The 72,089-nt window shown below is 35.8% G+C and overlaps 2 protein-coding genes and 1 pseudogene across 6 annotated transcripts; 2 read left to right on the top strand and 1 right to left on the bottom strand.

Annotated features, from left to right (window-relative positions):
• The first annotated feature begins 9,034 nt into the window (after positions 1-9,034).
• Positions 9,035-14,579, top strand: LOC127095934 (pentatricopeptide repeat-containing protein At5g24830). Of its 3 annotated transcripts, none has more exons than XM_051034571.1 (7): positions 9,035-9,307; positions 9,439-9,658; positions 10,315-10,476; positions 10,567-12,154; positions 13,201-13,489; positions 13,832-13,977; positions 14,216-14,579. In XM_051034571.1, exons 2-4 carry the CDS (start codon positions 9,489-9,491, stop codon positions 12,002-12,004), a joined length of 1,770 nt encoding a protein of 589 aa, XP_050890528.1. In that variant the 5' UTR covers positions 9,035-9,307; positions 9,439-9,488; the 3' UTR covers positions 12,005-12,154; positions 13,201-13,489; positions 13,832-13,977; positions 14,216-14,579. The 3 variants fall into 3 exon arrangements, with proteins under 3 accessions (XP_050890528.1, XP_050890529.1, XP_050890527.1); XM_051034572.1 differs by having other exon boundaries at positions 9,036-9,287; positions 13,310-13,489; XM_051034570.1 differs by having other exon boundaries at positions 9,036-9,287.
• Positions 14,580-30,074: 15,495 nt separating this feature from the next.
• LOC127095932 (ubiquitin carboxyl-terminal hydrolase 26) lies at positions 30,075-40,978 on the top strand. Of its 3 annotated transcripts, XM_051034568.1 has the most exons (15): positions 30,075-30,159; positions 30,289-30,323; positions 31,043-31,146; positions 31,246-31,842; positions 32,505-32,760; positions 34,051-34,787; positions 34,964-35,072; positions 36,648-36,826; positions 37,599-37,883; positions 37,966-38,164; positions 38,470-38,541; positions 38,655-38,885; positions 39,508-39,768; positions 40,465-40,612; positions 40,703-40,978. In XM_051034568.1, exons 3-15 carry the CDS (start codon positions 31,064-31,066, stop codon positions 40,792-40,794), a joined length of 3,249 nt encoding a protein of 1,082 aa, XP_050890525.1. In that variant the 5' UTR covers positions 30,075-30,159; positions 30,289-30,323; positions 31,043-31,063; the 3' UTR covers positions 40,795-40,978. The 3 variants fall into 3 exon arrangements, with proteins under 3 accessions (XP_050890525.1, XP_050890526.1, XP_050890524.1); XM_051034569.1 differs by lacking the exon at positions 30,289-30,323 and having other exon boundaries at positions 30,138-30,159; XM_051034567.1 differs by lacking the exon at positions 30,075-30,159 and having other exon boundaries at positions 30,197-30,323.
• A 479-nt stretch (positions 40,979-41,457) lies between these two features.
• LOC127095933 (guanine nucleotide-binding protein subunit gamma 2-like) lies at positions 41,458-42,426 on the bottom strand (annotated as a pseudogene).
• Positions 42,427-72,089: the final 29,663 nt, after the last annotated feature.

Here is a 72,089-nt window from a genome sequence, read left to right as displayed (position 1 = left end):
AATGATTCTTGTACGAATGTATACAAAGTGTTTATCTCGTTTGATTTTGAAAGATGTTTAGAAAAATATAACTCGGCGATGATTCTGGTGCGAATGTACACCAAGTGGTGATTTTCTAAAAGATGTTTTGAAAAGTGGGAGGTGTGAAAAGTATTTTAAGCTGCGAGCAAGCATTTAAGAGTTATACTTCACCAGGGTCTTTATAGGTATTTCCTATCCTTATGAGGGTAAAACTGTCCTTACTATTGAGAAGTAAGTAGTCTTATCCTTTGGATGTAAAGGGACATCGTAGGGTCGTCGATTGGTCATTGAAGGCAACATTTGTAAGGATACCTTAGCATTCAAAGGGACGATCATCATTTAACCGTAGGCTACCACGAAGGGTCATCGAGGGACAAAGTCATGTATTCGAAGGCAACATTCGAGGGACTATGATGATTTAACCGAAGGGTCTTTGCTAAGGGTATCCTTGCATTCGCGGGACATGGCCGTAATATCGTAAGGCAACAAAGAGAGGGCCCAGAGAGAGGCAACAGATCATATGTTCGAAGGCAATGTAACCAGTCAAGTAATTAAAATGAATTTTCCCAAGGGTATCCCACAAATAAAGTGGAATACCTAGCGAACTGTCTCTTCAGGAGTATGTGAACCCTCACAAAAATTCAACAAACGGGTTAGAACACCAAGCTAGGGTGCAACCAAGAGTTGCACCAAACAAAAGAATCACAGCAATAATAGTGTCAGGCAAACAGCGTGTAGATGCAATAGAAAACATGTCAATCCAGTACAAAACATATTAGAATGAAAATGAAAAAAACAAATACTGTCATGTTCGCTACTGCCTCGCCTAGCGAAGGCTTGGCGAACCCTCGCTACATGTTCGCTCAGCGAAGTGCTGGCGAACGACTGCGGGTTTTGGGTTCTTCTTTGATAACAGTGCGATTTCAGGAACCCTAAACCCTATGGCATCCATTACAGAAATTACATGGTTAAACATTCAAGATATTGTGTTACACATTCATGCATACTTAAAACCATATGCAAAACCTAATGAGAAATTCAATCATAATGCCTCATGTCTTTGCAGATATCAAATTAGGAGCATAAAATTAGTGGGGGTGTGGCAAACCTGTTTGCAATTGCAATTGCACCGTTGAACTTGCAGATTACTCTTATGGTTTGTACCAGATTGAGTTGGGCGGAGGTAACCTTTGTGCAGATGGGTTTCCTTCGGGGTATCCGGGGGTTACTCTGAATTCTCTTCGTTAGCCTTCAGGGTTTTTCCGGTTGCCTCTATTAGGGTTTGCTTGTTCCCTCTCTGTCCTCCTTCTATCTCTGTCTGTCTCTCCTTCTGTGTATGAAGTTCTGGTATTTATAATAATTGTGTCTTGGTGGGCTCAGAATCAAGCCCAAAACTTTTTGGTATTCGTGAGCTCGTTAGGCGAGTGAGGTAGCGAAGGATTCGCCTAGCGAAGGGTTTGCTCGCCTAGCGAGCATGCCAATTTAGGTTATCTTCTGGATTTGGTAACCTGTGCGCTGGACCCCTGTTCCTTTAACATTAATGTCTTGAAAATGGATTAGAATGTCTTGAAAAATGTCCTGAACACTTAACGGGCAAATTTTGGGGTATGACACATAGGCTAAAGACTCAAGACTCCTCATAAAAAGTCTGAACCAATCCCTAACTAAGCTGGTGACAACTATCTGACTAGGCTTATCTTTCTTACTATTCATCCCAATAAGTCTATCTTACAGACATTCCCCAACTAAATTGGTTACAATCCCTAAGTAAGCTTATTTCAATAAGTAGGCTCACTAAAATTTCCCCAATGGACTTTCTCTCAAAGTCTCGTTTATAATGTGCTCCTTAACAATCTCTCCATGGAGGATTTCTTCTAGAACCTTCATTAGCATAGGATCATTATGAAAACCCATGATAACTCGATCACAAGCAACCTTACGTATCCCCAACAAATCAGCTATCTGCATCATAATCCTCGCATTAGTAACAGTCGGTTTATTCCAATATCCATATTGGTCATTCTTACTCCAACCCTGAGTTGGCCGCCTCTCATTTTTAACTAAGATTCGGATCCCCGTGTTGGTTTGAGCCTCGTCTATAACCATTTCAAATATTCATTCCTTGTGGACCTTTATCAACCCATCGATTGAAAACAGTTTTTATTAACCCAACGATCAAAGTTCATCAACCCATCAGTTGAAAGCAGTTTGTATTGACCCATCGGTCAAATTTCATCAACCCATTCGTTGAAAGCATTTTTATTGACGCATCACTCAAAGTTCATCAACCCATCGGTTGAAAATAGTTTTTATTGACACATCAGTCGAAGTTAATCAACCCAATGGTTGAAAGCAATTTTTTGTTAACCCATTGGTCCAAGTTCATCAATCCATCAGTTGAAAGCAATTTTTATTGACCCATCAGTCAAAGTTCGTCAACCCAGTAGTTGAAAGAATTTTTTTGTTGACCCATCAGTCAAAGTTCATAAACCCATCGGTTGAAAACAATTTTTTATTGACCCATCGGTCAAAGTTAATCAACCCATCGGTTGAAGATAATTTTTCATTCACCCATTGGTCAAAATTACTTTAAAGTGGATCTAAATTAATCCATCGGTTGAAGATGGTCTTTTACTTCCATAAACTCATTGGTTGAAGACGTGTATTTTGAACACTTCAATCATCCCTGACATCATCCAGAACATTCACGTATCTCTGGTCCATCTAGGAACTTCCCCATTATCTGGTCCATCCGAAAATTCATCCATTATATCTAGCCAGTCTAGAAATTCTTCCATTATATCTAGCCCGTTCGAAAACTTCTCCATTATCTGGTCCATCATGAATTTTTTCCATTATATTTGGCTTCGTCCAAAATCATTCCATTACCTCTGGTCCATCTGGAACGCTTCGATTAGACTTGGCCTCGTCCAGAATCGTTTCTCCGGCCTCTAGTCCGTCCGAAACACTTGAATCATCTATGGCCTCGTCAATAACATTTCATTCTCTTGACACTTGTTCATCCTGTTCTCTTTGGCGTCCTCGCTACATCCAAGCGGAGGACCCAATTCATTCCAAGTCCTACCCAGGGATCGTTAGGATAAAATCAAGATTCAAAGATACAACATTAATCTGGGGATGGGTGTCTGCCCACATATCCCCAACGAAGTTAGTCCTTCATATAAATTATTTCACCACCATGTTCCTCTTAAGAGACAACATCGGGGTATTCCTGTATTTAATTATCCTCCACCATGAACATGCAAAAACTTCGTCCTTCGCACTCTCGAGTCAAAGAGCAATTAAATAAGGGTAGTTGTCATACCCCAATTTTGTCCAGACATTTACCATTACATGGGTTTTAGTTGCATTCTATCTCAAATGAATGAGATGACTGATTTGATAGTGAAGTGAAAATTAAATCATATCAAATCAAATAAAATCAGATACAAAATTTCTAATATAACAAATTAAATCCAATTCTTGACCTAATGCTTACACTATAAATGAGACCTAAAATTTTAATGAAATTCATCTACGGTTTCAGAAATTCAGTATCCTAAAATTGTTGTTCTTCACATCGAAGAAGAACAACAACTAACCCTAATCTAAGCTTCAGCCATCCCTCCAACAAAGTTCCAATAAGTAGTCCCTCACACCAAAGGAAAACAAGAAGATAAGTAAAAAACAATTCATACAAAATAATAAGGAGAAAGAACAGAGAAAATGAGAGAAAGATAACGAAGTCTTCCCGTGGAGTTCTTCCCCCGATAACTTTAGGATTGATAATCTCTTTACCTTTTTTTCTTGATATGTTGTTGCGTTTAGGGGTGGCAAAACGGGCTCGGCCCGCGGGGCATGCCTGTTTTGCCCGCACTTTTGTGCGGGGCGGGCCAAGGATTTAGGCCCTCACCCTCAAATGTGTCTGCCCCGCCCCGCCCCGTTTTTTTCGCGGGCTTTTGCGGACATGTATATTTACATAAATTTTTGTATTTTTAGGCTTAAAGAGTGCAGTGCCCGCGGGCTTTCCCCGCCCGCCCTCACGTTTTTGCGGGGCGGATCTAAGTTTTAGGCCCACATCCTCAATTATGACCGCCCCGCCCCGTTTTTTTGCGGGCTTTTGCGGGGTGGGCCTAAACGGGACGGGCATGCCCGTTTGCCACCCCTAGTTGTGTTGTATGCTACTCGTAATATCCTGTAAATAAAACTATAAAACTCACATAAATTTCTCTTTGTGCATAGTAACTAGTAACTAGTAGAAACCATAATATTATAAATATCATAAATCTTTTTTTTTAACTAATATCAAAACAAATATCATAAATCTTTTTTAAAACTAATACCATAAATCTTTATTAAAACTAATATCATAAATCTTTTTTTAACTAATATCATAAATCCTTTTTTAAAACTAATATCATAATTTTTTTTTAAACTAATATCATAAATCTTTTTTAAAAACTAATATCATCAAACAAAATAACCATTTTTTAAAAACAAGTATCATGAATGAAATTAATTATTTTACTAACATGAGTGAAAGTTTGTAAACAAAGTCACGGATAACTACCTATAATTTGTAATCTATCTCTTTTACGATAGTATCCCTTAAACTTTTGACTTTCAACTCTATTATTACTATTAATATTAGTGATTATAATTTTTCTAAAATTTCTTAAAACATTGTTTTTAATATACCGTAGCCCCCAATTTAATATTTTATTGTGCGTGACATTTCTAAAACTATTAGGGTTAGTTTATTTCTTCTATTTTTTTTTACAATAATAATAATGATATTTAATTGGTCTTTAAATTTACTTATTATTTTTTTTTGGGCCAATAGTATTTTCTTTTCTAGGTTTAAGTATTTTTTTTCTTTATTCCATATTTTTGAAGTTGAATTTAACTTACCTTTAAACAAACTTTTTTTCTTATTATTTATTGATTTACTTATTTTGTTTTTTGTTTTAATAAATAAATATTAAATAATATACCCCTAGTTTTAATTATGGTTTTAATTTTATTAATTGATTTAATTATTTAGTTAATATAAGCCGTCTTTTTAACTTGGTCTTAAATTTAGTTGCTAGTATAATATTTAATTTAATCAATTTAACTAATTTATCAATTTGTTAGTTCAATTATAAAAATATACAAAAACAATGAAAAGCATTAAAAACTATCTATTTAGACTTAATTTCATAAAAAAAAATGGACTACTTAAACTTTTACATTTATTTTTTCTTTAAATCCAAAATTTCAACAAATAATTTTTTTTTGTATAAATAACTTTCCATGTCATATACAAAAATTAAATTATATTGTAAATCAAATTAATTCTCAATTTATTTACAAATAAAGTGGATACACATCCACTATATCTTTAAGTGATGAATTGATTAGTGCTTGTTGCATCGATCGATTACTTAAGATCGAAACACCATAAAATCAACTCAACTCATTAAATTAATCTTTTCGCCCCGAGCGACAAATCAACTTATTTTACCCCGTGCATATAATTCTAAACCAAGATAGATGATTTTCACATACTAAAATCAACAAACTAACAAAACTGCGAACTACAATGACTCTGGTTCCCTCATTGCTTGATGAGAAATACGTAGGCACAAAGTTGCGAAACCAATGTGAGTCCCCTAATTTAAAACTAACTATTCTTCCATTTTATTCCTTTGTAGTTACTTTTTTCCTAAGTAAATAAGAAGCAAGTATGGACGATAGATGCAAACATACCTTTAACAAACTTAAACCCTAGACTAGAGAAGGTTCTTGTTAAGTACAACGGATGTGCGAGGTGCCTAAGACATTTTCCTCACTTAACTGACTTCGGAATCCATATTAGGTTGTGATAACCATCTTATCCTTTCCTTTAGGGTTTTATCATTATTTCCCCTATTCCGTAGGAATGGATAAAATATGATGGCGACTATGTGATTTTTCCCGCCGCGACATACCCTAAATTGAAAAAAAAGTTTAGAGATGCATCTTCGTATATTATTTGAGTTTATTTGAAAATGCAACTCCAAAATACCCCTTGTACTCAATTGAGATGTTTTATATTTAATGAGCCAATTAAATAAACAACTCGGTGATATTTCTTGAGATGCATATCCAGAAATGTCAAGCGGGAAATTGGATAAAACACCACATTGCATGATCTTCTTCTTCATGCTAAAAAATATCCTCAATTTTCAAAACCCTTACAAAATTTATCTCATTCATAATCAAGTTTTCAATACCAAAGCATCAATTTTTTTATTTCATCAAATCAAAGAGAACAAAAGAAGTTGAAGTTGTAGGTAAAGTTCATTCATTTCATCCATCATTTTTTGCATTAATCTGATATTTAAACTGAAAAAATAACGTTGAGTCCGGATATGTATCTTTGAATAAATTTTGGTGTGGTCAGGAGATGCATATCCGGATTTGCATGATACTTTGAGTTTTAAAGTTTTTTTGTTCTTCTATTTTTGGTGTCATTAGATACGGTGCACCTGATTGTGTTTCTCAAAGCTATTGTGAGTGTGGATGTTAAACCGGTTGACGTGAAACATGATACTAAATTGGATGAAGTCAATGATGAAGTTAAACTGGGTGCTTGAACAGTCATTGTTGAGGTAGATGTTCGTGAACAATTTACGAATAAACAAGAGTGTATTGTTCGTGAAAATATGCTACAATGAGTCTATATGGAGACCGTGGAATTATGGTTTTGAGTTAGGACAAAAAACTCACTGAATATTGAATTAGGGTACGTTACAAAGACGCATCTCCAAATTTAACTCTTTACGTATAGAAATGCATTTCCCAACCTATTTTTAACAAAATATGAGTTTCACTACAATTCCAATAGAGGTGTGTGTGGAAAAGATGCATCAAGAGATGCATCTTCAGACGCTAGAATCATTTATGACTTTTCACGATGGTGCGGGAGCATCCATAAGAATGGAAAAAACATTTCCATTATATAAAAGAGGTGTAAATAATATCCCGAAATTGAAAAACAAAAGTCCAAATAAAAGGCCTAAAGAACATTGGTAATTTTGCGGAAAGGTCTTTTAACATTGGACAAATATTTAGTTATCGCTATGTTCCTTTTAAAATGGGTTTCCACATTGCCAGTGAATGCATAATGGCACTAGTTATTTTCTTTGTCAAATTAATCTTCGTGAAAACTCTTAGAATAAATTATGAGTTTAATTTGTCACAATATTGGATACATAAACCTTAATAGCGAAATATCCATTTATTCCTTTCACTTTATGCATATTGGGAGCCATCTCTCGCGCTATTATAATGTTCTTGTGAATATGTGTTTTTGGAACAAAGTCGATTTAACAACGAGATACAATAATGCATAAGCGATCTTTTAACCTTCCGACAACCCCCTTATTAACAATATTGTAAGTATTATAACATAGATATAATTGGAGAAAATTATTCAAAAATTACAATTGCATAATTTTAGGAATCAAACAAATATTTTTTTGACTTACCAGAAAATCCATATGGATTAGGGGTCTTTCAAGGATTCATATTAGAGAGAGTCCTTTTAATTGCCTCATCTTTGATGTTTGCAACTAATCTCTCTATAACACAAGTCTTCAACGCGGAGTAAGTAATACGAGATTGAAACCATAAACAATGGTTTTGCTCCAAATAAAAATGATATTTATAAAACTTATTTACTATACTAGAAAGATTATTTCGATTTTTATTGCTAACCTTTATTCATCTCTAGGTATAAGAAAGTTGTACACCTTGACACTTTTACAAATTCTATGACCAATAAACTTGAGTTAGCATATAATACTCAATAGATAATCTTGAAATTTCACCCCACACAATAACTTTTTTAATAATCTTCGTTGTTCGATGAAAATCAAAGATGAATGAAGGTTCATCCATAATTGTGTCATATTAATCATCCTCGTGAGAAAAAGTGAGAAAAAATAATCATTTCTTCAATAGATTATTTTAATAACATACATTCTCACTTAAAGATGTTTCAGTCAGATCTCCAATTCATCTGATTTTACTCCTTAATGACTTCATAGTCACATTTTTTTTCACGACCATAATTTATTTTTTCTTCATATTCACACAATAAAAAATTCGATATTCATAGTTGACCATTATCCAATCCTCAATTTTCAATCTACCATCTTTTTCATCATATTCATTGTCTATTGTATCTTCCTCAACATTTGAGGAAACATGCATTCTCTATTTCACCTCATCACTCCCTAAGACTTTGTCGGAGATTTTGGAGGGAAATGCAAGTGAAGCCTTTGAAAAAATAAGAGATGAAGTGGAAATAATTGAAGAATTTAATAGATGATGTCTCTGGAGGAGTTATTTTGCTTCATAACACAAAATCTTTATAATAATATAGAAAATCTAAAAAGTTATGTTGGATGAGGGGATGAGAGGGTTAGGGTAAGGTGGGGGTATGAGTGGAATTAGACAACCTCTCCAAATCTAATCCATATTATTATTATAATTTAGATATTTAAAATATGTCAATAATACATATTTATTTATCATTATATATAAAAACCCTCTTTTAAAAATAATTAAAAATTTATCTAATTTTTTCTCTAACCATCCCCTCTTAAAGCTTTTTTTCCTTTCAAAGTTTCAACAAATTCTAAAGCTTTATTCTTATACGACCTCATTCCTTACGTCTTCTCACCATCTACCATACCACCCACAACGTCACCATAGTTTTGTAACAAAGATAAATGTTTAGCAAAGTTTATCTTCCTCGTCTTATGAGTTTATATGAGCATCATTGTTTTAATCAAACATAGTGCTAGTGTTTTCCATGTTATTCGATCCAAATAATCAAACCAGGACAACATTTCCTAATTATATATGATATGGAGTTGGATTGTATAAAAGGGGTGTAAATAGCATCCCAAAATTGAAAAATAAAAGCCCAAATAAAAAGCCCAGAGAACATCAGTAAACTGCGGGAAGGCCTTTTTAGTTACACTACACTCCTGCACTCTTTACTAACGCCGCACCGAAGATTGATTCAAACCTCATCGGATTCTCCTTACTACGCTACGCTTGCTGGGATCGATCGAAAACAAAACCAAACTCAGGCAAAGCAAAGTTCAATCCAAAATCAAATCTAAAACCCTAAAAGTGCAGAAACTAGTTACTACAAACCCTAGCCATCACCACAATCCACTTCCTGCATCGTCATCCTCGCCACTCCATCTTGCTCGCTTCCAATCAATGTATGCATCCCATCAAATAGGTTTCTTCGCCTTTCTTCATTTTCTATTCTTTTCAATATGCGCCATAAATGTACGAATCTAATGTTATTATCACATCACATAGTAACAATACCAGTTATCGTCATCGTTATTATTGTTATTTTATTTTCAGATGATTTCAAGTTCTATATGAGAGAGTAATAAATTGAGCAAGGTGAGTGAATGGCAACGAGTGCAATTTTACTTGTTGCTTGTGGGGAACAGCATTTGTTGCCGACGCCAATGACGACACATATCACTTTTCTAAGATATTTGAATCGGACTATTCAGTCCATCAACCAACGATTTGCTCACATTTTCTGCTCCCAGGACGGAGATGTCGAACATGTCAGGTAGTTTCTTCAATTCACTTATGTATGTTTTTTTATTAAGCTGCACCAAAACCATGGCAAACTGTGATCATCAATGAACTTGATTTGGGTATAATTGAGTTTAAACTTGAAGTTATATATGTTCCTAGTTTTGTACTCTAAATGTAAGTTGCATTATTTGAGTCTATATAGTGGCATAAGCACTTATGAGACTATTTGGTTGAGCTTATCAAAACAGCTTATGACATTATCTTTAAGTTGTTTTCAGACCAGTTCCATAAGCTCGTTGCAATAGCCTATGAAAACAGTTTATATATATTTAAAGCAATTTGATTTTTTTAATTTATCTTTTTGTTATAGAAATAGCTTATACATGAGCACTTATGTGATAAGAGTTTATGATATAAATGTTTAATTAAGTTGTTTATTCAAATAGAGCGTAAGTGTCTGTCGTTGGTTTGATCGTTTGACAAATGTGATCAATCAACTTTATTTTGTAAAATTCATTTCGTTATGACCTTTAGTCTTACTTTGGAATGAAAGTTAATTTTGATGTGAGGTAGTCAATTCTATCATATTTTACTGTGACTCCATGCACACCTTTTCTAAGATTCAACCTTAGATTTGATTCATGTCGCTGTGTTGTTGATTTTGGGCTTCTTAATGGTTGGTTGTAGGATTTTACGTGAAGACGGTTTCGAGAGAAAATGCCAACTAAATGCTCAAGATTGTTCGCTCCATGACAAGAGTTTTGGTGGTGAGAAGAAAGGCCAACATGCTGTTTTCAATGTGTTGGATACTATGCTAATATCTAGTCTAGAGCGTCTGAAGATTATGAGGTTAGCTTTGATGTCATCAGCATTTTCAGAAGAAAGATGTTACAGATTCTGAACCGAATGACACTTTTGGTTATTACATTAATATTGCAGGGAAAATATATCTTTGGTAAAGATAGGTCTTCAGGGATATGCATGTGAATGTAACAATGCTAAAAATGCAGCCACCATAAGGTTTTTGTGCTTGGAAGGGAAATTGGTAGCTGCCCTGAGGCTTCGGAGAAGAATGGCTCAAACAGGTATTCTCCCTGACGTGTATACCCACAACCATATTGTAAATGGGCTATGCAAATTTGGTCTTATGGAGAAGGCAGGTTGGCTTGTTAGAGAGATGTCTGAATCTGGTCCTCGTCCCAACTGCGCCACTTACAACACTTTAATTAATGGCTATTGTGCTGTAAATAGTATAAAAAAAGCTTTGGATCTGTTCACAACTATGTCCAATACTGGTATTCAGCCAAACAGGGTTACTTGTAACATTCTTGTACATGCGTTGTGTGAGAAAGGTCTTCTGACGAAAGCTAGAAAGATGCTTGAAGAAATACTAAATGATGATAATGGCAAAGTTATACCTGATTTAGTTGCCTCAACTATATTTATGGATAAGTACTTTAAGAATGGGGAAATTAACTGGGCTCTTGGTCTTTGGAATGAAATGATTCAAAAGTGTACAAGAGTAGATGTTGTTGCTTATAATGTTCTTATCAATGGACTCTGCCTGAATCAGCAGGGGAATCTTGCATATGGATATGCATGTGAGATGCTTAAGAATGGTTTCACTCCTGATGTTTTTACTTATAATATTCTTATTGGTGCTCTTTGCAAGGAAAGAAAAATTAGTGAAGCTGGCTATATTCTTGGAGTTATGTCTAAAATGGGAATTATGCCTGATCAAATTTCATACAGGATTATGATTCAAGGCCTTTGTTTGAATGGAGACATTGTGAGAGCAAAAGACTTGCTTTTGTGTATGTTAAATAATTTTATGGTGCCCAAGCCTATTGTATGGAACCTAATAATTGACTTTTATGGAAGATGCGAAGATCTTAGAAATGCTTTTTTTACAAGAGATCTGATGTTGGCTTTTGGTGTTCTCCCCAATGTATTTACTTATAATGCTTTAATTCTTGCACAATTGAAGAGTGGAAATGTCCATGATGCTCGATATCTGAAGGAAGAGATGCCTGCAAAAGGTCTTCGTCCTGATGTGGTTACGTATAACTTGTTGATAGGTGGTGCCTGTAATATAGGAGATATCGATTTAGCTCGTCAACTATATGATGAGATGATGCAGAAGGGGTGTGAACCCGATTTAATAACTTATACTGAATTTATTAGGGGGTTTTGTATTAGAGGTAACATTAAAGATGCAGAAGAGCTTTATGCTAGAATACTGAAATCTGGTTTATTGAATGATCATGTTCCAGTTCAGATTCTTTTTAATATGTACTGCAAATTGGGGGAACCAATCAAGGCATTTAACTTTTATCAAGACTGGCTGGAAAGTAAACAGGATAGTAATTGTGGCTAAAGCCCCTATCAGGCTTATGACTTTGAGTTCGATGTTCTGGGAAAGAAGTCCATGTTTCCCTGAAAGTCACTATTTTTCTAAAATTCCGACTTTTCATTCAAATACCAGATGTTCTCAGATTGTGGCACATATGGCTAATGAACTCTCCAGGTCAGTGTTGATATTTTATCAGAACATCATTTATTTTCATTGAGATGATTGCATCTGTCTCAGTCTACTTGATAAATATGTATCCTAAAACTTAAGGAAGCGGATTTATGGTTGGAATTTTTTTTCTAGATTTGTGTATTATGTTTTAGCACTGTTGAATTTACTAGTTGGTTGATTCTGGATAAATTGCATTTAGGAAGGTTGAACAACCGTATAATTGATCTTATAGTAAAAGGAACCATATATAACACAAACTAGTAGTATTATAAGCTTCCAGTTTTAGTTTTCATCTTTTCTAATCTTCCTTCCTCTGTCATCTTGTCTTTTTGGTTTTGGAAAATTCTTTATGCCAAGTATGAACTTTGTACTTCTGTCTCATGGGAATGTAGGCCTTGGTAGTCCGGAGTTTGGCCAGGAGCAAATGCAACCAATTTTATTTTATTTCCAAAGTTGATCCATAGTGACAATGTACATGCAGTGTATATAGGAGTATGTTCTACTTTGTATTATTATTAATGAGAGATTTTACTCTTCTATATTGAATATTTGGTAAAGTGAGAAAATCAATGGTTGATATTTCAGCTATCCATGATTTGATATGTATGTGTATATAATATCAACCATTAGTTTGCTCATCAATAGTTTGAACTCCCTCACTTTACTCTATAAAGTGAGTTGTTCACTTTAGAAGAGGCAAAACTATTAATGAGAATGCTTTAATCAGCCTTTAGAATGAATGGCTTATTTTATAATTGATACTGAACCTAACCATATAGAACTATAAATACATTTTGGTAAGCTTCACTCTAAATACACATATGAGTGCCACACGGTAAAACAAGTTAAGATGAACCTACCTGTTCAATTATTTTTGCGTTTTCAGCTTCCAGAGCAATTTCCCAACCAAAAACGTATATCCATATGCTCATGAATTAAAAGGTTTTGTCTGTCCCTGAAATATTTGATGTTTGACCTCGTGAAAGTGTGTGAGAAAATAAAATGGTTTCTAATGAAATGTTCATAAATTTTTATTTTTATTTTTACAGAATAGAACTTTTTAGTGCAAATGAGAGGGAAAATACAATTTGGGTGAAGACTAATACCCTTTCTCATTCATATATGACAAGAAACAAGAAATGTTCAAAATACTGTCAGGTTGGCACGTCTCTGCATGTCAGAGTAGGGAGGTAACATCACTGAAGCAACCATTAGCAAAACAGCAGAGAGGACACTCTCATAAGCACAATCATATCCAGAAACAAGTTTTGCAGGCAAAGTGTGCTTATTCCTTAAAAGAGGAAAAGAAAGAAGTGCATTAACCATGCGCCCGAATATGTAAGTTTCTTTTTCTTTTACTTAAACCTTTACATCAAACCATCATTATGTTAACTTTCACTTCATTTGTCAGGCACCACCTCAACAATGACAGTTAGTCCCGTTGGAATGTATAGATGCTAGTATTACCTAATTGAGTAAAACATAATGGAATTTGCTCATTCAAATTTTAAAGCAATCATTTTGTTGAATCTTTTTTCTTATTTGCTCAACTTAATGAGGAATGGAAGTTATGGATTTTCTTATTTGCTCAACTTAATGCTTCGTTTCTGTCTAAGAAAATATTTAATTTATTCATATTTGCATTGATCCCAGTAGTCATAACCTTTTTATATTGTTTAGAAGGAGCAATTGGAAGAAATGATGCTTCACTACATGGAGATAATGTAAGAAATGACAGTAAACTATAATATGTACCACTGCCAGGTGTTGGCCAATTGGATGTAACAAAAAGCCAATTGAAGGAAAATGATATTTGTTACTAAGAGGTAATTACAAGACTGATGCACGAAAACATAGTTTTTTTAAACTGCATTATGTTGAATGGCCCTTGCAAATTTGCATGGTTCTAAATTTTTTGTTTGCAGTTGCACGGATTTGTAAGCCTGCGTATCTATTTATAGTTTTTATTAATCGATGAGTTAGGATACAGTTTTTTGTGGGTTATGTTCTCTACTTTATTATTTATTTCGTTTGTTACTCATGCATACCATTGGTTTCTTTTAGGTAGCCGAATTGCAAATAATTGGTACTCAACAGCACAATTCAGGTGAAGAACGTATAATTTAGATGAATTATGCTGCACCACACTCTCTAGCTGATAGCAACTTTACATTACCAACCAAAGAACCAATTGGGCCTAGCAACCCAACACACGGGAAGCCCAGAAGAAACGTTTCAAGGCCACCGGGATGGGACCACTATGTCCACCGAAGGAATATGTTCTCTTTTATTAATTATGTTATTTACATTTGTGTTGTCGTGTTGCCATTGACTGAGTACGAGTATTCTGTTAAGTGTATATTGCTACATATGGTGTACGTTTGGTACCTGAAAAAGGCATACCATTAATAACAAACTATTTTCTTTACTTTTTGGAGATACGATCCTGATCTCGAATACATCGAAACATTGAATACAGGATCTTAAATCAATTTGGTGCTTTCATTGCTCTCTTTTGATAACAGCATGCTCCTCTCAGGTTGAATGCCTCGAGGAAGCTGTATCCGACATCCAAAGCCATAAATCCGTCTTCACCAATAAACTTGACAAAGTCATTTCTAAATTGGTCTCACTAAAAACCAATTCTACACACTCAGATTCTGGCGCATTACACACCTATTGCAAGAGCTCCCTTGAATCCAAACCCCACATAAGATTGAAAATTCCAAGTCTTATCATGTGTTGGATTTTCAAGATCACCTAATTTTTTTACTACCACGACACTAGAAAATGATCGAGTTAAGATTGCGCCGTTCTACCTTGAAGGCTCGATTTTTAGCTGGTATTAATGCATGTTTAATAGTGACATGATTCTCTCTTGGTCAGGGTTCCTAATAATGACATGATTCTCTCTTGGTCAGGGTTCCTTCAAGCTTTGGAGCAACGTTTTACACTATCACTCTATGACGACCTAAGTGGTGCATTGTTCAAACTCGTTCAACGCGAATGTGTTAGTTCTTACCTAACAAAATTTGAAAGCTTGGCTAACCAAATCGTGGGACTCCTACCACATTTCTTTTCTTGTAGATGCATTGACCAAACTTTAGGAAGAAAAGTTCATGGATATCCGTCGATCTTTACGCCCACATATTCAACAACGAAGTTCTACACCACCCAAATCTGTATAAGTTCCTAACCTACCGCGCTTTCTGACTCCACCACGAACAACATTCAAATGTCTCACAAAGACAAAGATGACATCCAAACTAGAGTGACGCCTTTGCTATAACTGTGATGAGCGTTACTTGTCTAGCCACCATGTAAGTCACATTGTTTCTTGATTATTGTTGATGACGACGCTGACTTTCCTCTCCTAGACAAAGAACCCTCAACAAAGCTCACATTGGGTCGGTCTGTAGAGTCGGACATTGATTTGGATTCCCCACTAGCATAAATCAGTTTTCACGCGCTTTCGGGCCAAATAACTCCTCAAGCTATTTGGCTCTTGGGCCAAATTAGTGATCATGATGTGGTTGTCTTAATTGATGGGGGAAGTACACACTGTTTTATCTAAGAAAGATTGCCCAATTTCTTTGGTTACCGACCCTACCTTCTCATGGTCTTACCTTTTTAGTTGGTAATGAAATCCAATTACCATGTACCCCACCTGTCATGATGTGAAACTTGGTATTCAGGGTCACACTTTTATTGTGAGCCTACATGTAATGACACTAGGGGTTCAAACCTAGTTTTGGGTGTAACATGGCTTAAAAGTGTGTGCATAATTACCACATACTACTCTAACCTAGTTGTCTCCTCTACCCAAAAATTCCACCCTAATAACCCTTCAAGGCCAGTTGGGTTTAAGTCCTAATGAGATTTCTAACAACCAAATGAAACACATTATTTCAACAAATAGAGTGCATCTTTCTTCCACATCTCATTCAAACCATACCCTTCCCTTTCACCAATCACAAACAGGTAAGCTAATTCACCAAAACTCCAAACACTCCTCATCTGTTTCACTTCATTATTCACCATACCTAGCATCATACCTCATATACGTAACACTGGTCACTTCATTCACGTGGTTGCCAATGCTAATCCTGTTAACGTTTGTCCCTACTACTATCCACATTTCCAAAACCTAGAAATCGAGCACCAGGTTGATGAAATGCTACGCTCTGGGTTGATACGACCTAGTCAAAACCCTTTTTCCACACCCATTTTATAAGTAAAAAATAAAGCCGACATTTTACGTTGTTGTATTGATTACCGCGCTTTGAACACACTCACCATGAAGGATCATTTTCCAATCGCTTTGAACACACTCACCATGAAGGATCATTTTCCAATATCCACTATTGAGGAAATTATGTATGAGCTTGGTCATGCTTGTTTGTTCTTCCACCTTGACTTGGCACATGGGTTTCATCAAATTCATATGAAAAAAATGGGATATCCTAAAAATGGCGCTTCACACTCACCATGGGCACTACAAGTACATTGTCATGCCATTTGAGTTGTGTAACACCCTTTCAACATTCCATACTAGAATGAATGATTTGTTCAAACTACAATGAATGGGTTGTTCAAGTCATTTCTATGTAAGTTTGTTATGGTCTTTTTCGATGACATCTTCATTTTCATCCAACAATATGATCACCACATCCATCATCTAGAACTCGTCATTGAGAAGTTGGCATAACATTAAATTTATATAGAGAAATCAAAATGTGCTTTCACAATTCGAGAAGTTTCTTACTTGGGTCATATTGTCTCCCAACAAGGCATCAAACTTGAGCCTTCCAAAATTCAGGCCATGTTAGATTTGCCTAAGCCCATCTCTCTCAAATCCTTGTGAAGTTTCTTAGGGATCACTAGGTTTTATCGTTGTTTCATTCATGAGTATGCCAAGCTTGCCTCAACATTCATTGCACTAATGAAAAAGAGGCAATTTTAGTGGAATACGAACACAAGTGTTACACTTGTTACACGGTATGAGGCCATAACTAAGGCCTTCGTTCTTGCACTCCTTGATTTTTCCTTTCCATTCATCATTGAGACAAACTCCCATGGTTTTGGAATGGGTGCAATTCTAATTCAAAACAAGTACCCTATTGCTTATTTTAATCAGCAATTTTGCTCGAAATTGTTGCATTCGTCCACCTACATTTGTGAATTGCACGCCATCACAATTGCAGCCAAACATTAGCTTCAATACCTGCTTGGTTACCCCTTCATCATCATGACAGACCACAAAAGCTTAAAGGAACTAATAAGTGAACGCATTCATATGCAAGAACAGGAGGTGTATCTTGCTAAGATTTTAGGGTATGATTACATTATCTTGTACAAGGTTGGGTCTCATTATTTAGTCGTTGATGTCTTGTCACGTGCTTATAAAGTACCAGCTAAAGGCTTTTGGTTAATAAATGCCCCTCAATTCATGTTCCTTTAAGATCTTAAGAAGGAACTCTCCACCAATTCAAAATTCACGACTGTATGAGACAAGGTCTTACACTATCTGATTGATACTCCTGATTACCTTCTATAGGATTTTATTGTTCAAGGGGCACACACTACTACGGAAAAACCCTTTCACCACGGTCGAAAAAGGGATACCATCACGCCTGACCAACCATGATGAAGTAGGGTGTAGTTGTAAGTTCGTTGTTTTTAACCACGGGCGTGTAACCGTTGTGATAAATTATGTGATGCACTACCTATCACAACTGTTGACTTAAACAACCGTTGTCATAAATATATGGTCATATGTTCGATACCCATCTGCAACCAAATTAAAGCGCATAAAAAATAACATTTCACCCATATATATATATATATATATATATATATATATATATATATATATATATATATATATATATATATATATATATATATATATATATATATATATTTCAACCGTGGTGGTATGTGTAATAGTTTATTATAAAATATGAGATTGCCTATTTTTGTCCGCACCCCATTAACCATATACAATCATTCAAATATATTTTTGAGATAATAATATAAAAAAATTAAACTATTCTTGAAAAACAACTTAAACGGTCAAATGTTTTCTAATTGCATGCATCTTATAATTTATGATTTTCTCATTAGTCCATATAATTTGATTCAATCTCAAATTCTTCAAAGTAATGATGATGAATTGATGTCTTCTAAGTCTTTCACACACAATTTGATTTCCTTTTTTTTTCTTTCTAATTTATTTTACAAACATCAAATTTTGTGTGACAGACTCATAATGACATCCATTTATCATTATTGTTTTGAAGAATTTATGGCATTGAATCAAATTCTATAAGCTAAAGAGGAAATCATGAATTATAAGATGCATGCAATTCGATAAATATTATCGTCTAAGTTGATTTTCTAGAATAATTTAATTTTTCTAATTATCGTCTCAAAAATATATTTAAATAAATGGAAGTTCAATAAGGGGTTAGTGAAACAAGCAATCAGATATGATATAACAAACCCACTAACAACATTTATCAATAAAAATATCAATTAATTAACATAGATTTAATTAACATAGATTGTGAGAACTTGACTAACCGTTCTTGGAAACTATGAAGAGGATAAAGTAGAACGGAGAGTAGAAAACACGTGTTCACTATGAAAATATTATATGAAAGACTCATATAAATTTTCACAGCGAACACAAGTTCACAACTCTCTTAGATCCATGTTCACACAACTAGTTGCATCAGTGATAAGTAAAGAACCATAATCATTTGCTAGTTGCACATGAAAAAACATTTATTAACAAATAACACAAATCAATATCAACACCAACACCAATAATACACAACAACATTTATCAACAACATACATACCTTTAATTGAAAAATCGTGGAAAATTAGGACAAATCGTCATGTGAACCACACTCGTAGTATACTTGTAAAATGAAAGGAGGATGAAACTGAGGAGAAAGCTGCAAATTTGTGTTAAATTTGAATTGATGTCATTATAGGTCTATCACACAAGTTTGCATCTTTCACTTCAGTTCTATCCTATATTGTATTTTTTCTTCATAGCAACACAAATCAATTGTAATCCTACAAACACCATGAAAAAATAGAATGTTAACATAAACCAGCAGTACATTATAATCCAACAAAAAATTATCAACATATATAACAATAACACTAACATAACAATAACATACACGAATAAGAAAGAATATGAAAAAAGATTTATCAACAACAACAACCAACAACAAAACATATGAAATCAAAGTAAATAATATGAAAATCATGTCAACTAACAACAACAAGATTTATCTACATTTATAAACAACAACAACAACAATAACAAAATACAACAACAAAAAAACTCATAAACTCTCGAACAAGAAGAAAATCAAGTGAAAATCAAGTGAAACATAACAACAACATACACGAAAACGAGAGAATAAGGAAGAAGAATAATATCTTTATGTATGAAGAACAATATTGAGGCTATACGGTAGAATAGGAAAGCTAATGACGAAGAAAAAGAGAAAAAATGTGTGTTAGGATTTTGTTGTGAGAGATACGGGGATACTGTCAAGAAGCGAGAGTTAATTCGCTTATATATGGGTAAACAATTTCACCACTGTCTTATTCAAAAATCTTGATGAATTATAATGCCTATCAGAACGATTGACGTTACCAACAGTGGTGATATGTATTTTAATTATAATATATATCATATTATAAGGACAACACTCATTGTAACGACAAAGTAAAAATTTATTGGAGTTGAGATTCAAACCATGTCACTCCATAAATGTATAATCATGTTTAGTTGGTTTGACCGTAATGTAATATCTTTTCGTAAATATAAAAATAAAAACAAATGTGTCAAAAAATGAGGTATTACTACGGTTAACTGTCAGACCGTTGTAATTTAGTGTTACCAAATATATATTTTGTAGTATTTGCATATGGCTGAACAAAGGAGACCCCTTTATCTCCCTTCTCTTAGACGAGTTTCACAAGTCACCCTTAAAAGGTCATATGGTCACTAGCAAAACTCTTAGCCGTCTTAAGAAACAAATTGTCCATCCATAAAGCAAGACATACATCAGTTTATTCAAGTTTGTTGCTATTGCAGCCACACTAAATACATACCACATAAACCTTCTAGATTACTGTTACCCTTAAGCATCTCCCACCAACCATGGGAGGATTTAACACTCAATTTCATCACTGGACTTTCCAACTACCGTATTTCCACTATCATCCTTGCGGTTGTTGACCGATTTTCTAAGGCAGGTCACTTTGGGCTGCTTCTTGAAAATTCCACATCTTCCAAGGTGGCTAACCTATTCCTCGATATGGGGTGTAAATTTCATGGGTTTCCAAGAGCCTTAGTCTTTGATATGGACCTTATTTTTATGAGCAACTTTTAACACACACTCTTCAAATTAAGTGGCACAAAGCTTTATATGAGTACCTCTTATCACCCTTAGAGCGACAACTAGACCGAGGTGCTCAATTACTTTAGAACAATACCTAAGGTTCTTTGTGCATAAACAACCTTTACTTTGGGGGAAATGTCTTAGCTTTAGCTGAATAGTGCTAGAACACCATATGCCACATCGCTATGCCATTATGCTATTGGAAATACTCCATTTGATGTATACCTTTGCCTGCTCCCCCACCTCATGTTCTCCATTATGTTGTTGGGACCATCATAGTTGAAGTCGCTGATAGCCATATCTCCTTTAGGGACGAGATGTTGAATAAGCTCTGCTAAAAGCTTCTTAATTCCCAAGAACAATTGAAGATTACTGCTGACTCTCATCATCATGACATGCACTATTCAATTGGCGTCCGGGTATATGTATGTCTCCATCCCTATAGGCAACCCTCTACTACCAAGACTATCTACCACAAGCTTATCAAGAGTTATTACGATTAGGGATGGAAAAGGGGGTGGTCCGTCCCGTTTAAGCCCATCCAAAAGCGGGATGGGGTGGGACATGCCAACTTAGGCATCCGAACTCAAATATCAAGCCCCCTCCGTTTACTAACGAGTTGGTGGATTGACAGGTCGGTCCACCAACTTTTTTTATAATTTGATTTACTATATACTTTACAAAAAAATTCTCAATACCAAAAAGAACGACAAAAAAATATTTTTAACAACGCATAATAGAACTTCAACATATCTTAATTTCAAACAATTTAAAAAATACAATCAATAAAGATCAATTATAAGGAAAACATAACAAAGCATGCCTAAGTACAAGAAGAAGAAAAAAGTATCTAAATAAATAAATAAACAGTACATACCATCTTAATCCTATTTTCAAACTAACTACAAAAATAATCCAATTAAGAATTTACACAAGACAATGATAACAATTAAACTATATAAAATTTCACGGTGCATAAAATATCAACACCTTACTCTTTCAATGCTTACATCAAATAGACTATTATATTGATCAATACTTTAATAGTTAAATCCTAAAATTTTCATACATATACACTAATCAAATCCTACCTGTTGTTAAAATTTAACATTTGTTTCTAAGGAAACCATGTGAGCTAATGTATTAACAATTTAATAATTCTTCAGGACATGCAACTGCTCTTTTATTTCAAAAAATTTCAACCAACTCATGTATTATAAAGTTATAGAAATTTCAACCTTACTTGAGAAGAATGTAAAGAGATATTAGTAAAGATTGTTTTGTTCAATATTCTTAATCAATAAAAACTCTGATCAAATTGATAATAAAGATTAAAAAACTAAAAACAAACAGTTTTTATCTTAGCTAGTTTGAAACATTAAATAATTTTGTTGTGATTATTTTACTACAATTTTTAATTAAAACCATCTCGTATTTTTATTTTTATCCTTTATCAGCAAAAATACTACTATAAATTTGAAACTAAAATATAAATGAAAAAAGTGTTGAAAATAAAGTTGTTTTTGATAGGATTGGAAATTGCAAAACTATTCAATAAAACTCTTACTTCAATTTTGGAATCCAGAATTTTTATGATTTCATTTTATGTTTTACAACTAGCAAATACCCGTGCGAAAATCCGTCCTTTCCCACGGGGTTGTTATCATTTATTCGATTGATTTTGTTAAAATTAAAAAAATTCTATATTTAATTGATTGAAAATATTTACTTGTTTAATTGATATAGTTAAAGTTAAATATCATAAATAATATTGTGATTAACTAATTTATTATTGATAAAATATTTGTCACATGTAGAAATTATTTGTTGATTTAATAGATTTATAATTTACTTATATTTTTGAAAATTGAAAAATTAATAAATAGTATAGTATAATTGTTTTCTTTTTAGATTGTTGATAATAAGTATTTAAAACTAATACACAATTAGATTTACATTAGAATTCGGAATAAAATATTAGGATTTTTTTAAAATAACCATCTTTTTTAATTTAAATTATAAAATAATTTATTTTTTAAAATAATTATGAAAATAACCACATTTTATTACGTATGCGTCGGTTGAACTGGCGTATCTAATTGTCAATGAACACATGCGCCACTTGATAGGGCGCATGCACGCACGCATTGCAAACGAACATAGACGTTATAGGATTAAGTGCATGTATGCCTTGAAGCCACATGTAGTGGCGCATGCATATACTACATCAATGTGTGCGCCAATGCATGTGACGCATGCACTATGCATGTTTTTTTTTAATTTATATTTTTTATTTATAAATAATTAAAGTAAATATTTAAATAAAAAATAATATATAATATAAAATTAAAATACATAACAATTGACAAGAAAATCAATGACTCGCCCGACTGAAACGCCTCATGTTCCACATCCAGACACATTAGCCTGTCTTCGAGGTCTCCTACGATTTTCCTGGGGTGTTTGAGATCTTTGAGTGCTGACATGATGCAATGCTGACTGGTGTGAAGGTCTGGTGGAAAGTCCAGCGATATTTGATAGATTTGTCATCATTTCTCTCCAATAGCTTGGGAGTTATCGCCAACGGCGCTTCCGTGATTGAGTTTGGTGCCCATGTTGTCGTAGTTTGGTCATTGTAGTTACGTGGATTATGGACGGTATGGTTGCCCGAATTTGGACATTAAATCATTTTGGAAACGAAGCAATGGTTCTTGTGGTGTACTAAAGTCACGCAATGGTTGTGTGTTGTGGCGATGGGATGTTTGGGTGTTCATTGTTGGGGGGATACGATGGCATGACATTGAATCGTATGAATCATCTGGGCTATAGGTTGGTGTGGTGGTTGCGTGTGGTTGTTGGTGGTTAAGGTTTGATTCCTGGTTTTGAGTTTGGGTGTGTGACATGAATTGGTTGCGATGTTGGGTGTTTGGTGGTTAGGTATATATGGTAGGGTGATGGTGTGAGGTTGGTCGTTGGGTTTAGGTGAGTTGACATTGTTCTTGGGTGGGGATTTGTTGTTGGGTGTTTGATGACGAAACTCGTTGGCGTGGATCAATCAAATACCTTGACTCAGACATAAATTATGGCGTTGTAACTGACCTAAACCATGTCATATAATGTTTAGTTGGTCTAGCACCATGCATGACTGGTTCGTTTAAGATGTGTTGTTGTCGATTCCTCCAACGACAACACATCTCTTTTGCGAAGTCTCTCAAATTGGAATAATCCCATTGGCCTAGGTTTCTAATTTGAAAACAATGTCAAAGTTTGCACAAAAAGAGTTTGACTTGGGTTAGAGTGAGGAGAAGAAGAGAATGACCAGTCCTAAAGCATTCAAATATAAGAGAAGAGATAAAACCCTTGGAGTTCCTTTTCTTGAAATCATAGAGATGATTCAAGATGCTCCTTTCCGTTGGACTTAGCAAATAAACAAGTAATCACACAATATTTGGATTCAAGCTCCTAGGATCTCCATTTGACTTGTCTCTCTTAACTTGGCTACTCATGACAATGGTCCTTCTTCAATCTTTAGTACAAATACTTGCACATTAACAAAACCCAGAAAACAGAAATAAAGAGTTACAAATTTACAAGAGTTTTGAAATATATCATTCCCTTAGAAATTACAACAATAAATATGTGTGAGTAGATTTACAAGACCAACAGAAATGAGAAAGAAAATAGTGGAACCGAGGAGAGGAGAGAAAAAGAGACAAGAACACAGATGAGAAAAAAAAGAAGACTTATAAAAGACAATGGAGTGAATAACAAACCAATAGAAATGAAGGTAAATACAGACCAATTAGAAAGTGAAAACTGGCATCGTAAAAGGGATGAGGTTCATCTAAAATATTGGAATATGTTAATTACTTTGTTGCCCTTTCTTTAGGCATGTAATCATTTATTTAGAAGGGTATATTAGATTTATTATTTACATGTTTTGCTAATGTGTAGGTAGTTTATTCCCTAAATGCCAGCTGCCTGCGCTTGAGAGTATCTCATGTGAGGGGTCACGTGTCCCTCTTCCATTGGAAGGTTGAGAGATATTTTCTACAATTCTGATTTTCTTTATCATTGTTATTATTAATATTTAATTTTTCTGATTGGACGATAAAAATGCACATGGATAATCATTGCAGGTCTTTGATTAATCCTGATTCGAATGCCAAGATTAAATAAAAAAACACAAATTGTGATCAAATTAAAATGTCCATCTTGTCTTTTATAGAATTTTTAATGGATAAAAACAAATTAAATCAATTAAATCAACTAAAAATTTACACATTTTAAAATAAACTCAATAAAAATAAAATGAATACATGGAAAATTCTATTTAATTTTTATGAATATTTTGACAAAAGAATTCTAAAAAATGGATTAAAATGAATAAAATTTGGGCGCAAAAGTGCCTGAAAATTTAAAATAAATGCATCAAAATGATCAGCGCGAAATAAACTTCTCGAAAACATATAAGTTTTGATCAAATCTTAAAGTAAAAAATGCATGGTTGAAAAGGCTCAGGCTGATCAAAATGCGATCGAAAGAGTAGTAAAAAATAAAATGAGTACGCCAGTTTAAACTACGTGAATCGTATATTAATAATATTGATGTTTGTAAGCTCGATTTTGAAAATTTCCGCTTGTTGATTTTATATATATTTGATAATTGATTCAACCGGTATGTCTGTAGATCCAAAAAAAAAAATTGCCTGACATTTTAAGCATTGTACGTGATGAAATGTATGTCATGTTATGCAGATGATGCAACATGGAGTAAAGTCAGATGTATGAAAGTTTTTAAAATGCGCGAACAAAATTGAGGTATGATATTTGTCCATATTTAAATATCTTCGAGCAGAGGATATGAAGAGGATTAACTCTTCATATGCTCAGACATAATTGGAATAGAAGGGACAAACCTTGAAAAGATTACAGGGACATCTAGAAAAGCATTGGATGCAAACTAAACCAAACTGAAGATACATCAAAGACATTCAGAAAAACATTAATTGCAAAAACTCTGGAAAGACATCAGAAAACATCCAAAAAAGAAATGATGACATCAATGGGAAAAAGGAAACGATATGAAAATACATGAGAGACATTCAGGAAAGCATTGAATGCGATAACTCTAGAAAATATATTAGACACACCCAAAAAAGCATTGAAGACTTCACTGGGAAAAAGGAAACAAATTGAAGATACCTCAAAGTCATTCAGAAAAACATTGAATGTGGCACTCTGGAAAATACATCAAAAATATGCAGAAAATCATTGGATGAACTAGGGAAGAGGAAACCAAAACTGAAGAAACATCAGAGTCATTCAGAAAAGCATTGAATGTAACACTCTAGAAATACATCAAAAACATCCAGAAAAACATTGGATGCAAAAGAAGACCTAAACTCCGAAAAACACGTCAGAGTCAATCCAGAAAAGCATTGGATGCAAGGGAAACCAATTCAGATATTTTTTAGTAGACATCCAGAAAAGCATTGAATGAAAGGGAAACAAACTTGAAGGCATCTAGAAAAGCATTGAACCAAGTTGTTAACCAAACTCGTAGATATATTGAGGACATCCAGAAAAGCATTGGACGTGAATCAAAATGATTTTGAAGATACATATGAAACATTCAGAAAAGCATTGAATGTTCAAAAATAGGTTCTAGAAGAATATTAGAGCAACAAACATATCCGAAAGAGTATCAAATAGGTGAAAAAAGGGTTACAGGAAATCTTCAGAATGATAGGCATGTCCGAAAAAGCATCATATAAGCACAGAAAGGTCCTAGAAAAATATCAGAACAAACAACAATATATATCTGGAAGAACATCAAATAAGTGAAAAAAGGGGTCTGGAAAAACATAAGAATAACAACAAACATATTTGAAAGAACATCAGATAAGTGAAAAAGGGTTTTGGAAAAACATCAGAACAAACAAAAAACATATCCGAAAGAACATCAGATAAGTGAAAAATGGTTATGGGAAAACATCATAATAAACAAACAAAAAATATTCAGAAGAACATCAGACATGTGAAAAGATGGCTTTGGAAAAACATCATAACAAAAGGCAAGTCTGGAAGAATATTGGATAAGTACAAAAGGGGTTCCTAGAAAACATTAGAACAATGGAAATATCCAGAAGAACATCAGATAAGTGCAGAAGGGTTCTGAAAAGGTACCAGAACAAATAAGAAATATACATAAATACATTGGATGAGTTTTTGAAATACATCAGAATGATAGACGTATCCGGAAAACATAAAATAGTAAAGACAAATTGAACTTGAACATATAAATATTTGCTTTCGTGGGTGCCAACGAGGTTGGATTTTAACCACAAGATAAGATGTTGATGATAACACAACCTCAGGAAATGGAAATGAGCATAAAACACTATTCGAGATATGCACGATATTAACTTTTGCATGATATATGAATGATAAATGCATGACATGCAAATGCTTATGACAACTGAGTTAAACTCTTTTGTGAGGTAAGGTTGGAACTTTAATTCCATTACACGGGGAACTCTTCCAACTGTACCTTCGGAAGATGTTTTGAACATACTTCTATCATACTTTTCAATCATATTAGGCCGATGATCCCTTTGAGAAGGACTAATGAGCTTTGCGAGGGAATTTCTTAAAGTAGACTGCCATATATTGATTGATTCTTAACATGACTGTTTTACTGTCCTCTTGAAACGCTTGCCCTATCATGAGTCTTTGAGAGATTTTCTCTTGGTTGATCAATTTCTGGTATGGCTTGCCCTGATCAACAAATCTTGAACTGGTTTTCTATGAACAACAAGATCTTGATTGGGATATGCCCATGATAGAATCACTAATTAAGTTTCTTAATTGTTTGAACTTCCTTAATATGAGTGCTTATTCACAAATAAATTTGTTCATTCAAAAATGGTAATTTTAATGTAATGCTCATGCAATTTTTGAAATCAAAATCATTATTGGAATGACATTGTTGATGCACAACAAATAAATCACTAGTCAAAATGCAATACTGACTTAGACATTCAAAGTGAAAGATAATGCAAAGGTATGATACCTAAACAAATGATTAGTAAATCTCTTTGAAGTCAGTTTACATAATCTTGTTGTAGTATGCTTTCAAAATAAACATGACTTCATTTAGATCTTTTGAGGGTTGTAACGTGACTTGGTTCAGGGTTTTCAAAATAAAAGATATAAGGCTTAAAATTTTAATTTAATCCACCAATTCTTCAGGATGATCTCCAGTCCTACGTTCAATTAATTCAACTTGTGCATTCGTGTTCCAAGAGATTTGGAATTGCATTGATGATGATGGCTCAAAGGCCAATGAGATTTTTGAGATAACAATCACTTCTCCCTTTTTGATATTCACAACATTATTTTTTTGTTAAGAATTTTGGTGACCCTTTTGATTTTGATATGATGGTCACCTCTTCTTATCTTTGTTGACTTTTCATATTTGACTTTAATCTCAGTTTGGTTGAAGCTAATATATTTTGTTGATTTTTGGAGTTTGACTTTAGCTTCGACTAAGCAGAAGCTCCCTAATTTTGTTGACTTTTCAAATTTGATTTAAACCTCAGTTTGGCCGAAGCTAACATAATTGATTGACTTTTGGAGTTTAACTTTATCACCAGCTAAGCTGAAACTCCCTGATTTTGTTGATTTTTCAAATTTAACTTTAGTCTTGGTTTGACCGAAGCTAAAATATTTTGTTGACTTTTGGAGTTTAACTTTAGTCTCGGTAAGTCGAAGATGCTAAATTTCGTTGAATTTTTAAATTTGACTTTACCATCGGTCTGGTCCATAATATTCAATTTTTGTTGATTTTTGAAATTTGTTTTTCAACATTGGCTTTAGGTTTAGCCTCAACGTAGAGTCGATCTAACCGAGGCTACTGTAAACACAACTTTTTTATTTAACACACAAATGTTAACTTCTTGTATTTTAGTATTCCCCGACACCTACGATAATAAATATTATTTTTCTAATAGTAGTGTAAGTTCAATTTTTTGTAGGAGATTTATATAGTTATTTAAATTTTATATTATAGATAACAACACGAAATGTGATTAAGGAATGTAATTGAATAATATATTTCCTTGTTTTTAAATAATATATTTTTGTTTATTTATAATTATAATAAGTGATTCTTTGACTAAAGAAAAAAAATTGAATTCCCTTTTAAAAATTATTAAATATACCGTGATGTCATTGATCTTCTAAAAATATTTTTAATTGTATTTTGTATTAAATTAAATCACATCTTATAAATATTTAAAAAATGAGATTAATCGTTATACACTATCAGTGTAAAAACTTTTACATGGTCAATACATCACAATCATCCGTTTGTGTTACTTTACATGTGATTATAATAAAAGTCAAACTTCTCTAAAAGTCAAAATTTACAAGTTAATCTAAAAAACAATATTTTTATATAATTTAATTAAATGTTTGTTTAATTATTTAAAAAATAAATAAAAACAATTTTAAAAATGTATAATTGATTCTGTAATGATTTTGAGATAATTGATTTTTTTAAAGTAGAATTGATTATATTAAAATTATAATTTATAGTTTTTGAATTTAAAGTGATTTTTACAATAAAATTTATTATTCAACTCATTTTTTATTTTACCTATATTCATCCAAACATAAATCACTTTATATTATATGCAATTCATTTTTAATCATAATCAAATTAATTCAGGATGTGTTTGGATTCTTGATTGGCATAATTGAATTTAAGAGAATTGATTTTATTAGAATTGAGTTTAACATAATTGTAATTGTTTTATGTTTGAATATATTTATGTAAGATGAATTGAAAAATAAATTTCAGGATAAAAATCAAATTTCAAATCAGAAGCTATAAATTCTAATTCTAATTTCAAGTAAAATTTATTATGGAGGTTGAATCAATTATACTTTGAACAAAATTCTAATTCAAACACCTCAAGATTTCTTTAGAATAAATTCTACACCTTTAAAAATAAATATTTTTGTATCTTTCAACAAACATGCTATGTGTTAAAAATTATACCTGTACATTAAAAAAAACTTAAGCTTTACAAATTTCATATAATTATTTAAATTATAATATAACATTAAATATTGATAACAATATAATATCATTAAATAATATATTTTAATGGTAGATATTTTTCTTATTTTTTATTAATACTATTTTATATTAAAATAAACTTGGTCAATTCAACACAACTTTATACTAAAAAAAGTTGAAAATTAAAGAAGTAAATATATTATTAAAGAAGTAAATAAATTTATATTGTGCTATTGCAAAATTTAATATATATTTATCAATTAATAATAAATTTAGTCTTTATAATTGACCAATTTCTATAATAAATATAGAAATAAAAAATTATATATCATATTATTATTTTTTACCTCATCATTGACCACTCTCATTCCTTTTTTATTTATTTATAATATTTTCTTTCTTTCAAACCTATCCCTTTCTCTCATACTGACTCATCTCATTCTTCCCTCCATTCTTTTCCCAAAAATTCCCTTTCCCTCTAAAAAGGTAATTTTTTATTTTTTATCTTTAAAAATAAAATTATTATATCATATATTAATAAATCTATTATTTATTGTGTCATTTTTGTTTCTTTTATTCTTCTCTCCGAATCCATACTCATTCTTCATCTTGCAGTTCAAAGCAGCTTTTCTTTTTCCCTCCTTTCCCTGGTAATGTCGTTGCTACCATTTTTTTTAATCTCAATAGCATTGTTTCAATCGTATAATTTTTCTTCTGCAATTCATTATTATTATTACTTTTGTTGTTGTTGTTGATGTTGAAAATTTTCCAATTCTCGTTAATCTTTGTTCGCTTCTTTTTTTTCTTTCTTTCAAAAATTTGGTTGATTGTAATTTCTAGGGTTTTTTCAGCTTCGGATTTGGTTCTTTGTAATTTATTGATTACTTGTTCTGTTTTACAACGAGTACTGAACCTGTGCTAACGTGTTTGCACATACATTAATTTTCTGTGAAAATTTGCGTATTATTTGTTTTTAAGTGATTAGTTCACCCTGCAATGATGACACAGCTAAATGTACGTTATTGGAAGCATTTTCCATTAACATTTTTACGTGCTTTTTGTTTATACTATTTCATTATTTGTTGCCATGTAGCTCTGACACCTCTTAGAAGAGACGTGACACTTCTGATTATGTTTAATTCATTCATTTTTAAAAAAAGTTATTTCTGGTGTTGATGTGTCAGTGTCGGTGTTGTGTTTCCGGAGTTTGTGCTTCATAGATTTGTTGTGTTTTTTATCTAGCATAAAATGAAATTACATATAGCTTAGTTCATTTGTTGTCTTTTGTGTGGATATGGAGTGTTGACTGTTGATTCATTTTTTCATTATTTTTCTCAATGGAGCTAGTTTTTTGTGGTTTTTTGATCAGGGTTAGGTTTTGTGTTATATAATGAGCAGAGCAGCGAGTCGAAGTAAAAATAAAAGAAAGAGACAAGGGGATGATGATGATGCTGGAACTTTTGAAATATGGAGGTACTGCTAGCTGCTGATAATGAATTTTTAACTTATGAAATTGAGTTATAATTTATTTTACTCTCCGTGTATTTTTGGTTCACTATCCTCTTTGTGTAGGAAAATACACAAAACAGGTGAGGTAAATGAAGATGAGATGAATCAACTGTATATGATTACGAAGCAAGTTTGTTCAGGCTGTCGTGTCAATACTAAAGACAACCCGAATTGCTTTTGCGCATTGGTTCCAGCTCCAAATGGAACCCGAAAGTCTGGCATATGGCAGAAGATATCTGATTTTGTTGAGAGTCTTGGCTTTGACCCAAACACGGAACTTCGTGCATCTGCTGATTCACCTGCAGGACTCACAAATCTTGGAGCAACGTGTTATGCTAATAGCATACTCCAATGCTTGTATATGAATAAACATTTCCGAGAAGGATTGTTCTCTCTAGAACCAGATGTTTTACAGCAACAACCAGTGTTAGATCAACTGGTTCGCCTTTTTGCACAGTTGCATTTAAGTAAAAAGGCTTTCATAGATTCTTCTCCATTTGTAAAAACGCTGGAGTTAGACAATGAAGTTCAGCAGGATAGCCATGAGTTCATGACATTGCTTCTGTCATTGCTTGAGCGTTGCCTTAGCCATTCCAGAATTTCCAAGGCAAGAACAATAGTTCAAGATCTTTTCCGGGGAAGTGTGTCTCATGTGACAACGTAAGAATTATTGTCTGTTAGAAACTTATTGACTTGTGCAGCACCATTCTTTCCTGTTAATTTATTATATTATTGATCTTTATTGTGGGAGTGGGGCTGTGAAATATCACTTTTGTCACATATGCAATATATATATTTTATTTTAAATTTTGACCCTTCTGTTGCCCTCTCACAACATACTCATGTATAAGAGAAAAAGACGAGAACTCCTTCAGAAAATGTATGTGTTTGTAACATGTAAAACATAATATAACACCGGTGGTTTGTTTGGTGTCCTTGAAATAGTTTTTTGGAAATAAATGTTTTTAATATTGCCAAATGATGTTTTAATTATAGTTTTGTGCTAAGTTGGCTGTTGCATCATCTTTGAGGACTTATTGTTATTGATAATGTAATTATTCTTACTAGTTGTTCATACTCATTTTCTCATTATTGGTCAGAAGTCTCACTGTGCTGTGTCTAATCAAAGTGTCTGACATTTTTCCAACACGGCTCTTTCTTAAAGTGTCCGTTTCATAGGTCTAAATTGACTCTCGTGTTTTATGCTCAAATGTTCTCAAATAAATTTCTTATATTTTCTACTCACTTAGATTTATGTGTCTCCAGCATTTGTCATGTTTATGACTACTGCACATTTATAATTTCCTCACTTTATTATGAAGGTGTTCACAATGCGGAAGAGACTCAGAAGCTTCTTCCAAAATGGAAGACTTTTATGAGTTGGAGTTGAATGTCAAGGGATTGAAAAGTTTAGATAAGAGCTTAGATGATTACTTCACTGTTGAGGAGCTTAATGGAGACAATCAATATTTTTGTGAGTCGTGTAAAACAAGGGTTGATGCTACTCGCAGCATCAAGCTGCGGACATTACCCGATGTGCTTAATTTTCAGCTGAAGCGCTATGTCTTCCTTCCAAAGGTACTGTGTAAAGTTTGAGTTTTATTATCATTGTGTTGCTGTAAGCATTAAACAACTAAATTCCTTGTGTTTTTCATTGTTTACTTCATTTTTTGGTTTGATTGTATATTTTTTTTGGGTATAAGGGAGTAATTAAAATATCGAGAATTTTTGGAACATACTAAAGTAAATACTTACCGAGACATAATTTTTTTAATTCTTCATATGATATTGATTCTTCTGTCTAGTTCCCTATCATTGATTTTGGACTCAGAAAATTAGATTTATTCTTTGCGCATCTGCACCATAGTCCTGAACCGTGTGTGTTTGCAAGTTTTCTTATCCATGCAAAAGCCCCTAATCAAATTTTTATAAGAATTCTTCCAATTTGCTTTTCAACTACTATTACTGTTCAAATCAAACACCCTGGTCTAAAAGTTATTTCAGAATGAACAACAAACAACCCTTGATTTGTTTTTGTTGGACTTTCCGCCTTAATTGCGGTCCGTCCCTAGTCGCCTTAATTGCGGCACTTTGGCTTGTCTCATTGCAGCCCCTAACACCTTCATTGTGTTAGTTTTGAAGGGGTGAATTTAGTCCTACATTGCTTAAAGATATAACATGTGCTGTGTTTATAACTGGGGGTAATCCTCACCTTACAAGCCGGTTTCGTAGGGATGATTTAGGCCCAACCCAATTTCTGTGATGGTATATGGGTCTATCCTAGATCCATTGTTGGGCTTCCCGCATTGTCCATGCTTCGGGTTCATTGAAGCCCAAGCGTGAGGGTGTGTGTTGGACTTTCCGCCTTAATTGTAGTCTGTCCCTAGTCGTCTTAATTGCGGCGCTTTGGCTTGCCTCATTGCAGTCCCTAATACCTTCGTTGTGTTAGCCTTGAAGGGGTGGATTTAGTCACACATTGCATAGAGATATGGCATGTGCTGTGTTTATAAGTGGGGGCCATCCTCACCTTACAAGCCGGTTTTGTAGGGATGAGTTAGGTCCAATCCAAATTCTCCAAATTCTGAGAGTTTTTCACACATGGCTTTTGTGAACTTTGCTTTAATTTTTATATGATGAAAGATAAATAATTTAAGGGTTATACAGAAGGACTGTTTCTTTAGAGATAAACTATCTTAGTAGCTACGCTCTTTTTCTTTGGGCAAGCTTCATGCAAATGTGATTTTATTTTTATATATCAATATTTTTGGCACTCTGTTTCCTTCTTTCTAAGTAGTATATTTTGATTGTCTGTATCACGAGCCCATTTTCTGATGTTGTCTTTTTCTTTCTTTCTTGTATATCTGACAGACAACAACAAAGAAGAAAATTACTTCTTCATTTTCATTTCCTGCTGAACTTAGTATGAACCACAGACTCTCTGAGCCATCTCAGTCTGAATTGATATATGACTTGTCAGCTGTACTGATACACAAAGGAACTGCAGCTAATAGTGGTCATTACATTGCTCACATCAAGGATGAAAATACTGGGCATTGGTGGGAATTTGATGATGAGCTTGTTACTAGCTTGGGTAGTTGTCCATTTGCCGAAGAGGCTTCATGCTCTGCCTCTAAATCTGTTAAGAATGATGTAGATCATTCAAATTTCTCTGAAGCAAGGGTAGATGACAGTAATGGAAATGGTTTAAGTGTCAAAGTTTCACAATCTTCACCTATGGAGACATTTTCATCTAGTGATGCATATATGTTGATGTACCATCTTAAGAATACCAAACGGTTTAGTGAGAATGGGGGAATGGTTAGTAGTGCTAACCCTACTGAAAGAGATGCTGATGCAGTTATTGCACAAGTAAATGGTTGTCTTCCTTCTCATTTTTGCGAAGAGATTCAAAATTCCAATGCCTCGTTTCTTGATGCTTGCCAGCAGTACAACCACAGGAAAGAGGTAGAATTGAGTTGCATCAATGAAAGGAGAGAAGAAGTTCCTTCTGTTTTAGCTGAAGCTCCTGTTCAACCACTGGAGCAACCATTTTTTTGGATTTATAGTGACTGGCTTCGCCAATGGGCTGAAAATGTTACTCCAACGTTAGTGCACATGCTTTATGTATTCTTGGGATTGAGCATATCAATAGTTATATTTGATTTGTGTGTGGCTAATTTCTTTCTCTGCCTCAGCTTACGGCACCTTTCTTCTATCATTTACTAGGGTAGAGTTATTTCACCTAACTTTATGAGATACTTGCTTTTTAATGTTAATGCAGAACTATTGACAACACGCCTATCCAATGTTCACATGGTAAAGTTCCAGTTTCAAAGGTTACCTCAATGAAGCGTCTGTCTTCTAAAGCATGGAATAGGTTATTGTCTAAGGTAAATGTAATTAGCTTTTATGATGCCATTCTTTTGATCTTCGAGCACTTTTTAAAACAGTATGAGAATTTTTCATTGGTATTTGTTATAAATGGTAATGTGGCTTGGGAAGGGATGGATTGAAAAATGATTTCACCTTTCTTTCTATTCTACTTATTATGATGGCTAATACCGGTATGATAGATATTTTTTATTTATTTTAATCAGAGTGAGCACAAGATGATAATGGATAAGTTTTGGTAGAGTATTATAGTACTCATCCTGATGTTCGTGTTTTAAAAAACTCCATATCCAAAACCATACCCGTGCTGGAAATAACTTTAATACATCTACATATTGTCGTCACTCTAATAACTATGTAGAATCAATAAACAAAAAAAGAACATTGATTAAAAAGTACAATTGCAACTCAATTGGGAAACAATTCAAAGATCTTTCAAATCTAATCACAAGTTTATTAAATACAACATACTATAATGTTTGAGCATTGAATAAATGTTACAAATAACTTTTTAAACAATAAATACATAAATTTTCAAGTCTAGACCAATATTAGGTTTAGATTTTTTTATTAAAGTGACTCTAATGACCATTTTTTCTTGGTATCTATTAGGTCTATGAGTATTACTCATTGCCATCTCTAGATACAGGAAAGAGTGGTGTTTAAGAACTAAAAAGTCATTCAGTTTAACTGTTAGGAAAGTTAAGTAGAGGGATATTGTGTGTGAATATAATCAATAAGAATAGATGGAGGTATTTTGGAGATTGGATAGTTGTTGTGAAAGGAGAGATCCTTTGTGGAGAAACCCTTCGGGGAGAATTCCATGCTATATTTTCTGGGTTTTTGACAACCTCAACAGAGGAAATTCAGTATCCTATAGGCGAGTTACCAAAGAAGTTGAAGTAGTGGGCCGTGTTCATCATGAAGCACCAAACTTATCTTGTTTCTTGTGGGTTTGAGAGAAACATGTGAGTAGGTACAGAAAATATTAACTAGAAAACTAACTTGAATTGATGCTAAATCACTCTACCAGAAGGATAAATTCTGTCAGAGTATACTGATAAACTGAAATGAAAAGATAACCATGAATTGTAACAGAGCTCCTTATACAATATGGTACTGAAAAAGAAGAAGAAAACAAAATGGCAAACCGGCTGGAGAAGGAACCCTTTTGCTTCTCACCCAGACTAGCCCAACCCAATTTTTTCTCAATTCTTGCATACCTTTCTCTCTTCCTCTCACTATTTATAACCCTCAGCCCCTCACATATCTCTATTCTAACTAACCTGCCACGTGGTTTGTTTTGTTACAACCATAATACTCTCGTAGCCATGACAAGGGATCTATCACATTTTGAAAACGATAGTCTTTAAAGTAGGTTAGTTTTTGTTTGTTCTGATGTGAGGAGAATGCAACACACATTGCTGAATGAATTGCACTGTACAATTAAATAATAGAAAGATTAAGCTTCTACTGAGAGATTTATGAGCTGCTGAATTATTCATTGTTATCTCCTATTTTTCCATTGTTAATAGTATGTCTAACATATTTTCTTTATTCCGTACATTATTCAGTATGGTGGGGGACCAACGCTTTCTCACGATGATCGCTGTTGGGATTGTCTGATTGATGGGGCTCGGAATGTCGTGTCAGCTGACACTTATCGGGATCGAAGAGAATCATTTAAGCAACTTGCACGGGACATTCTTGATGGAAAAAAAGAAGATGGAAATAACTATGTGTCTAGATCATGGTATGATGGCAAATCTTTTCTGCTGTTATTTAAGTTCTATTTTGTTATGGAAAGTGTTTTCCTTAAGGGGCCAGTATTAACTTAAGGACAAATAATATATTAACTTAAGAAAACATGCATAGGTTTTTTTATCAGACAAATAATATATTAACTTAAGGACCAGAAATGCTTGAAAAGAGTAAATTTTGGTAGTACAATAGACTCTATTAACAAAAGAAAGGAGAAATACATATGGATTGATCCTTAACATGGAATTGCATGTGAATTGAATATTGAAAATCTGATTGTTATTTTATTGTGCCAAGGGAACACTTATATTAATAGGCTGTGTATTCCAACAACCTACTGATTCTGTTAGGGCTGAGCTGCGATGACATCTGTACATTCTGACTAATTGACACTAAGCTAGCTGATAATAACTAACTAAACGAATGCTCTATACAGCTGTAAATCACATATGAGCATAGACACTAAAACTCACCCATATAATTTTTTTAACTGGTGAGTCCTGCATTGGATAGTGGTAGTGCTTATAAGGGGTGGGCATTTCTCATTTTACAAAAAGTTTTATGGAGTTGAGATGGACCAAACCCAAAACCTAATATGGTATCATAAGGAAGTGTGTTGGGAGTCCAACATATAGTGATATGACCTGAATAGTGGTTATAACTGGTGGAAATTTCTGTCTTTACAAGTTGGTATTGTAAGGATGATTTAGGGTTGTTTTAAAGCAACTTTGCTAATTCCTTTTGAGCCGAGTTTATTTTTGTAGGTTGCAGCAATGGTGGAAGAGAAAAATTGCCGATGCTCCATCTGAAGCTGATGCTGGACCAACAGCAGCTATTAGTTGTCCACATGGACAACTCATGCCTGAGCAAGCAACTGGCGCTAAGCGGGTGCTTGTTCCTGAGGATTTTTGGCTATTCTTATATGAAGATGCCACTTCTGTACAAAACAACGATCTTCTGTTCTGCCCTACTTTTCCTTTAGGCACGGTAGAGTGTTCCGAATGCAGTAATGAATTATCTGAAGTGGCTTGCATGGAGGACTCTATGAGGTTAATTTGTTTGCACATTACTATTGATATAGAGCTAATGTTGTAGACAGATTTTAGATTAAATTTTGTATTCATGGTGCAGGTTATTCAAACAAAGGCAGCGCCAGAGTCATGAGAAACTTTTCAGTGGGAAAAGTACGCCACTCTCTTTAGAATGCAAGTACTTCTTAGTTCCTTCCTCTTGGATTTCAAAATGGAGAAGTTACATCAGCCCAGCTGTCAAGAATTCTGATAAACCTGAAACATTAGATGTGGTAGTTGGTTCACTGATTTGTGAAAAGGTACACTGTTGCTTCATTTTCTCTTAAGTCATGTTTTGCATAGTTACATGGTATAATTGAGTTCCTTCTGATTCAATTTAGTATACTAGTAGTATTTGGTTAAATTTGAACTTGCTTTTTAGGTATGCACTTTGGAAAGTTATTATTTGCAATGTGATAGGGATTTTAGTTGCGGATGTAGATTCTTAACTCTTCAATTGCCATGCCATTTTTCCAATGCCTGGTTTTCACATATATGACATCAAATTTAATCTATAGCAATTTCATGATAGATTTTGATATTTTCCCTCTTGTTTCTTTCTCAGCACTCGCGACTCATTGAAAGGCCTTCTGAACTGGTTTTCAGACGCGGTACTATAATTCAAAAAGAGTCTTCTGTAAGTTGAGAGAAAATACTTGCACTCCCTTCATTTTGCATATCAATGTGACTGTTAGCGTGTTCTTTCTCCCTGTCTCCAAGTCTTACTTCTGTCCACTTTATGGGTTCTAGGCAGGTGAGTTAACCTTCATATCTGAGAATGATTGGAAATGTTTCTGCGAAGAATGGGGTGCTACAGAGACCAAAGGGATATCTGTAAAGATTGAGAATATTAATGATTCTATGAATGCTATACCTGGATCTTGTAAAGAGACGACGATATGTGAGGACCAGTTGGCCAATTGGGATAAGGTGAATAATGAAAGTGGGAACGCACAAATTTTGATCAAGACTTGTCCTGAGGTAGTCTAAAACTCTACCAACAGTCTTTGGATATGCTATTTCATGCCCTGATTTTGATTTTCTCGTGCCTTAGATTTTTGGAAGCCAAATCTTTCAGAAATCAGAATTACATATATTCTTTTTTGATGAACTTAGCTTCAATATGTTATAGACAACTAGTTGTATATGGTAATATGATATTTTATTTAAGTTATATGATACTAAATGCTTATGCTATGTTCTAGTTGTACCTGCAAAATTATGTCTTTGTTTATTCAAATTTTCTTGGTGAAAAGTAATACTGTATAGTAAATAACTTCTGAAAAAACAGTAATACTGTATTGCATATTTACAAACAAAAGCGGTCATGCCTTCAAAAAGCTGCTTCTGGATGTGTGTATGTAACTTGGTCAAAAGGATATCGTACTGCGAGTTAATTCAATTGAAACTTGAAAGTTGTATGTTTGTAGCTCTACACTGTTATCCACTCATTTATATTCTCCCATACAAATTCCATAACTAACTTATCTAGGTTATTTTTTAAATTTATTCTAAATCTTGGTTAATTTTGAACTAAATTTACTGGAAATATTCTTCTCTCTATTGGATGATATATTCAATTTCTGCCCTTCTGAACATGCAGGTTTGTGAAAGTTGCATTGGCGAAAAGGAAAGCTGTGAGTTAATGCATAAGCTTAATTATTGCAATGAGGATATATTTATAGTTCTTGTTCGTGGAAAGGAGGTCCCTAGATCAATCTTGGAGGCTTCAAAAGTTGTTGAAACAGATCGTAGAGTTTCTAAGCGCTCCCGAAAGACTAAAAGTGGGAGTTCAATTAGTCTTAAAGTTTCTGCTTCAACATCAATTTACCAGCTAAAAATGATGATATGGGAGTCCTTTGGGGTAAGCCAAGTCTGTTCTGTATTGATATTATTTTGTAGTTTAAATGTTTGGCTTGCGAAGTTCACATGGTTAAATTGGTTAGGAGTTTCTCAATCATTCAGGCATAGAAAAATGCTAGAGTGCAAGATATTTTTTTTAACAAAGCAATGTGCTTCATCCATTTTGATTCTTGGATGGGGGAGTAGCCTCTACTGCCACTTAAGGGCATTTTGAGCCCCTAATTGCTTAAATCTACAAATATCTTAAACACGAGGTAAACACTTCACGTCCTATAGTTGAAGTTCCAGCTTCATGTAATCTTATAGCATAAAAGGGCAGATTGTTGGGTAGATCACCATTACATGTAGTCCAAGCTGGACTACATTCTAAAACCCTTATTTTAAGCAAACTTACAAGATCTTAGTATGTTTTTTCCAATACTGGATTGTTCACGATGGCACCTCCACAGCCACTGCTTCACAATCATCCTCCCTCTGTATTATGTGTTTGTGTGAAAGCATCACATCACAATGAACCTAAACTGACTTGTAGTAGACGGAAATTAGGTGTGATTACTTGCTAAACTGAAAATAGAAGTGTTTGTGTAAATTTTGTTCTATTTTAAAAACAACCATGGATTACTTTGTGCATTGCTGTAATCAATTCAGTGCTTTATAATGTCTTACTTTTTATTCCCACATCTGGTAATTGTTCCAGGTGGTCAAAGAAAACCAGATACTACAAAAAGGTGATACAACAATTGATAACAATGACGAAAATGCTATGCTTGTGGATGTTAACATATTTGCTGGAGATCAGATTATTGTGAGGGACTCTGAGATCCATGAAAATCGAGACATTGCTGGTAACCTATTTGATACTTGTACTTCATCACTCTATCTTTTTTTTTCTTTCCCTTTTTATATACTAAAATGGACATATTCTACCTTTGCAGATGAGCTGTGTACTGAGAAAAAGGATACACAGAATACTGAGGAAGGGTTTCGTGGAACACTTTTGAGTTCAAATCTTTCATCTTTTGTTTAGGAACCACAATTTTCATTGGGATAATCTTGTGACATTGATTATATGCATATATATTCTTCTGGAAGTAGAACATCTGAGTGAGAAAAGAAATGGTTTGGTAGAGTACAACCATGTATGTAAATCTTGGTCTTACGCCAAAGTAATGGCAAATTTTGGAAATATATTTCTTTATGTTCTGTTTTTATCATCAAAACCATTAGTAAATCTAACTAAGGTTTTAATAAATGGGTTCACAATTTCAAATTGGCTGAACGTGACCAATTTTTTTCCATGCAAGGATCACTTCCACCACGATTTTACTATAGATATCTTCTCTAACTTCTTATCACTAAAGTGTTGTATCTATATTTTTACTTTCACTTCTACTTTTATTATTCTTTGAGAAGAATATTGTAGTTGAATTATTGCAAATTATATTTAATGATTACTCGATATATTTTACAAACGTAAGGTTAGAAATGAAGTTCCCCAACCATTTAGCTTGTGATGTAGCTTTGTAGAACATGGTGGATAATGTATACACTTTTTAGAATTAGAATATCCAAGTATTTCCTAATTCCTTGAATATGTCTCATAACTTAAGTCATTGTTGTCAATATCAATACATCACAGGCACAATATGGAATGAAATGAACTAATCTAGAGAAGAACTGTCGGGTAAAATGATCGAATAATAAAGGGGGATATTTTGATTCTTCTTTGATAGAAATATTTTGACAAGGAAAATTTGGCATAGGTAACTGTTACTAATTTCCCTCTTGTATTTTATTTCTTTGAGGAAACTATTGAGTTATGAATGAGTTCATAGATCACTCAAAAAAGAAAAAATAATTACATATCAATATTTTTAAATCCAACGTTTATGATTTCGAGAGTTGTGAGCTCCTCCAAACCATCGATCCCAACCAGTACCAGCATCAACTGAACCTTGAATCCTGCAACCATGTTACATGTCATCAAGAATACACAACAACAATGAGCATCAAGAGTCAAGATGATCTTAATTTACCATGGAAGCAGAGGATCTGGATTAGATTCAACGCTTGAGATGACCCTGCAAATTAATTAAAAGCACAATGAATGGACCATTCACTCATGAAAATAATACTAGTATTTGTTTTGTTTTTGCTTTGCTTACTCCTTGCATATGATGGAAGATTCACCTATTGTTTCAAGTTTTTCCAACTCTTCCTGCATAATCAGGTTCAACATCAATTTCTTCTAGTTAATCATGTATATACCAAAATATAAATATGAGAAATGACATAAGAGTTGACCTGCAAAATATTGATTTGGTTATTGAGATTAGATATGGAAGCTTGTAACCTATGTTTACCATAGAAGCCAGGGAAAGAAACAGTTCCAACTTGTGTAAAAGGATGATGAGGAGGAGGAACTTTTTCTTTCTTTTCTATGAATTCTTCTGATTCTCTTCCATTTTCTGCATCTGATAGCACCTCTATTGATTGTTGCCTATCCATGCCTTCAACCACCCAAATACTAAGTAACTATTGTTACTATTATTATGAAATCAAAACTAGATAAAGCAATTGAGAAAAGGGTTATAACTTATAATAATATGGTCAAAAAAGGAGGGTGGAAAATGACTTCAAGTGGGAGAGTGAACCAAAAGATATTAAATAAAAAAGAGGAAGGGGACATATAGGGTTTTGTTTGTTGTGAAAATTAGCTATAGTGTACATCTATTTATTTATTTTAAGGGAAATACTCTTTTGGTATTAAATAATTAAATGTAAAAGTCAAATGTATTTCTCTTCAAATTTGTATTATATACATTTCATTTTATTTTTGTTATTCTATCTATTGATTTTTTTTTACGTGTATTAAGGCAACCAGTAAATTTTATTATTTTTAATTTATATAATATTTATAATTATTTATCATCTTGTTTTATTTATTTTTCTCTACATTTTTAACATTATATTTATATATGAAGATGATAAATAAATAAGAATACAGTAATAATTTTCTTTTTATAAAAAAAATTAAAGGTAGTGCATTGTTGGTGTAAATTAATTTTATACCGTAAAATTATAAATTTTATCATATTATATTAGTATTTTAAAATTAAATATGCGATCTGGCGGTTTGTAAAAATATTTTATATTTTATATTTTTTTTTCTCTAAAAAAATTAAATAGTATTATATTAAAATTTTATTCTAGTTTTGGTTAAAGGTATTCAATACAAACAAATGGAGAAAACATGAATATCACATATTTGAATTTTAATTAATGTGTTTTATAAAATCAGTTTATATTAGATTATTATATTTTAAAAATTGAATCAAACCTCATATATCTATAATTATTTTTTATTAGTATGGAATATTTTTTTATTTTTTTATTTATTGATATTTCATAATTTTTTTATCCGTTCTAGAAGATTGTGTTATTGATGTATGAGAGAGTGACGAACACTCATGTGATCTATGGGTATTACATAATGGCTTTAAATTATCCTCATTTTTTTTTGGTGATCACAAGTCAATGTATTACTTTTAAAGTGACCGGTGGAAATAAGTCTTGAGTTTGTTCAAGAGTTTATATCAGCCCCACACCTTCGGTGAGACTATCTTTATTATTTAGAGACTCATATTACTCAACTGTAGATATTATTGGGTGACTTTGTGATTAATATGTTTATTATTCATATTTTGTACTAAGCATTTAATCCTTAACACTTTCCATTTTGTTATTAAGTCTGATCACATAGATCCAAAGACACGTCTCTTTTATGCTACTCCCACTTATGGTAAAACGTTCCATAAGGCTATAATTATGCCGACTGTTAATCAATAAAGTTTTGAGTTGGAGAAATTTAACGTAAGGACCAAACTTTTACTTGGAAATATAGAAGAGACAATCTACATGTAATAATTGAAAGGTTTTGTAGAGGAAAAGTCTTAACACTTGTATTTTGAAGAAATATTTATATGGGTTGAAATAAATCTCTATATCGTTAGTCAATCGTTAATTGGATGACGATTTAATATAACAATTTTAATATCAAAATTATTTTATTTGAACAAATGTCCGAATGATTAATGTTCGATCCATCTCAAATCCATTTTATTTGATCCATAGTATAAAATTAATTTATAAGCTAAGAGCAATGTACAGTCTCTGATATTTACTTTTCACTACACTCATATTGAATCTTGAACTAACTTGGACATTGAAGTGCTAACCATGTAGGTTCAATCGGCACCATCGTAAAGGAGACCAGAGCTCTTGTTCAAGAACATTAGTTTTCCCATTGCATCCATTTCTAGTTCCTGAATGACATTGTCTTTGGGAATCGACTTCTGATTCCTACGATTTTCAAAAATTCACGTTTGCTTTCCAACTCTATGGTGCGAACATAAACAAATTAGATATGGATTCTTACAATTTTAGATCTAGTTTCATATTTACCAGTTTGTAACCTCCTTAGGTCATCGAATCAAAAGTGAATCAACTTCTGATTCTTACGCTTTACATGAATAAACATTTGTTTTCCGACTCCATCATTTGCAACTTCTTCAGATCTCATAATCAAGAAGCACTCAGAAGCGTACACAGAGATTTGTTGCAATAAATTCGATCAATCACCATTTCCGTTTCAATTCCTTAAGATCCAAATCTTTGATTCTTTCTCGAACTTCATGAAGTAACAAAAGAAAGGTTTTCAAATCCAGATCTAGGTTTACACCGGGGTTTGAAGGTAATTTCCATGAAGGTCAGGTCAGAGGTTCATGATCCATCTTCCAATCTAGCATCCTTGGTACTTTCTACTTCTACTGAGGTACTCACCATTGCGACCTAGAAGATACTACAAGTTCATAGTTAATGACGTCTGAATACTAGAAGTTCATACTTAATAGTGGGCGTCAATCCAATACTGAGGTACCTCCCATAAGTACCATAAATTTCCACTTTATGCACTAGGGTCTCCATGGGATAGATCAAAGAGCAGAGGTTTGCCAAGCGTGCCCGAAAAAAGGGTTACTTCGAACTCTAGTTGTAAGGAGACTGGTTGGTAGCTACCTTTGGTCGCCGCCCGACATCCCCATTCCAAAGGAAAGACTGGACGGGGAAAACAACCCTTAATCTTTCTACATAGGTAGGATGTGAGGGCCTATTAAAGAGTTTCATCCATATTCAACCACCCTCATGTGTCTAGGGAAAGATGACCACCAGACTGGATTGCTCATAAATTGGTCGTCGGACACTTGTAAGCCACTTAAGGTAGATACCCACTTTGAAGTAACATTGGAGCCAGGATGTTTTGACCACGGTCTTCAGGAAGCTCTCATTTCATCAAAGTCAGTTATGGGTTCAAAGGTTTCAACGTTCGTCCTCAAGTTACGTCCCCAGAGAAGCCAACTTTCTAATTATACGCCGACTGACCAATACAAAGTGGGGTACTTCGACATCACGTCCAACCAAAAGGGGTACCTTTAAGAAGGAAGGATCACCCCAGAACCCAAAACGAGGATCTTTCACCCTGCAATCCTAGGAAAGGACAAATACTAAAGACTTTAGATGACGTCCGACCACACTAGAGTCACCATTGAAGGTTTATCTACCTAGTCATTTAATTGTTTCTCTGTAACAAATTCAATTCATTATTAATATAAATATAGATACATATTCTATTTGTTCCTATGATGTATGCTTCTTTGTTTCTTTTTATGCTAGAATGCTCAAGACATGGGTAATAAAGATGAAAACCATAACTCTGTATCCGATACAGACTTAACACATTTATGCGATTTTGATATGACTTAAACACATTGTTATCATGAATGCATATCTGATACAGACTTATCACATTTATGTGATTCTGACACGGCTTAAATGTATACCATGCCTGACCGCATATCTGATATAGACTATAGTGTTATATTTGTAAATGTCATAAACAAGAGCGACACCGGCGTTCCCGCTTAAGGGTGCTTTCAGTTGGGCGAAATCCCCATATAACAAGGGGGCTCGCCCTGAGGATTGATGATGTGTATAAATACCATTATCTCCCATTAGTTAGAAGGGAAGGAGTCCACCACAATTCCTTAGAGAATAGGTGGTCAACAATCACTTCTTGGTTATAAGGGAGCAGTTACCACCCTTACAAGTTTAATAAACCTTAGAGCCACTGACCTCTATAAATACCTCGACTCTAGGGTTGAGAAAGACATATCATAACTCAGACCTAAACAAACAAAAACATGACCCTGTTACATAGCCTCTCACCTCACGTGAGAAGGTCCTCTAAACCACCATAAACACCACCGCACATGGCTTCTTGCAGGTGTGGACCCTAACCAACATACAATATAATATACCTTTAAAGGCCTTTGAGTCCCCCTCCCTTGCATAAGGAACACACACACATGTGCTTTTTGACTAGTGGTGCCCATAGTTGGCCCCTAGTAAAACTAACCAGGGCCACACCTCATTCATCACCATCACCCTACTCACCATTACTCTCCATTCCAACAACTAGCCACTTTCGTCCATAGTTAATATGAGATCTCCATACCCTATGCTATAAGTACCAGTGGTAACGGTGATGCCGACACCCTAGCAAAGATGCGTGCTTCCATGGACGAGTTATGGCGTTATAACCAGAAACTAGAGGATTATGTCTATAACATTAGACACCACCAATAAGAATCCAATCCCCCGAAGGAGAGGGAAATGTTGGACCCTTAGTCACTCTCATACGAGATATGAGGAACGCACGTCCCTGAGGGATTAAAACCCCCTACATGGCTAAGTTTGATGGGTGTAATGACCCTTATGAGCATGTCACCTCCATCAACAGACAAATGACTATCATAAGAGCGTCTAACTCCTTGAAATGCAAGTTATTGTCTAAAACTTTCAAAGACTCTTCCACATGATGGTATATGGGTCTACCTCGTGCTTTTGTCGCCAATTATCAGGAGCTGGTAAAGAAACTTGTACATTAGTTTTCCTTCATCTGTCATAGGAAGATGTCCATCACCAGCATGCTAAACATACGTCAGAGTCCATCAAAATCATTAGGAGACTACCTCACCCGATTTAACGAGGCCACCTTTAGGAACGTCCCACCAAACCAAGAAATGTTTGCGGGAATGTTCCAAAATGACTCAAGGCTTGGAACTTCAATGAGTATCTCACTCAAAAGCTAACACTCTCGCTAGAAGAAGTTCTAACCAGAGCATAATGTTACATAAAGGGCGAGGAGTGCAACACCTAAAAGAAGGCGCAAAATGTCAAACAGTGTGTTCCCAACTCTGAGGGTTCACACCACCAGAGGATTAGTAATTATACATCTCCCGTAAAAAACAAGAATGTGTTCAAGAGAGCAGGCAAGACGATATAGAGCTTCACGCCTCAGAACACCCACCGTTTTTCACCTGCACAACATCCATATGCCGCCCACTCTGAAGGCGGAGATAATGGGCCCTAAACCAGAAAGATGGTGCAAGTCCTATAGGGTCAAATGACATCACATTGAAGATTGTTACCAACTCAAGAAAGAAATTAAGATACTAATCCAAGATGGACACCTAAAGAAATATGAAAAGGGTGGTTCTTCCCACGCGCCAGACAAGTCGAACTCGTGAGGGTGAGTTGACGTAGGACATCCCATACCCAACAAAGGAAAGGAAACATCCTAAGGCGAGGGAAGTAAAGTTATGCGCCACGTGCTCAACACCATCGCATGATGATTCACGAGGGACGAAGAGACTAACTCCTTCCGTAGAAGGTACGCTCACCAAAACTTGAATATATAAGATCTCCCCGACGTCGAAGGGAAAGGGGAAACCAAAGTGTCATAAGTCACAACCGCCTTCTATAAGAAAGACGTAGTTTTCATCCACCCTCACAATGATGACCCCTTGGTTATTACCATCGGATACAACATGTGAGGGATCAAAAGAGTCCTAGTAGACTAATGACAGTCCATCATTGCATGAATTCGGCCCAAGAAACATATCAAAACAAGTTAAAGAGAAGCACAAATGAAGGAAAAAGACCAAAGAATGAGGAAAAAATAGCTAAGTGTGAAGAAATTGGACTTAGTGGAAAATTAGGTGAAAAGAGGAGCAAAATCATACAGTCACTGAAATAATCACGTGCAGTATCGTGCGCGCGATAGGGACATAAAGACTGCATCGCGCAATGTAGGTCATCACGTGTGCGATGAATCCTTTTTCTAGGCTTTTCTGACGTGTTCTAGACCATTTTGAAGGCTATTTAAGGGGATTTTCTGCAATTTTTCGAGGGTGACGAAATTGGGCATATGAAGTATACTTTTTACAACATTAAAGGTGATTTTGAGAGCATTTGAAGTCATTGGAGGTCAACCCTTTAAGGAATCTCATATGTGTAGCGAGGTTTTCGTTACCTTTAGGTTTATTGACTAAACCAAAAGTCAACATACAATTCGAGTCGCCACCGCACTTTTATTTATCCAAAGGAAAGGCTAAAAAGAGAACAAAAGCCAAGTAAGAAGTTTTTCAAATCAAAAACTAATAAAAAAATCAGAGATCTAGGTAAGGGGGTTGGTTATGAAATGGGAAGGTTTTACGCATCCAAAACATCCTTAGTACTATAAGGGAACCCTTTTTGCAAATATGTGTTGTAGGTTGGTATTTGTGAAAAGATTTGTGCAAAAGATTGGAAGGATGAGAAGATAATAGATTATATTTACAAATTTTATTGTTTGAATGGATGAACCCATTGCCTACGTACCATCACAAAGGAGGATCAAAACCTCGTAGTTCGTGGTAAAAATTTCAAAGATTGATGAATTGATTTTAATCAAAAGCCTTAAGGTCTTTTGTTATCAAAGGGAGAAAACTCAACCTAAACCAACAATCCACCATGCGAGGAAGGCTTCAACATGCTAGTGAGGGGTTGACCCTATAATAAGCATGGAAGGCTTATAATCCAACACTAAGGATGAGGTGAGATTTACATCAACCACTATGATAACTCAAACCTATGACTAATGTTTTTGAAAAGAGTTTAACAAGTGGCCATTGGAACCACAAAACAACTTGAAATGGGTTATATTTACAAGTTGAATTTATTTACAAAATGAGGTCAAAGTTGGATTAAAGTTTATTTACAATGAGTATTTTTGAAAATGGTTTTGAAAAGTCAAAGGCCTAAGGCCTAGGTTTCTAATTTGAAATAAAGTCAAAGTTTTAAAAATGATTTTTGGCTTGGTTAGAGGGGGGAGAGGAGAGAAGGGCTATTCCTAAAGCATACAAAGATAAAAGGGGAGAGATAACCCTTGGAGTTCCTTTTCTTGGAGTCATAGAGATGACTCAAGATGCTCATTTCCTTTGGATTTAGCACACAAAGCAAGCAATTAATAATTTGAATTCAAGCTCCTAGGATCTCCATTTGGCTTGGCTCTTAACTTGGCTACTCATGGCAATAGTCCTCTTTTCCCAATCTTAAGATGAGATTCCTATCACACAAAAGCACACATTAAAAAGCTCACAACATAATAAAGGGAATGGACAAAGAATAAGTTTGAGGAGAAGTCCTTTGAGGTCAACTTTGAATTTTAGCATTCTAAAGGCATGAGGCATAGTTGCTCTTCAACATATTTTGCATTCTAAAGGCATGATGCCTAGTTGCTCTTGAACTCCTTTAAGCATGGGTGAATCCTAATTCTAAGTCCTTTCTCCTTTTGTATTTTGGTTCACATCAAAACAAACACAAAACAACACAAAATAACAATATATTTATATACAATAATGGGCTCAAATGAGCAAAAGAAAAATGACTTAAACATAAAATACGTGCTCAAGTGAGCAAAATGAAAATCAAGATGAATAATGAGCAAGAAATAAATGACATTAAAAGTAAATGACAAGAATTTAAAAGCTCAAATTAAACTTAGTAGTTAGTAGAGTTATGTTAGCTTGTCATAAGACAATGTAGCGCTATGTTAAGCAATCGTAAGTGGACTAATATAATAGCCACACCTATCTGAGGCCGATCAATAAGAATATAGGCAAAGAACACAAGTTAGAGGTCATGACTAGTAAGCCAAGCTCCATAAACTTGTCATGCCAAACAAGAGGGAAAGAGCCTTGTATTGACTTTTGGTTATTTGCTTGACCAAGAAGTAACCTATCTTTGACACAAAATAACTCACTTGATCATGGATCAAGTTGAGTTTGGTTTGGATAAAAGAAGATTAAACTTCTATTTGTCAAGACCAACCCCAAGACTTTAACTCATTGGCCATTGAGGGAAAGAAAATGATTAAGATGAAAGGGAGGGGGTAAGAAGACAGCAACCAATCCCAATTGATCAAGGGATAACTCATCCTTGATCAAATTCATTCATCTCTCTAGGTGATGATCCTTAAGGATTCTCAAACCACAAGATCCAATGAATTTGATCAAAGTTGAATCAATTCAACCTTGATCAACACCTAACAGTAGAGGAATGAATATAACAAGTCAAGAAGTCAATAATATTTTTTTGGTAATTTTTGAATTAAAAGAAAATACGAACAAAAACAAACAAACAAAGTTGAACCTCAAATTCAATTCAAAACAACTTCAATAAGTCCAATTAAATTTTCATAGGTTCATCATAGTCAAACAAACTTTGACTAGTTTTCTCACAAATTTTTAAAGCCAGAAAGCAATTAAAATCAATTAAAAACAACCAAAAATAGCATAATATGAATTACAATCTCAAATAATCTAAAAAAAAACAAGAAATTGTTGAGACTATTTTTCATTGACTTATCATGATCCATAAATGCTATGAAAATATTTTTGTATTTTTCTAAAGTCAGAAAGCATTTTAAAATGAATTAAAATCATTAAAAACTAAATAATTCATGAAAAAATATCAAATGAGGTCACAAAAATAATTAAAAATCATAAGATGAAACTAGATTTTTCAAGAAATTTTTTTAAGTTGGTCTCATATTTTTCTGACCTCATATGAATTTTTTATGAATGATTGAAAATAGGATGAATAAAAAGAAAATGAAATAAAGCGAAAAAAGCTGAGCCACCGGATCCGTCTCATTAAATGACGTGGCGTGTTACACGGCCTGGATCTGAGGGTGCATGATGTACTCAAGTCAGCAGCGAACCACAATGAATTAAAAAAGTAATTAGAAAGGATGCACGAGATTAGATCGTGAGGGAGAAGTCCAATGGCTGTGATCAGTACACGTGGTGGTGGTGGTGGAAACCACCACCTTCTTCGATCAACCAAGCAGAATCCGGCCAAAAATTGCAGGAAAATGAATCTCATCAAAAATAAAAAACAAGGTCATGGAAATGAAGCTTATGTGATGTTGATCATCACTGTACCATTATATTCCTCTCATTCTTCCTATATTGAGAGAAAAATGAAGGAGAAAATCATGGTTTCCACACGGATTGATCTTGAAATGGAAAATTAAATGCACCAAAAGTTTGCCTCAAGTATGAGCACTTCAGAGAACCACAAAAACACAAGATACTATATTGAATCGTGAGTTTCAGATCCAAACAGTTTGAGCTTATACCTTAAAAAATGGTGAGTTTCTGGCCACGAATCCTTCAAGCTTTTTGCTCCTTTTTGATCTCTGAATATAGGTAAGATGATTGGCTAAGGAATCTAGCTTTGAAACTCAACTAATGTTGCTGAATTTCAAGCTCGAAAATATTGAAAAAATGGTGAGTGATTCCTTTGGTGAGGGTTGTGGTTTCAATTCAGCAGCACGTGGGATCTCCAAATGGTTTCTGAAATGAAGGAGAGGAAGCCATTATTTATAGGTAAATGCATCTGACCATCACACTTTGCTCATGTGCATGGGAATTGCAATTTTGAATGCATGGGCCTTTATGGACGTGTTAGAGGCTCATGAATGGTTGAAGGGACTTGCTAAGCTCATATGGAAAGCATGTGGTCATGCACATGGAATGGGAAAGGCTTGCATCTCAAGTTTTAACATAAAATGTCAAAAATACACATAAATGAAGAAAAAATTGAATCTCTCAAATGGTAGATCCAAATGACTATTGAGAGTAATGGTTGGAAAGCTCTTGAAATAAGGAATAAAAGTCATGTTGGGTAAAAAAAACCATTTGACATGTGCAAATTGATCAAAACTGGATTGGAAAGTTCAAGTGTAAAACATGTTCAAATCACTTTGAAAAAGTCAACCAAAAGTAAGCTTGGTCAAACCCCTCTGACCTCATGATACAAGCTTTAAATAAAAAAATCTACAACATTAAAGTTGCATATCTTTTCAAGATAGTCAATTTAGAATCAAAGTTTGCATCATTTTGATTTTCGGTGACAAAGTTATGAGCATTTGAAGTTGGGTACTTTTTCAAATTCAATGAATTAGGTCAAAGATGACCTATAATATTTTGCAATGGCACATGTATTTACTTTAGGATTATAAAATTTTGTCCAACATAAAATTTTAAGTAGACATATCAATATTTCCAATGCCTTTGGTACCACCTCAAAATCATAAAAATTGAGAAAGTTATGCTCTTGGCAAGTTGACCCAAAATTAGGGTTTCGGCCAAAATGACCTATAATGTTTTGAAATGAATGATGACCTTACAAGCTTCAAATGGATTTTTGATGAACATGAAAGTTGTTCATATGGTTCTTAGGAACATTTGTTTGTTTGGGGTCAGCTTCATTTGACAAACACATCAAAAGTTATAGCTCATTGAACCTCAGCTTAGTCAGATGACTTGACTGGTCAACTTTTCAAAGTCAAACTTCCAATCTTGATGAATAAATGATTGAGGGGCCTCAAATAGGCTCATATATGCATAAAATGATAAATTAAAGAACTTCCCTTGATTAAATTTGATCAGAGGTTGAGATTGCTTCATGGGCAAGGCATAGTCAAAGCACAGTGAAATTAGGGTTTCCTTGGGAAACAATCTTCAAGCCCTTTGGGTTATCTTGATCAAATTGGAAAATTGAGATGCTTGGGAGACATATATGATGATTAAGAACTTTTGGACCATTGTCATGCTTTTTCTCATCTTCATCTAGCTATTGCATTGGGCTTAGGAGCCTCCTAGGAGCATTGTGGAGCACATGATCACTTAAGCTTCAAAACAAAAAGAGTTAGTGACATATTTTTGTGATTTTAGTTAGTAATCAAATAAGAAAAGTAATAACATACAATACAAGCATGCTTGGTGATCTAAAATCCCTCAAACAAGTCCCAACCCTAGGGTTAAGGAGCCAAACATGCTATGATCCTTGAGGCAATGCACTTATGCAATAACATGATGCCATGAGGGATCTTAGGATCAAAATTAGGGTCTTACAGATGCCCCTATTTAAGGTCATTATAGTCGGAGATATGAAGGTTAAAATCTTCGTCTCGACGAGATAGAATGAGCTTAAATAATAGCAAAGAGACGAATTTTGGTCCCTAAGAGACCTCATGATGCAAATGTATGCATGCAAAATAAAATCTTCATGGTGAATAATTGCCACAAAGGAAAAGAAATCGGGAGGAACTGAAGATCCATAGGAGTAACACGCTCACTAGGGAGATAAAGACTTTGGGGGAAATAAGGTAAAAATGCGTGAACAGGTCACGACTTGAAAACTTGTTGGGAGACACGAAGGGATTCCATGAAAATAAATCGATGGAAAGACTCGAGCTGACGCAAAAATGCATGTATTGGGGAATATGCCAGTACAACAAAACTATCCACAAAGGATACATCAGATAAAAAATCCGAACTCAGACGGGGATGTCCACAAAGGACTCAGCCGAGGAAGAAACAACAAGATATTACCGGTTACTGGGTAATAAACTCAAAGAGAGACATGTTATCAAAACACCGGTTACTGGGTGAGAGAACAACACGCTTAGGGAGAAAGAATATCTAAGACCGGTATAAGGGTGAAAGATATCAATCATCCGAAACATCTGAGGAGGACCTAAAAGGCACATCTCAACTCAGGAAAATCTGACTCCACAGGGGACAAAAAGTCATAATAGGGAGCAGAAGGAAGGAACACCAGTGATACTGGTTACTGGGTATATAATAGGTGACCAACCAGGCGTGAATTGGGAACATATCAAAGACACTCATCATCTGAAAGGAGGGCTGAAAAAGCAAACTCGACTTACAGGATGGACATTCGATTCCACAAGGAAATATGAATCTTACTCGATTGGGGAAGAAAAAAGACTTTGACTGAAGAGCGCATGAGATATATTATCTTCTATCGTTATTGTTAGATGCCCAAAAGTGCTTATTTGAGCTATCAAATATGGGCATCTTTCACTCCTTTTTATCGAGAAAGTGTTCGAAACCGCCCTTGCTTTTGATGATTTGCAATACAATGTGAAATGATCTTGGTACCCTTAATTTGTGTGTTATTGTGCAGGAATTAGGCATGAAATAGTAGAAAACAAAGACACAAGAAAGTTGGCAAAGGAACCAAGAAAGGAAGCATTCATCAGCATGCTCGCTAGGCGAGTGATGTAGCGAAGTGCTCGCTAGGCGAGCACCCAGCAAGCTGCCAGCGAACATTCCCAGAATTTTACAGTAGCAAAATCAGCACTTACTCGCTAGGCGAGCCACTAGCGAGCTTCCAGCGAGCAATTCCAGTAGCAAAACATCAAAACTCGCTGGAGCGAAGGAGGAAGCGTGGGCTTCGCATAACGAAGGATTCTTCACCTAGCGAACACATGAAATCTGGACTTGGATGATTCTTCTGGGCGCAGGTGCCTTAGGTGGCTTATTTTGGGGCTCGCTAGGCGAACCATTCTGCTCGCCTAGCGAGCATGACAGCTCAAGAACCACAACTATAAGTAGCAGGGGCTATTTTTTGGAAAGGACACTTAGCATTTTAAGATATTTTTCTGCATTTTCTTGGGATCATACTTGGTAACCTAAAAACCCATTTTCTCATTTTTCTTCATCTCTTAACAATATTCTACAAAAAGAAGGTGGATTCCCATCCAATCTCGATTCTTCGACTCGGATGTTGATCAACCTTCAACCAAAACTTGTTGACCAAGCTACCATGAAAATGAGTAGCTAAGTCCTTCATTTTGTCAAGGTTAGATGTAGATGATCATAAGCTTTGTATGTATATGGGATGATCTTCATTTGTAAACTCTTTGATGATGAATATATGATGAAAACTTTGTTTTATTGATAACTCTTTGTGTGGTTTATGATCGAGAGATGTTTTCCAACTCTTTACCTAGGTTTTCATCCAATCTTGTTTGTTAGCTAGAGATAGTAATGAATGATTTTGTTCACTAAAAAAGTTAAACCTAAAAGTTGTCATTTTGATAGATTGTGTGAGAGATCAACAATGGATCAAAATGGGAAAACCCACAATGTGTGTTAGAGATAAACACATCGGGAGGACTTTGTGAAATAGTTTATCATCTAAAGGAGTTTATGAGTTATGTTGATCGAACATATGCATGCAAAGTGATCGTCGAACCCTAACTTTGACAATATTTCTCAAATCTTAAAACCAAAGCTTTTACCGCACTTTCTTACTTTTTATGCAAGCTACCGTAACCAAAAATCTAAAACCCCTTGTTACTTTAAGTTAAGAATTTAACAACTGTCGAACGGTGGCGATATCTTACAATCCCTGTGGAGGCAATAAGCTAGACAACAACAAGAACAAGGAGAAAGTTCTTCTACACACACACCACCACCTTTCACACCTATCATGGATCAACCACCACAACCACCGCCCATTTCCACACCATGTGTCAACAGTCCGAGGAATACAGCTCAGTTTGCCAACCATACGGGAAGGCAAGCCGAGATGAAGACGGGAACTCTTAACTTGCTATATGGAAGTCCATTCACCGGAATGGACCATGAAGACCCCTTTGCTTTTCTCACCAAATTTTACGAGATAGCATTGGCGGCCGGAGTTGATCAAGCTCAAGAGCTATCGTTGTTCAAAAGACTATTTTCTCATGCTTTGCTCGGCAAAGCCAAAGATTGGTACTTGGATCAAACACCTGCAGTCATGACGGATTGGAACGTGTTGGAAGAGAAGTTCATTGAACGATTTTTCTCCCACAACCGGTTCATGGAATCCAAAACAGCTATCTCCGTGTTTTCGAAAGGAACCAACGAATCATTGAATAAGGCATGGGAGAGATTTAAATCTATGCTTCGAAAGTGCAAAGGGCATGGTTTTGACGAATTGGCGCAAATCCACATTTTCAAGAATGGCCTTCAACCTAATTGCAAGACTTTGTTGGATGCTACCTCAGGTGGTTCTTTGTTGTCTAAAAGCGCCGAAGAAGCTACTGATATCATTAACCGAATGGCTCTAAATGACCTCCAAAGTCAAAGTAGAGGCAACTCTTTGAAGAAACCGGGAGTGCTTGAACTTGGAACAAATGATGTTATTCTTGCCCAAAATAAACTCATTTCACAACAAGTTGAACTCTTAACTCAACAAATAAAAGAGTTGAGAGAACCTTCAAAAGCTAAACAAATAACTTGTTGTGAGCTTTGCAAAGGTGATCATGACACCGGGTTTTGTCCACCTCCCGGGTTCGAAGAAGTGAATTACATGGCGAACCAACGAGACTACCAACCGAGGCAACAACAACAACAACTGTATCAACAACATCTTCAAAATCAACAACAACACTTTCAAGGGAATCAAGGGTTCCAACCAAGGGCTAACTATTACCATAACCAAGGTTATGGGGGTGGTACTTCTAGCCGTCAAAACCCTCCCCAAAATCCTTACCAACCTCAACAACCGCCGGTCGTGACTTCAAAGTTAGAAGAGACATTGACACAATTTATGCAAATGACAATGGCTAATCAAAAGAGTAACGATGCGGCAATCAAAAATCTCGAAACTCAAGTCGGACAACTTGCTAAACAACTAGCGGAACAACAACCCGGACCATCTTTTTCGGCGAACACGCAAACGAATCCAAAAGAGCATTGTAAAGCGATAACGACGAGAAGTGGAAGGGAGTTGGTTAGTGAGAGTAAAAAAAGAGATGAGAGTGAAAAAAGAGAGGATGAGAAAATAGATGAGGAGAAAAAAATAGAGGATAGTTGTCATACCCCAAAATTTGCCCGTTAATATTACGAGGCATTTTTCAAGGCACTCCAACTTATTTTTTAAGACATTGATCTTAAGGGAACAAAGACCCAGCATACAGGTGACCAAATCCAGAAAATGGCCTAAACTGGCTTGCTCGCTAGGCGAGCAAATCCTTCGCCTAGCGAACCCTTCGCTACACCACTCGCCTAGCGAAGCTTGCGAATACCAGAATTTTTGGGCTTCATTCTGAGCCCATTAGGTCACAAAAAATCACTATAAATACCAAGACTTCAGTCAGAAGAGAGGAGAAAAAAAACAGACGGACGGACGGAGACAGAGAGAAGGAACAGCAAATCCTGGAGGCTAACCCAGAGAATCCAGAGCAACCCTAAAGGAAACCCTGAAGGAAACTCATCTGCACAAAGGTTACCTCCGCCCAACTCAACCCGGCGCCAACCCTAAGAGTGACTTGCCAATTCAAGGTTGCAATTCAATTGCAAACAGGTTTGCATTACTATTACCGCTTTATGTTCCCAATTTACATGTGATATTATAATTGAATTCATAAATATATTTGAGGTTTTGCATGTGGATTTAAATATGCCTGAATATCTTGAATGTTTAACCATGTAATTTCTGTAATGGACGCCATAGGGTTTGGAGCTCGCTGAAATCGTACTGTTCTAAAATTCAAAACCCGCAGCCGTTCGCTAGCACATCGCTAAGCGAACATGTAGCGAGCGTTCGCTAGGCCTTCGCTAGGCGAGACAGCAGCGAACATGACAGTCGCTGACTTTTCTGTTCTGATCTTTGCTCATTTGACATGTTTTATTATCACCATGCATTGTTTACCTGACATCATTACTGTTGTGATTCCTTTTGTTTGGTGCAATTCTCGATTGCACCCCGATTTGGTATTCTGACCTGTTTGCTGAATTTTGTAAGGGTTCACATATTCCCGGAAAAGGGTAGCTTGCTAGGTATTCCACTTTATTTGTGGGATACCCTTGTGGAGATTCATCCTAATTATCTAATTGATTATAATGTGAAGATTCATCCTAATTACCTAATTGATTATAAAATATTACCTTTGAATATGTGATCTTGGACCTCTCTTTGTTGCCTTACGGTATTACGGTATTACGGTCATGTCCCGCGAATGTGGGGATACACTTAGCAAAGACCATTCGATTAAATCATCATGTCCCTATAAGATAAATCATAGTCCCTCGGATGTTGCCTGCGAATATATGATTTTGTCCCTCGATGACCCGTCGCTGTAGCCTACGGTTAAATGATGATCGTCCCTTCGAATGCTAAGGTATCCTTACAAATGTTGCCTTCAATGACCAATCGATGACCCTACGATGACCCTTTACATCCAAAGGATAAGACTACTTACTTCTCAATAGTAAGGACAATTTTACCCTCATAAGGATAGGAAATACCCATAAAGACCTTGGGGTAGGTATAACTCTTAAATACTGAATCACAACTTAAAATACTTTTCACACCTCACACTTTGCAAAACATCTATTAGAAAATCACCACTTGGTATACATTCATACTAGAATCATTGCCAAGTTATATTTTTCTAAACAACTTTCAAAATTAAACGAGATAAACACTTTGTATACATTTGTACAAGAATCATTACAAAGTTAAACTCTCTTTTTCACAACATTTTCTAAGCAGTTCACAAACACTTTTTCAGACAAGAAAAATAACATAAGTGATCAAGCAATTAAGAGCCCATGGATAACCATGGATACAAAGGGTGCTAACACCTTCCCTTTGTATAACGTACCTCCCGAACCCAAAATCTAATTAAGGTCTTTCCTGTTCTTTTCCACCTTTCCTTATTGGATAAAAGAAAAGTCGATGTCGACTCTTGCTATTCGCAACATTTGCTTTCCAAAGCAAAAACACACAAAGTGAGTTCACCGTATGACAGAACTGGCGACTCTGCTGGGGAACCTTAAAAAGAGAGGTTACCTTAAAAAACAAGATCACTTATTTGAATTGTCTGATTTACTTTTAAGGGATTGCTTGGGTATATTATGCTTGAGTGAAAGATCCTACACCCGGATCTAGTGTACCTTAGGTAAGTAGCAAGATATCATCGCGACTATCCGGCGTATACTGGAATGGTTAAAATGATGGCTACGGTTAATGTGACACTTTGGATGTCCTGATGTTCCTCATGTTTACTTGAGGAGAAATTTTGCGTCTGCGTGGTGTCATCAAAGCATTAACCAGATCTTTAGAACCCTAATTGACTCATCCTAGCCATTAGAAAGTAGTGAGATAACTGACTTCGGTTCCGACTGGGGTTGGTTGAGACTCGATACTACACTCTTTGAGATTGGACTTTAGGGAAGCTTTGGTCAACCACTTGGTGTTGCACTGAAGTGGACTTAAAGGAAGGTCAATGATTGGAGATCCTTTTAGAACCCGGTTACTATTCTAGGACAGGTTGAACCAACCAAACTTCAGTGGGGAGGGTACTTACCTATGGAACTCATGCAAGCCTTAAAACTTAGGAATGATTGTTGTGTGACTTGCTTGTGCTTGTTATTTACTTAACATCATAACATCATAACATCATAACATCATGACATCATGGCATTGTACTAACCATTTCAAGGGCTTTAAACATTGAAAACATTTCATACATTGCATAGCATAACATAACATAACATTGCATAACAGGTATTCTAAAGGATCAATGTTCTCACGGTCTTCCTATTGCAAACAGGAAAATGGCCCTCGAACAAATTGTCAAGGATCTCCAGGCTCAGAATGCTCAACTCCAGGAGATGATCTTGAACTTATCCAAGGGGCAGGAGGAACTGAAGGCTCTATTGCTCGAGAAGAAAGACAAGAAATCTGTGAGTCACATTAACCCGGGAAGAAGGCAGTTTACGAAGATCAATATGACTTTAGCACAAGCACTGCAGGGTATGCTAAGAGCAAATTTAATTATCCTCAGAGATCCTCCTGCAAATCCCAACACTACTTCTCCTTGTTATAATCCCAATGCCAGGTGTGCATATCACTCTGATAGCCCCGGGCATGATACAAACGATTGTTGGTTGTTGAAAAATAAGATTCAGGATATGATCGACGCTGGAGAATTTGAATTTGATCCTCCGGAGACTCCTAATGTCATCCCTGCTCCTCTGCCTAATCATGACAAGACTGTTAATGCTGTAGAAGATGCTGATAGCGATTGCGACTTGGATAACTGGATTTTCCCAACAATTGGTGGAGGACTCAATAATTGGAAGGCTGAAGACACTATCCCGATTTCCTTTAGTCAGGAGTAATTGTTATTGCTATTTTAATGTTTCAAATTTTGTAATTTTTTTTAAAGCATTGTGTCTATACCCGGGGCACAATAGCTAATTTTTCAAGGGTTCTGTCATTTTCATAATCATATTCACATTCAATAAATCAATGGACTTTTTGCATTCAAATATTGCGCTCTTTATCTTTCCTGTCATCTTTCAAATAAGCTATGTTTTCTTGCACACACTCACGTAACAATTTGCCGATTCATATCCACTCTGGATCCTGTGGATAATAATTCTGCTACTGTTCATTATGACTTTGAAAATCCGATCTACCAAGCCGAGGATGGAGGTGAGGAAGATTGTGAAGTCCCTGGAGAACTTGCCAGACTGTTACTACAAGAAGAAAAGACTATACAGCCGCATGAGGAATCAATTGAGGTTGTAAATATGGGTACTGAAGTAGACAAGAAAGAAGTCAAAATAGGAGTAGGCTTGGAGAACAGTGTCAAATAAAGATTGAGTCGGATGTTACGTGACTATGTAGAGGTTTTCGCTGGAAAAATCAAGAGATGATATGGAATGATGAATGTCAAGAAGCTTTTGACAAAATCAAGAAGTATCTCCAAGAACCTATAAATCTGATGCCACCAGTTGAAGGAAGACCTCTAATCATGTATTTGACCATGTTAGAAAATTCAATAGGGTGTGTGTTGGGGCAACATGACGAGTCTGGTCGAAAAGAGCATGCAATATACTACCTTAGCAAAAAGTACCGACTGTGAAACAAGATACTCACAGCTCGAGAAAGCTTGCTATGCTTTGGCTTAGGCTGCTCGCCGACTAAGACAGTATATGTTGAATCATACCACTTTATTGATTTCTAAGATGGATCTTATCAAATATACATCTGAGAAACCTGCTCTCTCCGGAAGAACAACAAGATGATTGCTGAACTCTGCACGCAGTTCAAAATAAAACACCATAACTCTTCTCCGTACCGGCCAAAGATGAATGGCGCTGTGGAGGCTGCTAATAAGAATATTAAGAAGATCATATAAAATATGACAGTAACATACAAAGACTGGCATGAGATGTTACCCTTTGCTCTTCATGGTTATCGCACTTCAGTGCGCACTTCGACAGGGGGCAACTCCTTTCTCTTTGGTCTACGGAATGGAAGCTATTTTACCAGTGGAAGCTCAGATTCCCTCTCTAAGAATTATGAAAGATGCATGCTTAGATGAAGATGAATGGATGCAGACTCGACTCGATCAGATAAATTTGATTGATGAAAAGAGACTTGCGGTTGTTTGTCATGGGCAGATATATCAGAAGCGCATGACCCAGGCATTTAACAAAAAGGTCAAGAGACAGGTGTATCAAATTGGCGACTTGGTAATAAAGCGTATCATCCTACCACAAGGTGATCCCAGAGGCAAATGGACTCCCACATACGAAGGGCCATTTGTAGTTAAGAAGGTATTCTCTGGTGGAGCCATGATGCTTGCTACAATGGATGACAAAGATTTCCCGCATCCCGTGAACGCGGACATAGTTAAAAAATACTACGCATAAAAGAGACCCGCTAGGTCGACGTATCTAGGCAAAAGTAAGGGCATCCCGGCGAACCAAAAGGGTTCGGGCAAAAATTAGGGATAAACATATAAAAATGTACACCCGGCAAGTCGAAAACCTGAAAAGGCGGCTTGGGCAAAAAAGGGTATCCTGGTGGACTGAAAACTTGAAAAGGCGGTCCAGGCAAAAATTAGGGATTAAAGCGTATGACTATGTCCCGTTCTCAGTCAGCTTCACCCAAGTTCAAAGGACTGAACAAGCTAATCACTTTTATCCGACAGCAGGAGATGAGAGGCTTGAAGACATAATGACAGTAGTGGAATTAAAATCAATAGGACTTTTTCTGCATAGCTTTCTCTTTATTTTCTTGACAATTTCCTCTTACTAGGATTTCTGTCTCCTTGTACACAAATTGCCTGTTTATAGGCCCTCTTTCAAAATCAATACAATTTTATTTCCCAAAAAAAAATGCTTTTGTTTTACTTTCTCTGTTTTGTTTGCGTAAAACGTCCATTGATTTAGTTTGAATTAATATATGCATTTGAATATGATTGATGTTTATCGAAAATACATGCATAAAGTAGCAATAGCAATTACTAAAAGACTTCAGGATCGAGGAGAAGGTCTAACCATGCGTTCCAATGAGTCCGGGTGCTAATTCTATTCCCCAACAAAAACCAGTTATTCCCCCAGAAGAAATGGGCATCACTAGACAGACCGGTCATCTCTTCCATCCCCAGCCAGGCTCTGTTGAATATTTCTACCATCAGACAGAAATCAAGTATCCCCAGCTAAGAAAGGGTCATTGATACAAATATCTCCAACCAGAATATTGGGATTTATTTTCCCCTGGAAAAACTTTTCAGACACATAACTCATTCATTACATCATTTCACAACATACGCATGCATACAATGTTCGCATTTATTTTCGAAAGCATAAAACATCTCATGCATCATGACATGGCATGAGGCTAACTTTTTTTTCAGGTTAATTATCCTCCCGATACAGTCAAAATAAAAGTTCATTCAGACGGACACCCTCATCGGTTACGTTCGAGATTCAGATACATCTTTCAGATATAATCCATATGATTGTTCATTCTGACTAGCTCTGACATCCTCCTAACGATGGCATCTTTAAGCCCATCCTAGACATTTACTGCAAATATAACAAATATCATCGGATATAGCCTAACGTACGGCTCATTCTGATTCAGCCTAACGTATGGTTTCTTCAACTATTCAGAGACGGTCTAGCGTACGACCCATTTGGATGTTCATCCCCTCAGATGCTACCTAGCGTACGGTACATTTTGACGTGTAGTCTAGCGTATGACTACCCCTTTCATCATCAGATACAGCCTAATGGACGGCTCGTTCTGCTTCTCAGAGACGGTCTAGCGTACGACCCATTTGGATCTTCATCCCCTCAGATGCTACCTAGCGTACGGTACATTCTGACGTGTAGTCTAGCGTATGACTACCCCTTTCATCATCAGATACAGCCTAACAGACGGCTCGTTCTGCTGCTCAGAGACGGTCTAGCATACGACCCATTTGGATGTTCATCCCCTCAGATGCTACCTAGCATACGGTACATTCTGAAGCGTAGTCTAGCGTATGACTACCCCTTTCATCATCAGGTACAGCCTAACGGACAACTCGTTCTGCTGCTCAGAGACAGTCTAGCGTACGACCCATTCTGATCTTTGTTCCTCAGATATTACCTAGCGTACGGTACATTCTGAAGTATAGTCTAGCGTATGACTATCCCGTATTATCAGATATAGCCTAACGGACGGCTCATTCTACTACTCAGATACGATCTAGCGTACGATCCATTCTGATCCGTATTTCTCCAGATACAGCCTAACGGACGGCTCATTCTGCAACTTAGATACGATCTAGTGTATGATCCATTCTGATCTTTCATCCACGGAGAAGTCACCAGCCTAATGGACGACTCAGTCTGCTACTCAGATACGATCTAGCGTATGATCCGTTCTGATCTTTACCTCTCCAGATGCAGCCTAACGGACGGTTCATTCTGCAATTCAGATACGATCTAGTGTACGATCCATTCTGATCCTTTATCCCCAGCAGCGTATGACCCATTCTGATACTTATCTCATCAGGTTCAGCGCACCCTATTATCACCTAATACACGGTCTAACGTACGACCCGGTATGGCACCCACGTCTTCAGGTATGGTCTAATGTACGACGCACTCTGAAGCTCTCATCATCAAACTTCCTGGATGGCATCTTTAAGCCCATCTCCATCAAGACTAATCGGTGATTAACAAGGGCAAATTTTTGGGGCCTTCTAGTGTTCAATAATCTTCCACCTCCAGACCACGAATGGCGTACATACCATTCTAACTCTCTCGGTTCAAGAATATTGAACAGGGGCAGCTGTCATACCCCAAAATTTGCCCGTTAATATTACGAGGCATTTTTCAAGGCACTCCAACTTATTTTTTAAGACATTGATCTTAAGGGAACAAAGACCCAACATACAGGTGACCAAATCTAGAAAATGGCCTAAACTGGCTTGCTCGCTAGGCGAGCAAATCCTTCGCCTAGCGAACCCTTCGCTACACCACTCGCCTAGCGAAGCTTGCGAATACCAGAATTTTTGGGCTTCATTCTGAGCCCATTAGGTCACAAAAAATCACTATAAATACCAAGACTTCAGTCAGAAGAGAGGAGAAAAAAAACACACGGACGGACGGAGACAGAGAGAAGGAACAGCAAATCCTGGAGGCTAACCCAGAGAATTCAGAGCAACCCTAAAGGAAACCCTGAAGGAAACTCATCTGCACAAAGGTTACCTCCGCCCAACTCAACCTGACGCCAACCCTAAGAGTGACTTGCCAATTCAAGGTTGCAATTCAATTGCAAACAGGTTTGCATTACTATTACCGCTTTATGTTCCCAATTTACATGTGATATTTTAATTGAATTCATAAATATATTTGAGGTTTTGCATGTGGATTTAAATATGCCTGAATATCTTGAATGTTTAACCATGTAATTTCTGTAATGGACGCCATAGGGTTTGGAGCTCGCTGAAATCGTACTGTTCTAAAATTCAAAACCCGCAGTCGTTCGCTAGCACATCGCTAAGCGAACATGTAGCGAGCGTTCGCTAGGCCTTCGCTAGGCGAGGCAGCAGCGAACATGACAGTCGCTGACTTTTCTGTTCTGATCTTTGCTCATCTGACATGTTTTATTATCACCATGCATTGTTTACCTGACATCATTACTGTTGTGATTCCTTTTGTTTGGTGCAATTCTCGATTGCACCCCGATTTGGTATTCTGACCTGTTTGCTGAATTTTGTAAGGGTTCACATATTCCCGGAAAAGGGTAGCTTGCTAGGTATTCCACTTTATTTGTGGGATACCCTTGTGGAGATTCATCCTAATTATCTAATTGATTATAATGTGAAGATTCATCCTAATTACCTAATTGATTATAAAATATTACCTTTGAATATGTGATCTTGGACCTCTCTTTGTTGCCTTACGGTATTATGGTATTACGGTCATGTCCCGCGAATGTGGGGATACACTTAGCAAAGACCATTCGATTAAATCATCATGTCCCTATAAGATAAATCATAGTCCCTCGGATGTTGCCTGCGAATATATGATTTTGTCCCTCGATGACCCGTCACTGTAGCCTACGGTTAAATGATGATCGTCCCTTCGAATGCTAAGGTATCCTTACAAATGTTGCCTTCAATGACCAATCGATGACCCTACGATGACCCTTTACATCCAAAGGATAAGACTACTTACTTCTCAATAGTAAGGACAGTTTTACCCTCATAAGGATAGGAAATACCCATAAAGACCTTGGGGTAGGTATAACTCTTAAATGCTGAATCACAACTTAAAATACTTTTCACACCTCACACTTTGCAAAACATCTATTAGAAAATCACCACTTGGTATACATTCATACTAGAATCATTGCCAAGTTATATTTTTCTAAACAACTTTCAAAATTAAACGAGATAAACACTTTGTATACATTTGTACAAGAATTATTACAAAGTTAAACTCTCTTTTTCAAAACATTTTCTAAGCAGTTCACAAACACTTTTTCAGACAAGAAAAATAACATAAGTGATCAAGCAATTAAGAGCCCATGGATAACCATGGATACAAAGGGTGCTAACACCTTCCCTTTGTATAACGTACCTCCCGAACCCAAAATCTAATTAAGGTCTTTCCTGTTCTTTTCCACCTTTCCTTATTGGATAAAAGAAAAGTCGGTGGCGACTCTTGCTATCCGCAACATTTGCTTTCCAAAGCAAAAACACACAAAGTCAGTTCACCGTATGACAATAGTATTGATGGTGAAGTTGGGGAGTGGAGTGAGGAAGAAGTTGAAAAGAATGAAAAAAATGGTGAAGTAGAAAATAAAGAAAGTGTGGAAGTCGAAAAAAATAAGAATGATGAAGTGATGGTGGAGGGAGTAAAAAAGAAAAGAGAGAGGAATTCTAGAGCTTCTAGAGGAAAGGAGGTAGTGAGCGCTACTCCAATCCAAAACCTTCTGTATCCACATGCTCCATCTAAGAGGGAGAATGAACGACATTACGCCCGGTTCATGGATATATTCAAACAACTGAAAGTGAACATTCCGTTTGCCGAAGCATTGGAGCAAATGCCTAAGTATGCAAAATTCATGAAAGACATACTTACTAAAAAGCGGAGGTACACGGAACCAGAGACAATCTTGCTTGATGCATGATCTAGTGCCATCATTCAAAAAACTCTCCCAAGGAAGGAATCTGATCCGGGCCGAGTCGCTTTGCCGGTAACCATTGGAGACACCTACACGGGTAATAGCTTGATTGACTTGGGATCTAGCATCAATTTAATTCCCCTATCCATTGTTAAAAGATTGGGAAATACTGAGATCAAATCTACCACTTCACCATATGGAGTTGCTCAAGACATGTTAGTGAAGGTGGACAAATTCTTCTTCCCGGTTGATTTCATTGTGATTGATATGGAAGAAGATGACGATGCTCCGCTTATTCTTGGCATACCATTCATGAAAACCGCACGCATGATGATTGACGTTGACAACGGTTTGATGAAAGTAAGGGTCCAAAATGAAGAGGTAGCCTTCAATCTTTTTGAAGCCAAAAAGCATCCTAATGATAAGCCAGGTTCTTTCCGAATCGATGCCACCAAGGAGAAACTTGTGGAGGTCGCAAACCAGGTTCATGTTTCTAATCCTTCAGAAAGATCTCTTATCAGAGTCTACAAAGTTTTGACCAAAAATAAAGGAAAAGAGATTGAAGCATTGTTGCATGAATTATAGTCTTGTGGAGAACTTGTTTATCATGAAGAGACAAGCGAAGGCTTGGATATGACAAAGAAAGTGGAGGAGCCAAAACTAGAGCCACATTTGAAGTATGTGTTCCTTGGTGATAACTGTACTAAACCGGTGATCATTAGCAATACTTTGTCCACAAAAGAGGAGAATCAATTGATACGAGTGCTGAAAAAGAAGGACGTTGTCAAACTAGTAGAGGCCAGGATGAATTGTTCTATCTCTGATGGTGAATGGGTGAGTGTTGTGAAAGTAGTTCCGAAAAAGGGTGGTATCAGATTTTATCGAAGGTTCATCAAGAACCTCTTGAAGACAACAAAGCCCTTGAGGAAGTTGCTCAACAAAGGCGGATTGTGAAGACCGTCGAACCGTCGAGCTTATCCGACGTTAAACAAGCGCTTGTTGGGAGGCACCCCAACATTATAAGTATTTACAGCTTTCTGTTGTGTGGAATTGGTGTTCAAATTGTTGGAAACTTGCTGAGATGTGCTTTGCATGCTGTTTTGAAAAAACAAAATATTGCCATGCTCGCTAGGCGAAGGCAATAGCGAGCTGATTCGCTAGCTGCTCGCTAGGCGAAGCAGTAGCGAGCGCTGCGTGGCAGAAACCCATGTAATTTTCAGCAGGCCACTCATTTGGGCCCAAAAACCATTTTTAAGTGTTGTAGTCTAAACCTCACGAACTCACAATCACTCTCTCACTTTCCATCTCACACAAACCCTAACTGTTACATTGCAAACCCTAACCACCGTTGCATTTCAAATTCAATCGATCTCTCCAACCAGGTTTGCCCTATCTCCATTACTTTATGTTTTCAATTTGTAAATTCTGAAGTAGGTGACATTTAGGGTGAATTTGGGAGAGTGGGTATCATTAGGTTTTGCATGTATGTTTAGGTTTGCATGTATCTTTAGAACGATGCCTTGAATGTTAAATCACTTTGTTTCTGAAATGGGAACCATTATACTTAGGGTTTTCTGAAATTTGGTTGTTAAACAATGGAAAAGCCAGAACCCGTAACATTCGCTAGCATCTTCGCTAGGCGAATCCCACCTCCAAAATCCACAGTTGACTGAGCAGTTGACTAGCTAGGGTTTCAATTGACTGAAGAATGCCTTGAGGAGATTCAAGCCTCTACCACTTGGGGTTTTGATTCAAAATGATAACATGGTTCATATGAACTCTTGTGAATGAATGTGGTGTCCAAATTCTCAAGAATGGCCACCATCTATGGTTCAATGAATGCCTTTGACTGCTTTAACCTGTGATTGCTTCATCTGCAAGTAACAAAGTTAGATGACATATTTTTGTACTTTTGGTTAGTGATAAAAAGAAATGCAATGATATACAAATGCAAAACGTGCTTGGTGATCAAGAAATCACTCTCAAAAAGATAACCCACCCATAGGGGAGGAGGCAAGGTGCACAATGATCCTTGAGGCAATGAATGATGTGATATGATGCCATGAGGGATCTTAGGGACAAAATTGGGGTCTTACAGATGCCCCTATTTAAGGTCATTCTAGCCGGAGAAGTGAAGTTTAGAAATCTTCATCTTGACGCGGTAGAATGGGCTTAAATAATCATAATGAGACAAATTTTGGTCCCTGAGAGACCTCATAATGCAGATGTATGCATGCAAAGACAAATAAAACTCTGTGGGGAATGGGGGTCCACAAAGAAGAAAAGACGATCCATCAGAGTAATACACTCGCCAGGAACAGAGACTCTAACAAGACTCTTATGGGGATAAGAAAAAGAAAAAAGATGCGTGAGCAGGACACGACTATGATTTGGGAAAAAACTGACATTGCGCGAGCAGGGCACGACTTGAAACTGAAGACTAGACTGGGGAAAAGAAAGATTCCAAAGGAAGACACATCCATTGGAAAGACTCAAACAGACTCACAGAATGCGTGTGTTGGGAATAACACCAACACAACAAGAAGAGAAGTAACCACAATTCCGCTGGGGAAATCTAGTTGAAGGTTATCCGGGGGAATCCAAAGGAATGAGATGTTACCGGTTAGTGAGCAGCATACTCAGGAAGAATGAATATCTAAGACCTGTGTACGGGTGAGAGATATCAATCAACCACAATCATCTGAGGAAAATCTGAAAAAGGTAAACTCAGGGAAAATCTGACTCCAACAGGGGACCAAGGTCGCAAAAGGGAGCAGACAGGAAGGAACACCAAGGATACCGGGTTGTAGGTATGTTACAGGTGACCGACCAAAGCGTGAATTGGTGTGTGTTCCAAAACACTCATCATCCTGAAGAAAGCTAGAAAAGCAGACTTGTTTATAGGATGGACATTTGATTCTGTAAAGAATGCAAATCTTACTCAGTTGGGGAAACAAACAAAGGATTCAACCAAAGAGTGCATGAGATATATTATCTATTGCCGTCAAAACGTAGATAATAAACTCGCATGGAAGATTATCCTGAACCGGGTTGTAGGTTGTTAAAGGATAGATCGACCGAAATCGTGAATTGGTTTGTGTTCCAAGACACTCATCATCCTGAAGAAAGCTAGAAAAGCAGACTTGTTTATAGGATGTACATTCGATTCCACAAGGAATACGAATCTTACTCTGATGGTGAAAACAATCAAAAGATTGACCAAAGAGCGCATGAGATATATTATCTATTGCCGTCAAAACGTAGATAATAAACTCGCATGGAAGATTATCCTAAACCGGGTTGTAGGTTGTTAAAGGATAAATCATCCGAAAAGAAAGGCCTCGGGATACCAAACTAGGTATATAAATGATGACCAATCAAAAGGAGCAACTGACATTACCACGAAAGGGTAAATGAAAGAAGACTCGCTAGGAATACATTGATGAAAATCAATGATCCGGGGAATACAATCACTGGAAAACGGTGAAAGGACCCGCTGGGGATAAAATTGCTAGCATACGGCAATTACCCACAAAAGAGTTGTTGAGGATATAAGTGCTTACTCAAGCAACTTATCCAAATAAAGGGAAAATCAACATCGAGAACTAGATGAAGATAACCGCAAATAGGGGATTACATCTACCAAAGATTGGGTAGAAAACCACAGAAAGGGAATTGTCATCGGTTGGGATGAACAACAAAGTTAACTCCGTTAGGGGAAAGAACGGGTTTACAACTACCGGGTAGTAGGTAGAAAAAACCGCAAAGATAGGACTTACAACTGCTGGTTTGTAGGCAGAGGCCCAAAAGGTTCCACTGAGGATAAGATGAATGAGCGCCGGTTAGTGAGCAACTATTCATTTATACCACAGGGAAGCACGAGAGACAGTTGAGAAAGGGCCAATTTGGGATCGAACCAAAAGGCGGACTGAATCAAGACTCGTCCTAATGAGGATAGAACTCAAAAGGGAAAACCCATCCCATTATGTATTGGGAGGGAACGGAAATAACCGTCATCCACGAGGATGTATCTCAGTGGGGAAATGGCAGGAAAGGGTTGACACTTTCTGCTAAAGGGGCTGACTCTATATTGAGAGATTAGACACCCAACATCTGCTTGGGGAGATCTATTGGAGAGATCTGTAGCACCATTAGCAGGAGACAACAAACAAAAAGATATATGGCAAAAGTGCAACATGAATATCTGTATGTTTATGATTTATGCATGAATATGTGTGATGTATGTTTGATGAATGCTGACAAAACAGACATTTCTAACACAAACAGGCCCAGGAATCAAACGCCCGGTATTACACTTCCAGAGGAAAATCCAAGAAATCCAACTGGAAAGCCAATCTGCTGGAGATCCAAATGCTGAAAAGCAACGATCTGCGGGGAGGCAAAAGATCAGAGATATCAAGGGAAACACCAACTCTCTGAGTGATGGATCAACGGTCGACCCAACTGAGGAACAAAAGTTCACAGCAGGCAGAGATTGCTACTGAAGCAAATCTGTTGGGGATGTAGAGAAAATCAAGAGATTTCTGCAAGAGATATCATCAGTCTCGGTTGGGAAACAAAGAGTTCACTGCACAGGCAAGAACTGCTGAAGAGAACAGAACACACAAGTAGAATCTGGCTGCACAAGCAACTCTACTGAGGATACTGTCAGCGACTCTAACAGGGAATCAACCCACTGAGGGATAAAAATCGCACAAGTAGATTCTGCCATACAAGCCACTCTACTGGGGATTAAAACATCGAGAAATCAACCAATCTCTGCAGGGGAATATCATCCGCCATGCAACCAAACTACTGGAGATTTGCCTGAGAAAGAGAAGGATAGCTGGGGACTGACCACCAAACACTGAACCTTCACAAAATACCACAACTGCTGAGGAGGAAATAATCACTGCTCTGCTGAAGGGATGAGAGGTGAAAACCTCAACAAGCACTTCTGATGGGGAGATGTCAACAACTCCGCTAGCGACTTCACCGGGGAAAAGGATAAAGTAACGGGGTATCAATCCACCAACTGAATTTTCCAAGAGGAAATCAACCATGTTGGGGAAAGACTACTGCTGGAGAAAAAACGAAGTCTTCCAAAAGCGCTCTGCTCTGGGGATATAGAATCTCCACAGAAACTCTGTTTGGGAGAAAACCCAACCACAACCCTGCTTGGGGAGAAACCCCAAAAAACAGTATGGAGAAAGAATACAGCTATGCCAGGAATATGAACAAAATGTCTTACCTGTTGGGAATCATGCCACCCTTGGGAGAGCACTGAGAAATTCTTAAGTATCCTTTCATCATTGTGAATGTTCACTTTGTTTAAAACAACAATTTTTGAAAAATTTATTTGTTTAAAACAATGACATTTTATCAATTAAAACATGCAAAACATTTGTTGAATTGAAACAAATAAGAGCGCAAATAATTGGATAAAAGGCTCAAATTCATTTGATGGAATGGTAGCCTGCAAATGGCAAGACTCCATAGATCTGTACAAATTTGAAATCAGTGATATATATTGGAAGAGGGCTACATTGAACATAATGATCCTTTCTCTACCAATTTGAATCTCGA

Source organism: Lathyrus oleraceus, chromosome 6 (assembly GCF_024323335.1).
Source record: "Lathyrus oleraceus cultivar Zhongwan6 chromosome 6, CAAS_Psat_ZW6_1.0, whole genome shotgun sequence".
NCBI lineage: Eukaryota > Viridiplantae > Streptophyta > Magnoliopsida > Fabales > Fabaceae > Lathyrus > Lathyrus oleraceus.
Note: the sequence above shows the minus strand (reverse complement) of the source record. Positions and strands in the feature narration are given on the sequence as shown.

What these genes read in the sequence shown, in the direction of transcription:
- LOC127095934 (XM_051034571.1), top strand. Translation starts at nt 9,489, where the DNA reads ATGGCAACGAGTGCAATTTTACTTGTTGCTTGTGGGGAACAGCATTTG. An exon ending in GGAGATGTCGAACATGTCAG is followed by an intron (nt 9,659 to 10,314) that starts GTAGTTTCTTCA and finishes GGTTGGTTGTAG; the next exon opens with GATTTTACGTGAAGACGGTT. An exon ending in GAGCGTCTGAAGATTATGAG is followed by an intron (nt 10,477 to 10,566) that starts GTTAGCTTTGAT and finishes TTAATATTGCAG; the next exon opens with GGAAAATATATCTTTGGTAA.
- LOC127095932 (XM_051034568.1), top strand. Translation starts at nt 31,064, where the DNA reads ATGAGCAGAGCAGCGAGTCGAAGTAAAAATAAAAGAAAGAGACAAGGG. An exon ending in GGAACTTTTGAAATATGGAG is followed by an intron (nt 31,147 to 31,245) that starts GTACTGCTAGCT and finishes CTCTTTGTGTAG; the next exon opens with GAAAATACACAAAACAGGTG. An exon ending in TGATCAAGACTTGTCCTGAG is followed by an intron (nt 38,886 to 39,507) that starts GTAGTCTAAAAC and finishes CTGAACATGCAG; the next exon opens with GTTTGTGAAAGTTGCATTGG.